This window comes from Homalodisca vitripennis, unplaced genomic scaffold (assembly GCF_021130785.1).
Source record: "Homalodisca vitripennis isolate AUS2020 unplaced genomic scaffold, UT_GWSS_2.1 ScUCBcl_301;HRSCAF=1999, whole genome shotgun sequence".
NCBI lineage: Eukaryota > Metazoa > Arthropoda > Insecta > Hemiptera > Cicadellidae > Homalodisca > Homalodisca vitripennis.
In genome coordinates this window covers 71338-143426 of record NW_025776433.1, presented here as the reverse complement: position 1 = coordinate 143426, position 72089 = coordinate 71338, and the positions used below count along the sequence as shown (strand labels likewise).

Below are 72089 nucleotides of genomic sequence, written 5' to 3'. Positions count from 1 at the left end.
TGCGATTGGCTTCGATCATTATTCGTCGATTAGGCTATATGATTCTTTTTATTGTTGTCAGAAATCGACTTATTTACTTATATAATGTTGCGTCAAAACTGGATAAAATGTTTTGAGCTTTTCTGGGGTATCGTCATCTGGTATTTTTCTAATTTGTTGGAAACATGAGTTCCTTGCATAGTCAAATTGTGGACATTTCAGTAGTTATGATCCGCAGTCTCATTCTCTCCCGCAGTGCAATTGAAGCACAGATGAGTGAAATAAAGTTTCATTAGATGAAGAGTCTTGTCTCAGTGTTTTATTATTTGTAGGGACATGTTATCTTCTGTAATGCCATCACATGCACTTTGTAGCGATTTTATGGCAGAAAGAGAATCAGTGCAGATTAATATGTCACTGTTGGGGAGGTTATTTATAAGCTGAGAGCACTGTACAGAGCACAAAGCTCAGCCGTATAAATCGATGCAGTCTTTTTTGCATAATTCATAAAAAATCTTAATAATGGTTTAAATATAGAATCACAGAATATGATTATATAAAAATAAAAAATAAAAATTTTTTGCAGCAACCTGTGAATTTTTAGAAAATATTTTTTAAATATATAAATCTATCCACATGTTATAATTATATCACTTCTAGAACAATTTCATAATAGGCAAATTATAGCACATTTAGTTATGAACACATAAATATACAGGGTTATAGGGTTCTGTAAATATATTCATAATGTTATACAAACTATATGGATAACAATATGGATAAGCACAAATTTGAATTTTTGCCTATTTGGTATTGCTAAGTAACACAACAATAAAATGTTTTACTAATGTTGGAGCAGGCTGAGGGGCCTCTTCTTCTGATGCTGTTCTTGTGAGTTCATCAATTAGAACCATCACAAATTTTTTTTCTGGGCATAGGCTTGTCTGTGTTTTTTTAATATAAGATGGAGTCAAAAATTATCATGTCAAGGAGATTATAAAAGATTTTTTTCCAATAGCGAGTGGTGGACTGCGAGCATGATATGTGATAGATGGATTCATCTTTCATGTCCACTCCACCCATGTATACATTATACTGCTGTATCATGTATAGCTTTACAGCCTCACGGTGACTTTTGAACCCGTAGGTCTTGGGCATGACAAGCTGTTGACAAAAGGTATACTGGGTTTCGGGTTTTTTGTTTGTTTGTACCCTACTGCTAACACAGGCCCTCTTCTAAAATAACACTCTGTTGTTATATTATTATAACCTCTATTGTATCATTAATCTGTACTGATATGTTTGCTAGCTGAAGGGGGATTTCCCAATCAGTAGTTCTGAATTGTTTCTGATTTATTTCAGAAAAGTCTGGGATGAAGTTAACCATGGAATCTATGGCCTCAATATAGAGTGGAGTCTTTTTACAGCTCCAGTAAGGGTTTATGTTGATCAGTAGTCGTAGGTATAGGCATCTGTATCGATTTTGGTTATCAATATATGTGACAGTTTTATACACAAGTCTTTCCGTTAAAACTTTTCTTCGCAGATTTAAAGATTCTAAAGCTGATTCAGATTGTAAGGCGATTATAGGAGATGATTTGAGGGCTCTTAAAGCTATCCTTAGTGCTTGGTTTTGAACTTTTTCAATTTTAAACATTCTACGTTCTAAACAGTTCCCAAACAGGAACGGGCAGTAATCAAGTTTAGATCTAATTAAGCTTCTATAAACTGTAAGTGCGTAATGAGGATTAACACCATTTCTTCCACAGGTAATCAATCATCTTGATGATATTCAGATCTTTACTGCAAATGTTTGTTAATTTTTTTATGTGTACATCAAATTTTAATCGATTATCGATGGCTATACCGAGCATTTTAACTCTTAATTCAATTGGGAGTTGTTGACCTTCAACTTTAAGATTTACAACATTGTTTATCCTCTTCTTTCTAGATACAGATACAACCATAGCTTTGCATTTATTCACACTTAAACTAAGGCTCATTATTATCGAACAAGTTATTAATATTTGTGAGTGCAGTCTGCATTTTAACCAGTACTTGGTCAATTGTCTTATTACTTGAGTACAAACCACATCATCAGCATATTGTAGGGATATGACTCCTTCAGGCAAACAGTTGTTTATTTCTGCCAAATATAATGAGAATAGCAATGGGCTCAAGGTGCTTCCCTGAGGCAGACATCTACAGGTCACTCTAGATATGATGCCTTGGTTTGAAACTAAATTAAGTGATCTATCCACTAACCACTTTTGACAATAATTGATAAACTTTTTGGGAACTCCATAAATGTACATTTTTCTAAACAGATAGGGTAAATTTACACTATCATATGCACATGATATGTCTAGACTTGTTAATATTAATGTTTCGTTAAAATTTCCAGCAGTTTCAATATCCAGTATTAGGTTTAGTAGATAGTCGGCGCATCCTTTGTTTCTCCTAAATCCATACTGATACTGAGTTGAGGGAATCAGATTGTATTTCTCTACATACCATTCTTTTCTTTATCATACCATTCATCACCTTAAAAAAAACAGTAGCAGTCGTGGGACTGCCGATAGAAGTGAAAACGGAACTATTAAGTTGAGAGTAATTAAAACTATATGCAAAAATTATATGAAATTTTTTATGTTTTATTTATTAGTTACATATGATGGGTTAAACAAATCATGAACAAAATATAAATACAAAGTGGTTGAAAAAATAATTAATATACATTTATCTTAACAATATCTTAATAAAAAAGTACTGTAAGTATTAAAGAATATTATTTTAATGAAAAAAAGTTCAATGCAATCATCATACTTGTTGTAATTGCTCAATATTAATAGTTAGTTAAACATAGAATACAAGTGAGTAAACACCGAGTGAACAACAGTGAGTTGAACACCGTTGTAAATAATACAGTTATTGCTACGGATAAAGTATATAATTGCAATAACAATTAAACCCACAATATTTTTTAAACTAATAAATTAGTTAAATTAACTTGGTTCTTTCGTAAAGGTATTTTTATTGCACAATAAACTAATTTATTGAGTTAATACGGTATCAGTGAGCCAATGCGCAACTACAGTTCCGGCAGAAACGTTCACTCATCACTTCATACGCTACTACAGGCTAAACTAAACTTCCAATAAAAAAATGATAAATTACAAAAAAAATATTCATCTATTTTCACACAACTTTCTCGCTGACAAATTTTGTCTGACCAAAAAATAAAAAAAATCCTCGCTTACTACTTTTTTCTTGTCATTGTAAACGCTATGTAAAATGTAAACAATAATCAAAATTATTTCGAAATTTTTTTAATATTTAAAAATGTAACCAATAGATTGCCAATATTAAGAGCTTTAATTTGACGCATCTTACAGAATTGTACGACATTGGCTTCACTTTTAAATCGCGAGAGGAAGCCGTAAAGGTCACTGATTTTCGCAGTCTGTTTTCATACTCCACCGGGACAGTTTTAACACAGCGAGACTGACTTTTTCATGCAGGTTAGTAGTCCGCGGCCAAGTCTACGGTTAAAAAACACAGCGAGACTGACTTTTTCATGCAGGTTAGTATCATTAGCATGTCGGTGACGCCATGGGTGACGCGAACCGAGGATTTTACCCTCTACCAAAACGCTCAACGCGCCTAAAGAAGTTTTCACTTCAATAAAAATGGAAATCAAAGAAATAAAAAAAACGGGCGGTACGATTCCTCATGATCTTTTTCTTTACCTGGTAGTACTTTTAAGGCCTTCTCAGGCAGGTGAGTAATCATACTATAGGAAATTAGGTAATTTCCTTGAGCAGTGTATTTTTTCTTTGTTTTAAGAACTGCAATAAATTAACTCAGTCATTGTGAAGTTTTCTTCAATTATGTAGCCTTTTTGGTTACTTACTCTAGAATTGTTCCATTTGGGTATTGATTTATCTGCTGCATTGTTCATAATTTTTTTCTAATATTTCTATTTGGATTTTTAAGGGCTCTGGACAATATTTTTAATATTTTCTTCAACTAATTTTGAATATTTTTGCCAATTTGCTTTTTGAAAGTTCTTTCTTGGTGTTTCTACCTTAGATGGTGAATTTTTAATAGAATTTAGAGTCATTATGATTGGAAAGTGGTTGCTCCCCAACGCATCAGATAGGACATCCCAGTTATCAAGGTGTGTGTAAACTTCAGGGGTTAAGAATGTTAGATCTATGGTTGACTGATTATGAAATAAGCTCAGAATGGTAGTGAATGAAGGGCTGTTAGCCAATTTGAGTTACTGAAATTCCTAAACATGTCATTACCTCTTTTATCAGGTTTTTGCATTTCCAGAACTGATGGTGAGCATTGAAATCTCCACAAATCATTGTATTACCTTGATCTAGGCTAAAAATATGCTCTTGCCAGAAGGAGCAATTTATTGGTTTATTAATACAATATACGTTGTATATATTTAATGATATAAAAGAATTCGTTATTGTTATGCCTTGGATTTGGATATTATTCTTATTATGTTCTTTGATTTTTTGACGTTCAGAGAGTTATGAATGACGAAGGCTATTCCTCCTTAACCATCTTCTTTATCAAGTCGTAATATTTTGACATTTTTATCTCTGATCATACCATGTGGACTAAGCCATGTTTCTTGTAGGATTGCAATGTGAATCTTGTTTTTTTGTCATATATTGAATAAGTTCTGCCCATTTTTGTTTGATAGACCTTAAGTTCCATTGAATCAAATTTAATAGATTATTTTCTTTTCTGTGCATTACAGAGGTTTCGTGGATTAGGACCAAAACACACTGTCTTTGTGGTCTATTTGTTTGTTCCCTGCTTTATTTGATGTGTTTTTATTATATGTCCAGATTGTATTTCCAAGTTTTTGAGACTCCAACAATTCTTTAATTTTGTCATTTAGTAATTCTTTTAACTGTCCGCTGTTCGCAGGTGTTGAGCGTTCGAGTTTCGAATTTTTGTTTGCAGGTTGATAGGTTGTATCGTCGATGTACTTGAACTGTTGGTCGTGCAATAGGATTTTTCAGACAAGTTTTCCTTGGGGTTGACGAATCTTGGTTTAGTATTGATAGGTTTGTCAAGGGTTGTATTGCTGGGTTCTATTGTATCACTGAGTCCTAGAAATCTATTACTTGAAAGCAGAAGGGAATGATCACTGGCGGTAATTGATGGAGTTTGACTATTAGTGCAATCATTGAAGCATTGTTGGTCCGAATTTTTTTACTGTGAACCGAATTGCATAAAATTTTGGAATTAGGTTCATCTTACCCTTAACTTCAAAAGTGAAAATGATTTGAACTCCGCAACCACCCTGGGGGTGGTTGCCACCCCTTCTCGAAAGTGAATTTATTTTTTTCAAAATAACCTCGGATATCGATAGAAGACCTAATTTTAAGCAAAAAATCATCTATAACGTTTTTCGAAAAATCCAATACTTTTCAAGTTATTGGCAATTGAAAATTCGTAATTGTTACACGTTTTCATCAGTTTTTTGCAAATATCTCCATAAATATACGTTTTATCGAAAATGTTATAAGGAACACAATTGTAGCAGGTAAAACAATGAACAATTTTGTTATTTATAAAGTATTCTAAGTGCATTATTAAGGTAGATATTAAAAATCAAAGCCGTTTTTTATTTTGTCTGAAATTTAATCGATGTGGTCAATGCCATCTAGCGGCGAGCAGATGCATTTTAGGCATTCTAATAAAAAAGAGTTTTATTGTGCTTGAAATAAGCTTTAAAATGAGCACTATTAAAAGTCTTTTGCACGTAAAATTAGTGAGCTGTATTGCAAATAAGAGGAGCATCTAATGTTTTTTCTTTTAAATCAATGGGTTTCATAAGTGCCATTTCCACCAAAATTAAAATTAATCGTATTCCACCTAGAATCAATTTTATTATGAAGAGTTTAATAGATTGTATCAGTTTGGCTGCTTCAGGACACATATTTTTCAAAAAAGTCACGATTAAAAAAAATTTCAAATTTTTTAAAAAACCACCTTTTTCATAATATCTCAAAAATGACGACACATACGAATAAAAGTGTAGGTATAAAAAATGTAGGTATATTTCTGACAAAAAAAATTTGGATTTTTTGATTTTTCTGTAAAACAAAAATTGACGGAAATATGATTGTTTAAAGAGCGCGTGGCAGCGCAATCACAGCCTCTCTTAAGCCCTTTAACCCTTCACCGTTTGAGAAAAAGGTTTTTTACTATATATTGCAATGAAGGATGTTGTAGCTCTCTTAATTAACTTTACAATGGTTTTTTATAAATTGTGATAGCATGAAAATTGAAGGAGTTATGGTCAAAAAACTTATCATATTTTTTTCTACTTCGTAACTGAAAATTTCGGACTGTGAATATTTGGAGCAATGTGAAAGTACGCAGTATAATAGAGACCCAAAACTATTGTAATGTGTATATATATACATAATATGGCTCATATATTTTGGAAACGTAGGCATGAATACATACCAACTTTCTTATATGTATATATAACACATTTGAGTAAATTTTGTATAATTTGTAAATATTTTATCCAATAAATGGCAATTTTTTACTCTAAATTAAATTATTTTTAAATAATATGCAATCATATATATTTACTGTTTTAATTTAGGGGTAGTTTTAAGGGTAGAAAAGCTTAAGAATATGATAATCATTTTCGAGAGTGTGGCATAATATTTAAATCCTTCTCATTTTATCAAAAAAAATTTTTAACAATTTTTTTATCAAGGGGTAGTTTTCAAGGGTTGAAAGGGGGTTAAAAATTTGATAATTATTATAGAAAATATAAAATATTACTAACTCTATACTTACATCTTTTTATATCATACCAAAGTATTTTTCTGTGATTTTTTTCAATTTAGGGGTTGTTTGCAAGGGTTGTAAGATGTTCAAGGGGTTGAAAATGATTTTAATATGAGGTAATTGTGTTATAAAACACTTTAAAATTTCAGCGTTGTTTTCTAGCGATAAAATGGCTCAATGTCGATTTTTCCATTAAGGGGTTGTTTACACCCCTTAAAAATAATAGGCGGAGTTCAGATTATTTTCACTTTTGAAGTTAAGGGTAAGATGAGCCTAATTCCAAAATTTCATGCAAATCGGTTCACAGTAAAAAACTTCGGAGGTAAGACCGTATTTTTCGCTTCAATGACTGCACTATATATATAGAATGCAGTCTGCTTTGTTATGTTTTAATACGATTTCCTCTGGATGCTGTGTGGATTATTTTTAGGCCATTTGTTGGGAAATGTTTACTTGCCGTCAAAAAAATCTTCTGATTTAATGTAACATTTTCTGCAGTCATGATTGACGTTTGTATTTTCTATTTTTAGATGTATAAACGAAGCAACCGGCAGTTGAGTTTCCATTTCCAATTTCTGTGATTCAATATCTCCTGGAGAAGAATTTGCTGAACCTCTATATCAATCAAGATTGCAGCTTTTGATTCAACACAAGAGGTTTTAATATTAGTTGCACAATAGACAATAGATGTTAAGTATTATTGCATTAAATAACTTGTTTTTTATTGCCTAACATGAAAAGGCTACTTTTATTGAACAATAATTATGTATATATTTTTTGGGAAATTTATACTCTATATTTGCCTTTATTTTACTAAACTGTATATACTGCATTAATTCTATATCTATTTCTGCGGCCTAGTGCCTACAATACCATTCCTTACTGGATTAAAATATTCACGTACAGCGACAGAACAATGAACCATAGTTTCACGAATCAGCTGTTTACTGTACACTCACCAACCAATCACAACGGTTGACTTATCAATTGCCCACCTTGCAAGCGTAAGCACGCTTGCTCATTATACTCTCGGTCCCGCCTGGGGCACTTGTGTACACTCTAGCCACTGCTTACCATACTTACTCTCTCCCCCATGTGTTACTCTCTCATTTAAATATTAGTTTATCTCTATTTGTTGTACATTTACATTAACATTAAAGTCAGTGCTCTGGATTGGCAATCTCTACCAGAACGTCTCTGCTCCCGGACACCCGCGTCTACCGTGCTCTACAGGACTGGCCACAGTGTTATGAACTATTCGTTTGCGGTCGTATTGTGCGTGAGTTAATCCGTGAAGGACATCTTCCGTCTTCACGCCTGCCTACAAGACAGCAGCCTATTTCCACACTTACTGATCACAACCTGGCCCTCAACAACAGCAGTCTACGGTTAGGTACCTCTCATGAAAACAAAGGTAATTGTTTATTTTCTGCACTTTATTTGAATATGCACTGTTCATAAACTCATTATGTGTAACCTGGTGAACTCTTGTTAAAATCAGTGTGTTCGGCGTCTTCACTGCCTAGTGTGAAGTGGTCCTTCTTAATCGAGCCTCTAAAATATTATTTCACGGTTCTCATAACTAAAATTCATTCTTTTCAATAGAATATGGTCGAAAAGCTGATTTTTGTACAAAATCTTCCGGACTGTTTTGAAACAGTTGTTTAAATTACAATATTTACTTTTACAAAGAACCTGGTTTAATCTTCTTTATTTGGAACCATAATTGAATTAAAGATGTAGTGAGAATAATTTCATTGCAGGAAGAGCCAATAGTTGTGAATATTTATATTGACTGCAACTATCCTCTTGTAGTTAATATAATTATCAGTTATTAATTTAAACAAACTCTCCAATAATATAAAGTTTTTATTTTTGTGAGGCCTTTCGTACTCAATGAGAACATCTTCGGACCCACACAACTGAATAAAAGTAGTAATTTTATTAGTCTCAGTATGGCGTTAAATAAGAATGTTAAGAATATAATAACTTTTCTTCGAAATTATTTCAGTATTTTTCCAGTAACAGAGTCGTAGCCAGGAGACTTATGAGGATTGAGATTGTGAGTTCTAACTAAGCGAACTTCAGATGGTTTGAATTTTCGTAACGGGAACTCGAGCTGAAGTGGAGAATCTAAATACTCGTGTATTTCCTCTTCGTTGTTTACAAAGGTGTCATTTGGTTTGAAAACATTGGTGAAATATTCTGCAAACGCCTCAGATTTTTCAATATTACTTTTCGCCCAATTTCCATCAGGTTTTAAAATAGGGGATATGGATATCTTAGGCTGCTTAATTCTTTTATTTACTTTCCATAACGAATAGTATGTACCTTCGGTTGCTGAGAGAGACTGGGTATACTCTTCAAACAACTTGTTTTTAATATTAAACCATAATCTTTTTATAAGTTGAGCTACCCTGTTGAAGTTTGCCTTATCATTTGGATTTCTATTATTTTGCCATATTTTTCTTAATATTCTTTTCTCAGCAATTTTTTCTTGATGTAGTTAGGGTCATATAGCCCTGTCTTGTCAACTTTTGAAGAACGTTGTAAGGGTGTAGCCACTTTGGCAGAACATTGCAAACAATCAGTAACGTAGTCTGTTGCATGTTCACTTTTCAACGAAATGTTCAAATTCAAATCTTCATTTAATGAATCACGACATCGAACCCAGTTAGTAAAATTTGTTATTTAACATTTGACTTGACTTTTTTTTAAATACTGCTGTGCTTAAATTAAGTATAACTTCCGGATGATCAGAAGTTCAAGATCAATGCAGGATTTCATATCTGTGTAGTTTTCATTAATACCTTTTGTAACAAAAAAATCTAACAAATCTGGAATTTTTATCGTATTAGATGGCCAGTATGTAGGTTCACCCGTAGAAAGAAAATTGTAATGATTATCATTTAGAACCTTTAATAGTTGCCGTCCTCTAGGGGTGGCCAAACGAGAACCCCATTCTGGGCGTTTCGCGTTGTAATCACCTCCTGCTTTAAATTTATTCCCCAATGTAGTAAAAAACTGTCATATTGTTGTTTGGTTATGACATGTCTGGGGGGGGACAATAAATTGCTGAAAATGTAATAGGGCCTAATCAATCTTCAAGAACAATGCTGGAAGTTTGAAGGTGATTCTCTCTAAAGCTGAGTAGTTCATAATGTTTAATTGTGCCTTTTACTAAAATGGCATTACTCCCATGGGCCGTATTTTAAGGATGATTGGTATAGTATAATGTATGTATAGTTAGGAATTTTAAAATAACTTCTGTCTGTGAAATGAGTTTCTGAAATAAGTAAGACATTTAAGTTATGTTGGGTGATGAATAACTGGACTTATTGACTATGCTGAGTCATACCGTTGGCATTCCATAAAGCGATTTTGATAAGAATATTCATTTTAGACGAGGAACAATAGTAGTCCGCAAATTAAGTAACGTACTAATCTGTTCTGCTTGTTTAGATAAAATATTTTCAAATCGTTCAAAAGATTTTTGAATTATGTACGTTAGACAAACTTTCAGATTCATCTATGTGTCCGTTAGATTCTTGTTCCCTAGAAGGAAAACTGTCATTTCTGTGATTATTCTGTACAACTTAAGCGAAAGTTACTTATCCAGTAACCAAACTATTTTGAGAGGGCTGGTTTTCTTTAACAATAGTTGGGTTTTTCCGTCTAGAATGATCCTGGTTGCTTTCAAAAGTATTCTTTCTAAGTGGAGGGAACTGTTTGTTCTGTATTTCTTTATATACAGGACAACCTTTGTAGTTAGCCGGATACTCACTAGAGGACAAAACGCAAGAAGGGGGCACTGTTAAAGGCTTACTGCAAACCTTTGTATCATGATCCTGGGAACATTTAACACAATGAAATGTATTTTTAGTATGTCCATAACGTTGGAAACGTTCGCATTGAACAACTTATCTTCTTTTTATTAGGCGGTTCAAATAGAACTTTAGCGTTTAGTAAATATTGGATTTGAAATATTTTTTATTGCGATCATAAGGCTCCAAATCAATAAAAAACAGAGACATTGGTTTCTTTGTGATTCTATTTCTTACATTGATCAGATTTCTTCCTTTGTGGCCGTTTTCTTTAAGGGGGGTCCGTACCAAAAATGTCATTTTTTTTGAGTTTTTTGGTTTTTTTTTTTAGTTTTATATTCTTCAGAACCTCACCTTTTCAAAGATGTGCTTATTTTCTTTCTATGTTTATTAGAAGTTATTGAAAAGAAAGTTTTTCGAAAGCATTGCAACCAATTTATGGTGAAAGAGAGGCAGCCCCGCTGGTGGCCCACCGCTTTAATCATATTCATACATACTACTACTATTCTTGTTTCCTTATTGTTATGTTATGTTCATTTGCCAAAAGCTGTTATGCTTGCTATGAAGCCAATATTTAGGGATTTGGCTGATCCTGAGCTTTTGCAAAAATGTGTGAAGGGCAAAACACAAAAACCCAAACGAATCATTGAACAATGTGATTTGGTCTGTAATACCAAAAAGGGTTTTTGTTAGCCTACCAGTGCTAAAATATGGGACTTATTTAGCTATAAGCACATTTAATAATGGCCTGATAAGTAGAGTAGAAATAATGGATGAGCTTAAACTTTCTCCTGGTAAAAATTTGGTTGCTGCAATGAAAAGCCTTGAGAATAAGCGACTCAAGAAAGCCGAATTAGCTGCAAATGAGCTTGAGAAGAAAATCAGGAAGGCTAAGGCATTGAAGAAAAGAAAGTTAGAGGACCAATTTGAGCAGGATGAAGCAGACAAACCAGCCTACAGCACTGGCAGCTACTGATGTTACCAAGTTCACTGTAGGTTAGTACAACGATTTTTTCAATCGCGTTTTCCCAAAATTTGTATTTTCTAACTTTGATGTAAGTTTTCTCAGGACCTGTTAAAGATATCTTTATGAAATTTTCACTGTGTGTTTTTTTTTAGTATTTACTAGTCACTAACACAAGTATTTTGTAAAATTTTAATTTTTGGGCTTATAAAAATTAAATTTCTGAATTAAAAACTTGAAATTTAACACAAGTTTTTAAAAAATTTGTAGAAAAATTAAAATACAAAATAAACAAAAATCCTTGTGTCAGTGACTAGAGTATTACATGATTAATAAAATAAAATAAAACATTTCAGTGTAGGTTCAACACAACTCTATAAAAATTACATATAATTAACATTACGGAGATAGGCGAACAGACCCCCCTTAATCGCTATTAGGTCTTCAATAGAAATGGAGTAATGCATATTCTTCAGCACAACCCTATATGCTCGTTCTTGCTTGAACTGGTAAGTATGGAAACTTACGTTCAGGTCTGTTAGTCCTTTGGCTATTTTCCGGTAAGCGTCAGGAGAAGATGGAAAGAGTTTAATTCTGTCTTGATAAAGACACTCATAGGAGCATTTAGTTTTACTTACCATTGGCTCTAGGGCTTTGATCATTGGTGAAACATTTTTCATTTCTCGTAAAAATGTGGGAGGTGGTTTAGAATATTTTATTAGGTTGTTAGTGGCGTTATCTTCATCCATCGAACTTTCTTTGTTAGAGGATAGCAATTCATAGCTGTTACTGAGTCGAATAGTGTCTTTGTCCAGTAGCTTTACTTAGGCAATGGCGCTTGAGTCCATGGTCCGGCGAAGAAGTAATTTAGTGTTTCTTGACTTAACTGTTTGCCAATTATCTAATTCGTTATCAGAAAATGTAACCATCCGATGATTTGTACTGACTTAATTCCAATACGTTAGAGTTCTTCCTAAACGAGGAAATGTAATTATGATCATGTTCATGAGCGTTCTGTTCCATAATGGAAGAAAGTTAAACAAACAAGTCCTTAACCTAAAAAATAATCGGAATATATTATTAAACCAAGGAATGTTCACAATTGAAACTAAACTAACGCACTGACTTTACGTGATTAATTCATCTTGCTTTAACCAATCAAAACACAAATGTATACAACATAAATAAAATTAAACAAGTAATTTAACGATTTTCCTAGAGAAAAATGAACGTGTATGTGTTATCGAATACCAATAACGACTTTTACACAACATTCTAACACCAAAATATTAGACTATTTGAGCAAATGAAGCGTAATGTTTACTAACCAAAGTTAACAAATTATTACAAACATTACTAGTTTTTGATAGTATCAATATAGTATTAATAAAAGTGAAATTGGTGCCTCGCGTAATGTACCCGAAACTAGAGCTTCTAGTTTCCGGTGAAATAAAGTGGGTACTAAAATGCGAGAGTGCGTTGAAATTAAATCTTTGCAACGCCTTTTAACATTTTCTTTGTACTATATTATATTTTCATTTATACTCTATGGTTCCAACATAGTGCTATTCCTCACTTAAGGGTTTGGTCATATATGAGCTAACAAATATTTATTAATCTTTTTATGATTTTCTTGTAACTATATTTTATTTTACATATTGATAAATATTATTAATCACTCCTGATGTCTTCCATGTGACTGTGGAAGTATCTATCAACTTGTTCAAATAATGTGCTGGCTGCTTTTATAGTTCTTTCTATTACTAGCCATCCAGCCGCAAAAAGCTTGGTTGAATTTCACGTAGGTTACTGGTTATTTCTAAAATTCTAGCTATTTTGAAACACGTTTTTCTTTACATTGCCTTTTGTTATATGTACTGTTATAGTAAGAGACATGTTAACGCAAGCTTAGGGTTGTGGTGCAGTGTTGCCTGCTGTAACAGAAGAAAAACTAGTTATGGGATATTCGATACAATTCAACAATCGAGCGATATTTACTGCTTATATTTACTTTTCAAATATTTTCTTCAATTCTTCACCTTAACAATTTAAATTAACACGTGTTTACATATTGACGCAGAACGTAAGCAAAGTATACAATATATAATATAATATACAAATATGCAGAATAATCGAACGTCGATGAACAGAACGAATGTAAACAACCGGAACGAAGCGTCGCCTCCAAACTAAGATGTCAATGTGGCAACGCCGCATTATAGGAAATGTGGGGTGTGGGAACTGGGAACGCCGGCTACTCCATCTCAATCCCCAACCCCAACTGCTTTATGATGTTATGGCAATGGTGAATGGGCACGGCACGGCCATGTTTGCAAAGATGCATGTTGTATTTTGTAATTTTTGTTTGAATAATATTCATAATATGTTATTAGTAGAGTTGTAAGTTTTGTATTACTTGTTTATTTTCCAGTTATCAATTTGTATTTAGTCTAACGGACAACGTGTACAGTTAAATTCTAATTCTGGTTGAGTAAATCTAAATATTAATATACCTATGACATATTTTCATTCTAAATACTGGAACATAATATAATGTCATATGAGAAGGAATATTTTTCTTTATTACGAACAAACTTAAGGTAAGTTTACAATTTGTTAGGAACATTTATTTATTTTATGACTTTCTCCTCCCCCTTTTATTGCTTTCCTAAATTGTACTCTCAGATAAATTTTTTAAGAATAAAACCTGGGTGGTTAGTTTAGGTTAATTTTCTTGGTTTTCTCAATCAGTATTTTTAGCAGTTATAAATGTGAAAATTCATTTTTGGATACAATTAAAGTATTTTAGGTGTATGGTAGTTGAATTCTCTAGGCCTGTATAGGGTTAGACTAAAAAGCAGCCTCTACACTCATTATTCGGTTATTTGTTCTATGTTTTTATCCGAAGGCATAATTCGATATTAAAATTGATTTAATTTAGCGTGTGATTTCACCTTATCACTTGTAGCAGCAAGAATGTTTTGTAATGTTAGTGTTAATGTATGTTTTTAAAATTGTAATAAACAAGATTCTTCTGGTGACGGTAATTTAACTTATTGTGTACAATTTTTGGTATCAATTTACAATAACGTGACCATGGAAAGGTATGTTAATTTTTTTCCCCTGAAAACTACAATTTTTCCTGAAAACAATAGTGAAGAAAAAAAATTCGTCGGCAACGAAAATCAAAGGAGTTACGATTTTTTGAAAACTCTGTTTTTGACAGTATCTCTGGCAATTTTACTGAAATGATGCTGACAAGTACGTTAATTCTGTCAACGATGCCTGCCCGCTGCGCACTGCTTGCTCTTTTAGAAAAAAAAATTAACTCGAGCTTGCAAAAGTCGAATCCCAGATCACGTGATGCCCCTGATCCTTAACCCTCCAAGTGTTGTTCGACAAAATTTTGTCGGTTATTTTCCATTTTTAACGCAATAATGCCCGAAAGGCATCAATATAATACAATAATATACTTTCCCCCCAGTTTATATGCACCTGTGATAATAATACTTGGCTATAAATGCCCAACCCATGAAAAAAAGTTCATTTTTCATGGTCACGGTATTGTAAATAAATACCCAATTTTTTAATATCAAAGTTGGATAATATATCGAACAATTCGACAAAAACAACCAAGTAATGAGTGTAGGCTGCTTATTAAAGTCTTCCCCTGTGTAGGGCCCTCCCTTGGTTATGTAAGGCTAAAATTGAGCTTTTCAGAATTCCCCTCTCTGTAATGGTAACATGGTAGCCTAATTGTTTACTTAAGCCATTTCACAGTATTTGTAGTTTTTCTAAAGACAAAATGGTACTTTGATATTATCCAGAAGCCACTATTTTTTTTAACAGTTTCTCTCGTTGAGGACCTAAAAAAACTGCATTATTAGAAAGAACAGACTTTATTTGACTTATACCCTAACGTAAAATTTACATGTCAATATGGCGATCGAATCTTTGTTTCTTACTCCCGAAACTGGTGTGTAACTGCCAATGGATTCCACCAAGGAGTTTCCCCTCACTAGCCCCACCACTACCCATACTTCATAGCCAGTTTCCACCACTTACTAGGAATGGGATTATTGACTATTTTACAACTGACTAGTCAACTACATTTAAACACTGACTAGACTAGTTGTGAAAACTAGTCAACTAGTTTTTGGTAGATTTGAAGCGGCCTAGACTCAATTTTCAGTTGTTTTTATGGAATGGTTCGATGTTTTTATCCAAAGGAACAATTCAATACTACAGTTTATTTAACTTAGCATATGATGTTAACTTAGGCCTATTAGCATATTAGTAATTTTAATGTAAACAATAAACAACAAGAAGTAACTAATATTTTGAGTGTTTGAAAATGGTGATGAATATGAGGAATATATGTGAGATGTTTCTCACAAGTGACGAGGTTGTTTCAACATGTGGATTTTGCTCCTGGTAACCTATGGGGAGAATTCTTTCCTCCATTTCATAAAAGCGGTTTGATATTAAGCTGGGCAATTTATAAACATTGTAAAGTTTCTTTGATATCTAATTATAGGCCATAGTTGGTTTTGTAATGTTAGTGTTAAATTTATGTTTTTAAAATTCAAATGTACGAAACTCTTATTGTGTACAATTTTTACATATAGAAGTTGGATAATATATCAAATAGTTCGATAAAAACAACCAGATAACTAGTGTAGGCTGCTTATTAAAGTCTCTCTAGTTTTTCTTCGCTTCACATGAAAAGAAGTCTTCTGTTGCCAATTATCAGCTGTAATTCGACACTATTTGGAACTACCTTTTGCTGATAGATTTAAAATCTCTCCCCCTCACTGTGAGAAATAAAAAAAATTGTAATTTCAGATATTTATTACTTGCAAGAATTAATATGTCTGCTAGCGTCCCTGTCCCTTCTAAACAACTTTCAATTGCTGAACAAGTAGAAAATGGTAGAAGGAGTAGACTTGCCCCAAGAATTTTAATAAAATATTTGTTTTAAATTCTAATACAAAATAAAGATAATACAATTCAAACTAATGTTTTAGCCTATGGTACTGTAAAATGAGTATAAATGAATTTTGCAATGTAATATTGATAACTACAAGTACTGTGTTACAAAACTAACTCTAGAATTTTCTTTAAAATGCCTAATTTATACTTTTAGTTATGAGCTTCTCACAACTAAATGTATACTGAATTAAACTATTCAGTATTTATTAATTATTATTTTATTAGGGTAACAATGAGTTCGAAATCTTAGATTTACAAGTAGAAGATCCGAAGTTTATGTTATACCCCAATACAAAACTGCTCCTGGATGATACGTATACCACGTGAAAGAACACAGTATACACTACATCAGGGGTGCCCAACCTTTTTTACCCAAGGGCCACATTGTAAAGCCTTTATGGCCAGGCGGGCCAACATCCCAGGGGATTTGGAACCCCAAACAAAACGTATTGTCCGGGGTTTGTTCCAGAAATCTTGTGCAAAATATGAGTTTTAAGGTTATTTGGCCCTTGTTTCCTGATTATTGTAATTTCTTATTATTTATTAGTTGTTAGGTAAAGGTTTATAATATATTATGTTTTTAGGTTCTTTTAGTAGAAATAAATATAAACCCAGACTTTTGGATGTTTGCTTTAATTCTGAGGGAACAATAAAAAAGTCACCAATAAATTGAATACATTGATTTTAATTAATCCTACTAGGATACTAGGACATAAAAATTACGTGGCGAGTGGTGACCTTGAGTTGGGTAGGGGTTACGTCGCCGCACCGCGCGCTGTGCCGTGCTTTACGCGCGCTCTATTCGCCAGCCGGCAGCCACCACCGTAGTCAGTGAAATCTGTCTGCAACTACTTTACTTCTGTCAACACTCATACTCCACCAAATGAATACGGCTCGTTCTATGTGAAATCGGCTGGACTGCTTGGTTCTCAAAATTTGTATTTATTTAATATTTCAAATGCTTGTAAACAAATTTGGTTGTTTTGGCAACAAGGCGGGCCACATAAAACTGACTCGCGGGCCGTAGGTTGGGCAGCCCTGCACTACTTTATGACATATAATACATTTGGTTCTGTACGCTGATGTTTATTATTCTACCAATGAGTTTGAAATCTTGGTTTTATAGGTAGGCGCCCAAAACTGTAAGTTGTTCTCAAACACACAAAATGGCTCCAAGATGACACATATACCATGTGAAAGTGCACAATATACACTACATGACATATAATACATCTGATAGTATCACTTTCCAACAAGCTAAGTAGGGGTAGACAGAGATATAAGTATATCAAGGGTATGGTTGGATAGAGTACAATAGGTGGACCTGGTTTTTTTATATAAAAAATATCAAACGATATTTAATTATTATCCTCATTAATACAATCAACCAATAGTAATTAATTTGAACAATAACAAAATCATCTGCCCTAATTGTACACACATTTTCATAATCTAAACACATTTGTTCTATAAGTAACTTCTTTTAAATAAAAAAAAGGATAATTTACTTTAGACAACTATACAAAATAACACTAAAATATTATTTACTTTGTCTTTTATCAGTTTCAAAATGTTTATTGTGTTTTCATTATTATTTAAATATAATTTTGCCTTTTATGTTGTGATTAATGGGTTCCTTTATTATTTGGATGTTATGTAATTGTTTCAGCTATTTCTATTAATTTGAAACATGTGACTTTAATTTAGTATTTTACATATGTTTATAGTTCGATATTCGATATATAAGTATTGATGATTGTAATAAGCGGTATAAAAACCAGGTCCGCTTATCGTACTCTGCCCATATGGTTCATAATGTTGATTTATAGCTTTGTTTTAGGCTAAATGGTGGTATATTTTAGTGTATAAACTATAACTTTGTTTATTAATTTTTAAAATAATAGTATATTATATTATGACACTATAAATCTACAGCATTATGACACTATAGTTTATGTCAATAATGATGTGTATTGTCATTTTACAAAATGTATGACAAAGTCTTATATACACCTAAGTGGCACAGTCAAACAATATTTCTCCAATACATCAATTATACATGTATTTGTGACTTTACGTTAAAATGTATAAATCAATATAGGAAAAAAACTATACACGACCAAATTAAAAATAGTTAATTAGAGTATAGATTTAGAAATTTAGAAATTCATATCATTAATACTAAATAACTCTGAAAGCTGATAAATTGAGTTCTTAGCAAGCAGTTGTATAGCTTGGTTTTAAAATTATTTACAGAATACTTATTAATTACATTTATTAATTTGTAGTAAATTTTTGAGAAGTTGAACTTAGTAGGCTACCATACTCTCGACCACTAACTCATTGGACCAGCTTCCATTATTAAAAATTTTTGCCTCCTATTTATTAAATATTCTTTAAAAAAACTTGGCAGAAGTGTTAGTAATACCATAATAGTTCAATTTCAAAATTAGTTCATCATGTTCATCAGTCAAAAGTCCTGCTCAAGTCACAGAGAGAAGATTTGAAAAAAGCTGATCATTAAATATTGGGCGATAGCTTTCAGCTAGGCCTCTAGACTCTTTTAAAAATTGAACACAATCTTGATAGCTTTACTTCCTCTGGAAAAACCCCTATATTTAACCATTTGTTAATACATAGTGTCAAAGGATTCAGAAATTTATGATAGATTTTCTTAAACAGATTATTGGACATATTAACAATATCTTAGCTTTCAGAGTTTTTAAGTCTTTTTAATAGCTCTAGTGACATCCTCAATTGGGACTTTGGAAAGTAAAAACTTTTCTTTCAATATGGTGATTCATAATTAAGCTCATACTATCAATATTAGGTTTTTAACATTATCCTTTATTTGCTGAACTGAACTGATAACAAAATTGTTAAACTAATCTGGAGCGATTTGTCATACTAATGCAAAACATCTATTACAAAAATAGAGCAGGGCAACATTTAGTAACAATTCATCCATATTGTGATTATAACAGTGAAACAACTTTTTTTGAAAAATACACTTACAAGGATGTATATTGTAAAGTACACAACAATTCTAGGTCTTGCTTTCATGTAGAGAGAAAAACAAGGGAGCTGAGTGGTATCAAAAGAGATAAAATAAAAAGTAAACTTTTAGAAAAAATCTAACATCTATCCGTGGAATGTGTGCGTAATGCAGAGCCTGGAAGGAATTCTTTTAAACAATATAAAAGATGTAGTGTATTTAGTCATGTAGTGTATTTAGGAAAGCAAAATCTGAAGCACTAGCTAAAGATGATCTTGCTCCTAATGCTTTAATAGATCTGATGATGATGGCTCTTGAACAAACTGGAGATTATAATCAGTAGGTCCAGTTGGTTGTTAATACATTACATGTACACAAACAACATTACAATTACCAGTGATGGCCAAACTAAACTGTAAAATACTCACTTAGTTTGGTGATGCACATTGATACTACTGGCACAGCTAACAACAAACTACACAGATGGCAAGAGCTAAGTCTAATTTTCTCTTAGCCTTCACTTCACTTCGGTAAGTCATAGGCCTGGCTAGCAAGCTCTCCTAATTCATGTATCGTAATGGTCTTACCCAAATGACTAATAATCCAGTAATTTTGAACTATTGCAAGCTTCCCTTTAAAAGGGACAGTAACATAAAGCGGTAGGAGTCTGTGACCACAATCATTATTATTATTCCTTCTGTTTGAGCAAACAGTATAACATTTTCAATGGAACATGGCTCATGGTTATCCATAATTTTAAGTATTGGTACTTCTTGTGTACACCTAGTGTGAATTTTGTTGTGCTGAAGCACTTGAAAAGTAGAAACATGGGACAATACTGTCACAGTGGAACATGTGCTAGTTGACTTCTCGCTACTGGAAGCAGTGACACAAATAAATAACACATAAATCTCCCACAATCGTTAAAAGATAATACTATGCAATGATAATGTTATCTAGTTCATAGTTTTGTTTCAAGGATTATTATTTTTAATCAAAATTAACCATTAACAACCAATATAATAAAACAATTATATCAAACTGTGTTACTTTGGGATTATACCGACCACACCAGTATGAAGAACACAAAAATATAAATTTATAGAAACAAACATGATAGAACGAAAAAACAACTCTTTAATTACAAAATTACAAACTTACAACGATTATCAATTGTTAATGGGGTCAGATTCCGTTATATGGCCCCAACGCTTAAACTTTTTTAAATGAACTTAGAACGTTATAAAACGATGTAGTTGAGTAACAGAACTAACATTCCATCAATCAACAAGCATTTCCAGGTATTGTGATCGGTATTGTTGTCGTTATCTTTCTCGAGAATCCTGATTACGGCAGGCCGCGTGGCATCACATGATTATTTAAGTTTTTTGCACAGTACATGATTGCCTTTCCATTACAATTCAATTTATATTTCTGATCAGCCCCTCTAGAATTTGATATTTTACTGATAGGTACTATTTCGAGGGATGTTTTTCTTTCATTGACGTCAGCGCAGGGCAGCACCGCACTGATGGCTGGAGGCACTCGCATTTTGGGTGGCAGAGTGTGATCAAGAATAAAAACAAGTTTTGTGTGTTTTTTTCAATAAAGAGATTAGTTTTTGTTTTGTAATGTTTGTTTTTGTTGAATTTTTATGTTTGGAGAAATGTAGGGGTAAAACACGGAAGTATAGCCACACTGCTGTCACAATGGAACATGTGCTTGTTGACTGTCCCCGCTGCTCAAAGTATAGACACAACATAAATCTGCCAGATTCATGAACAGAATACTATACGATGATGAGTCAGCGATAGAGGCTTCTTTCTTTCCTGTGAGATACTTCACTATCAAATATCATCTAATTAATTACCTAGATCTTAGTCGAATTTTAATTATATTTTAGTTTTTGAATATTGTTAATTGTTATCTAGTTCAAGTTTTCTACCATTGATTTTTTTATCAAGATTTCCTGTTAACCCTTTTAGGACCAGACCAAAATTTGACATGTGCAAAGAAAATATTTGCGTTTTTCTGGCCATGCTCCAAGAACTGTGCATATTAAAAATGTGCGATTTTTAAAGCGTTTGAGAGAAAACTCATATCTTCAGAACTAATTACTGTACAGATTTGGTTTTAGGCTTAAAATGTTTATAATTAAATTGTTCATTGTAAAAAAATAAATTTAAGTCATTATATAGCAAAAAATAATTTGATTTATCTGTTTATCAAATAAAAAAAGAAAAAAAATTGAGTTTGATCTTCAATAATTACCAAAAATAAGAATAAATTATGCGTAGGTAATGGTATTTATTAGTTCTACATATAATTCTCTATAACTGTACAAAATTTGAAAGCCCTGGAATAAAAAATAAAAAGTTTGTAAATTAATTAAATTTGTCTGTAACACTGGTTAAAACACTTTTCAGCATTAGTCTAACATACAAAACCTTATAGGCTACTGAGGATATTATTAATATCAGTCAACTTACCCATATGAAAATGAGTCTGTTCTTCAGATCAAAAACACTGTTTTTATACACTTTACAATATTTACAAAACGACTAGAATTCCTTAGCCTAGTCCTATTTACACTTATGTTTCACAAGACAAAGAGAGTGGCAGCCTTCCTTGCAATTAGAACATACAGTTCTGGTCTTCTTTCTTTTGTTGTAGTCCTTGCCTTTTTTTTTTTTTTTTTTTGTACAAACCCGACATTCTCTGACGGCTACCGTAAATATTATTTTTTCTCCAAGCTGATGATTCCAAAGACGTTTAAAATTTGATATCATAGTAAGAAACATATAGGGAATAGAAAAATAGTATATTTATTCCATATAGAAGATGAAATTATCTCTTAAAAATATGAAAAGTCCGCCGGTGATTAACCGCTAAACGGAGTTTTCCTCTGTGTATTTTTTATTATTAAAAATAGTACTACTTTTCTGATGTTGGCAGTCGTTCCCCGCAGTGTACTTCACGAGCATCTTTCGGGGAAGAGAAACAATAGCCTCCCGCTTATCTTTGTCAAAATCTGTCAGTATGAGGTCGACTTCCGTGCGAGACTGGACGATTCCTCCGTGAGCGCCCGGCTTGGACGAAATCTCCGTGAGCGCCTTATAGTGTTTAGTTTTTATGGAGTAATAATCCGTGTGCGCCTAAATGTGTGACCTGTGATGGTTTCTTTTTAAGTTTTACAATATATTTTATTTGAATTTTGTGAAATGGAGAATGAAGACGAGAGACTTGTCAGTACAGTACCTGTGTGCTAGGGAACATTTCAGTACTGTTTATGGAGTGAACATTGTCGTTATAAGAACCAGAAGGAAAATGTTTTGAATGTTTTTTGTTTGTAGTGATTAAAAAAATGTTTAGTAAAGAATAAATTTTGATTTTAGAGTAATAATTGACATTACAATTGTATAATATCTCAAGAATTGAAATAAGTTTTTTTTGTAAGAAGTTAAAAACTAAGTTAATTTCCATATATTATTACAGTAGGTTAAACATTTTTACAAATTGCATTATTCCTTAAAATAAATCATGTTGTTATTATACAATAACATTTTTTAAGATTTTGATTTTCTTATTTGGAAAATTCATTACATAAGAGAGTAATTTTTATTTAATTTCTAAAAATGAATATATTAAATTGTAATTAAATCGGTATGAATATTTAAACAAATAAAAACAGTTTAAACGACTATGATATCCATTATTCGCTAACCTGGAGGAAACCTCCGTGAGCGCCTGATGGTGTTTCTAATTTTAAGCGCCTGATGGAGGGTTAACCAGACGGTTGGTCCTTTTCCCACAGTTCACTGCCTGCGATAAATCAGATGGTTGGTCCTTAAAGGGTTAACAGCTATTACATTAAAGATTATATCAAACGACTTATTGTTAAAATGGTTGAACTAGAGTGTATAAATTGTTATCTAGTTTATAGTTGAATTATTGATTGTTGGCAGTTTTAATGAGTTACACTCTCAACAGCCATTTCTATCTAAATAATCTAAATTTAAAACTTATGGTAAAATTTAGTTGTTATTCTTTGCTTTTTGTATGGCCTGTATGAATATACTACGTTTACAGCAATCTGCCACTACCGACAAAAAGTAAATGTCAGACTTCCCAAGCGAGAGAAATTATTTTGGATGAAATTACAGTGGTGTATTTCCAAGTGAATGAGATTTCCAGGCGGTCTGTGCCACATGCGACACTGCTGTCACAATTGGAACATGTGCTTGTCGAATGACCTCGCTACTTAAAGTATAGACGGTATAAATCTGCCAGATTCGTTCAAAGATATACTATGCGATGATGAGTCAGCTATAGAGAGGCTTCTTTCTTTTCTGAAAGATACCTCACTACTAAATATATATGATATAATTAATTACCTTGATCTTAGTCAAATTGTAATTGATTTCCTAGTTTTTTAATTTTGTTAATTGTTTATTTTCTTTGGTTATTATTTTTTATTAAGATTACCCGTTAACAGTCTATTACGATAAAAATTATATCAAAGTGTAATTGATAAGTTAGAGTGCATTTATATTTTATAATCTAGTTTATAGTTGAATTACTATTGTAACTGATTGTTATTTTTATCAAGTTAAACTCTTTAACAGCGATTTCTATCCAAAAAATATAAATTTAAACTAAAAGTAAAATTTCTTTGCTTTTTGTATAGTCAGTATGAATATACTATGTTTATAGCATTTGACACTACCGATAATGAGTAGGTGTCAGTCTTACCTAGCGGGAAAAAATGATTTTGAATGAATTTATTGTATTTCCATGTGAATGAGCCGAGATTTCCAAGCAGTCTGCGACATATGCGACACTGTTGACACAATTAATTGGAACATGTGTTTGTTGAATAAACTCGCTACTCAAAAGTATAGACACAACATGAATTTGCCAGATCGTTGAAAGATATACTATGCTATGATGAGTCAGCGATAGAGAGGCTTCTTTCTCTCCTGAAAGATACCTTACTACTAAATATGATCTAATAAATTATCTTGATCTTACTCGAATTTTATTTATATTTTAGTTTTTAAATATTGTTAATTGTTATCTAGTTCATAGTTTTCTTTCATTATTTTTTGTCTAGATTTCCTGTTAACAGCTATTACAATAAAGTTTATATCAAACAAATTATTGTTAAAGTGGTTGAGTTAATGTGTATTTATATATTGTAATCCAGTTTATAGTTGAATTACTCTTTTAATTGATTGTTAGTTTTATCGAGTTAAACTCAAACAGCCATTTCTATGTTAAAGATATAAATTTAAAACTTATTGTAAAATTTAGTTGTTATTCTTTGCTTTGTGTATGGTATGAATGAATATACTACGTTTATAGCAATTTGACACTACCGATAATGAGTAGGTGTCAGTCTTACCTAGCGGGAAAAAATTATTTTAAATGAAATTATTGTATTTCCAAGTGAATGAGCCGAGATTTCCAAGCAGTCTGCACCACATGCGACACTGTTGTCACAATTTGAACATGTGCTTGTCGAATGACCTCGCTACTAAAAAGTATAGAGACTACATAAATCTGCCATATTCGTTAAAAGATATACTATGCGAAGATGAGTCAGTGATAGAGAGGTTTCTTTCTTTCCTGAAAGATACCTCACCACAAAATATTATTAATTAATTACCTTGATCTTAGTCAAATTTTAATCGATTTCCTAGTTTTTAAATTTTGTTAATTGTTTTGTAGTTAATAATTGAGGAGTTGGGTGCAAAAACGACCTGAGTCTGAAAAGTGAGTTTTGAGAAAACGGACTTTGAAAGTTAGACATGATTTTTTCTTTTTATTATATTTTTTATAGTGCTGTACATTGTAATATTCTGTAACATTATATTCTTCTAGTTAAAGAATATATCTGTTGCTAAGTGATATCATTTATATACCAAAGTTATTAAACATAATAGTAGCTAGTGTCACGTGTCGTTTTTGCATAAAAGTATAGGTTGGGAAAAATTACAAGGATACTGTTTGAAATAATGGCACTAAAACACTGCAGTCTTAAGAATATTATTATTATTAATAATTCAAATTGGTATAAAAATACAAATAAAGCATTTGTTAGAAATTAACTTAATTAAGGATTAATGAAAAAATTAGTTCAAAATTGAACTGATCATATTTCAATGTTTTTTTAAACTTTGAAAAGTGAACAATGTTTAAGGAAACTCATAGGCGAGTATGTTTTCATAGTCCGACTCCTCTTCAATGTCACTTTCTTCGTTTTCTGCGACCACATTGTCATCTACTTTGGGCTTTTCAATGACATCATTGAACCAACACTGTTCTTCTGCACTTAAAAAGCAGAACAGACTTGTTAAGTCTTTCTCTTTTGCTGGTTTTAACTGTTTTCTTGGCATACCAGGAATATCTTCAGGGATAAAAAGGTTCAGGTTGGCCCCCTTTACAAGGAAGTTGAATGGGATGAATGAACCGAGGTAGCTGGAGGAGGCTGAGATGGTCCCTGATGGGTTATACTGGAGCCTGCAGTATTGCTGGATTTTGAAAGAAGTTTTTTTTGAAACTATATTCTTGTATTCTAAGAAGTAGTTAAGTAACGAAGCACTCCAGTTTTTCAAATGTTGATATCCATGAACCAGCTCAGACTTACTGGAAATTATTTTGTCATACTCTTGAGTTGTGGCCATTCTCGCAGTTTTTCTTAAAACGTTTGAATAGGCCCCAAAGTTGCGGTCACACTGGCAGTAAGAGTGGCCTCTTACAGGAAATAACTGGCTAACTTTAATTTTGAACTTTACAGCCAGAAATGAACAAAACATAAGCATTTTATGATTTTTATTTTGACCTCCAGCATTGTCTGACATCAAAATGATTTCTTTGAAGTTTTTATTCTCTTTTAGTCTGTTGTCTATGTAGTGGTACAAAAAAGAAACTACTGGATCTTTAGTACACTCAGTCTCTAGGTAGGTATACATAGTGCTAGAGTTATTGTTATGGCAGTGAATATTAAACACGTAATACCACAGCTGTCTTTTATAAAATACAGAATTTACTGTCAATGTTGGCAGTGGCAAATTTTGACCGTAGTCAAACTCCAACAATAGACTGTGAGTGTCATTAGATTTTGCTTTTTCTACCATTTTATTTTTTAAATCTGTAAGCAGCAACCTTTTTTTCATGTAATTGCAACATAGTCTTTGTGTTCATGTCACTAGGATTTTCTTTTAACTTAAAGTTGAGCTTTTCACACATGTCACAAGTATCTGACCTAGGTTTTCTAAATGAGTAGGGAGAGTTCTTTTTGAAGTATTGAAAGTAAGTGTTGTATTTCATCTTGGAGAGAGGTGTGTTTGTTTTTTCTTGAAAATATTTTTTGAACAAGTGGAAAAGCGCTGTAACAGTGAGTGAGGAATTATCAAAATAGAGTCGCTTGCTTTTTTTTGCAGCGTAGTGTGGAGGGGTATTGGGTAATGAGGCCCAATGCTCTTCTACCAAATTCCACACAGAGTCATCTATTTTGGTAGGCCTGTTGTTATGAGTACCTCTTTTTTCTTTAAAATCTAGGCTCCCTTTCTTTAGAGTATCCTGAACAGTACGTATTCTTCTAGAAGATATTTGAAATAGTTTAAGCAAAAACTCTCGACATGTTGCATGTCTTACGTTAAGTTCTGGTACATTTTTGTTGTACTCCCACAATGCTTCAACAGGTTTTGTTGCATTAGTACTCCGAGTCAAAATGTCCTTATTCAACATACATCCTGATAAATACAAGTTTTGGTTTGCTTTGTCACCCAATGCATAAAAATTTTCAAATATCTTATTTTGTTGGGCTCTGAAAACTCGATCACAACATTTCTTTGGGCAACATGTTGTTACGACAGAAAACTGTTTACCCTTAACTTTAACATTTCCCCTTATTGTATTTTTAACAAATGATTTACCTTCAGCTCGCCTCTTTTTATTTACATTTCTTTTCCACGTACTGCTATCACGTTCCTTTCGTCTCCCTCTCTTACGCGAAGGTCCAGGATCACTATGTCCTGAAAGTTCACTTGAGTCATTAGACATTTCAGCATCAGACTTTTCTTCATCAGACATTTCATTGTCAGTTTCCATGGATGAGAACTGTAAAGGCACTTAATTATTCACTAATAAAAGACACTTATTAACTACGCCAATAAAACGATGGACGCATAACCAAACAATCTTCACAATAACACAGCAGACAGCAAAGTGTTAGTGTTTACGTCCAACAGGTGATCAACAAGTCAAACACTGCTGCAAAAAAAATCCACGGTTCAGCCAATTTCAAAGATATTGGAATGAAACAAACACCAAAATGTTAGGAATTAAAAGGCCGTGTATTTAAGATGTTTTACGCAAAAACGACCCGATGCTGCTCAGGTCGTTTTTGCACCCAGCTCCTCAATTTACTTTCATTGGTTATTATTTTTCATTAAGATTAGGGTCTACCCGTTAACAGTCTATTACGATAAAAATTATATCAAAGTGTAATTGATGAGTTAGAGTGTATTTATATATTGTAATCTAGTTTAGGCTATAGTTGAATTTCTATTGTAAATTATTGTTATTTTTATCAAGTTAAACTCTTAACAGCCATTTTTATCCAAAAGATATAAATTTAAACTAATAGTAAAATTTAGTTTTTATTCTTTGCTTTTGTACAGTCAGTATGAATATACTCGTACTATGTTTATAGCAATTTGACACTACCGATAATGAGTAGGTGTCAGTCTTACCTAGCGGGAAAAATTGTTTTAGTTGAAATTAATGTATTTTCAAGTGAATGGTCGTCCTGGGTATGACATTAAACTGCTCACCCCCACCATTTCTCTAATCCCTACCCAATCCCCCTCCAGGGTCTTTTTAGTACCCGATCCTTTCGACCGTTCCAGTACATGGCTCGCTGGAAGTGCTTAAGCCGGCATTAGATATCCTATCTGGTGTTGGTGAGAGCTGATGTGGGTTTGTCTCTGCCGAGGCGTAAGTCATGTACTGGTTCAGAAGCCAGCCACTTCGGTCCTTGGTCAGGAAGTGTTTAGTAGGCTGGGGTGTCGGAGCCCCTGTTGACACGTGCCAGCCCAAGTTGTGCGCGTATTCTCGACTTGGTAAACGATGAAAACCGAGCCTCGGGGAACTGAGGTAGGGGTTTCTCCCAAGCTACGGTTTGTGGGACACCCGAGGGTATGCCCGCTCCCGGTTAATCGGCCCGCTCTGCTCAACACGATGCGTTGGTAAACCTACTTATGGAATCAACAAACCCCTCGACAAGGCAAACAAGAGTCGTAAATAGAGATCCCAGTGATCTAAGAAAACGAAGTCATTCTTCGAATTCTGAAGATGATGAAAACAGTGGGAAAAAAGTTATTTGTAATAAAGAAAATGAAATTGAAAGCAAACCAATTCCCAAGATATTTAATTATAAAGCACAAGGAAGAGGGCAAAACTTAAATAAAAGAGTTCTTTCCTGATAAATAAGTGTCTGGTTTTAGCTGGTGGACAACCGATGTTCGTGAAGAAGATTCAGAATGGGAATCTTGTTGAAGCTGGAAATGACAAAACAAGCCCTAAACATATTAAAGATGAATACCCTTTTAAACCAGATTCCAATGGCCGTTGAAGCCTGTAAATCCTTAAACTCATCCAAAGGTATTGTGTTTAGCCGAGATTTACTTGACGTAACAGTAGATGAACTTAAGTCAGAATTATGCGACTAATGTCGTAAAAATAATGAAGACCGAAAGGGAAGTCCAAACACCGACTCTCGGACTCATCCTGACTTTCTCTGTCCCTCATCCGCAATCCAAAATAAAAGCAGGCTACCTTTCGCTTCCTGTCCGGCCCTACTACAGAGATCCTCAGAGATGTTTTAGGTGCCAGAAATTTGGACATTCAAACAAAATGTGTAAAAACCTGGAAGTGTGTAGCAATTGCGGTAAAGCAGATCACAAAGACTGCTCTAGTGATGAGGAACATTGTGTGAATTGTACAGGAAAGCATTCCTCCAGCTCAAGAAACTGCAAAGTATACATAGAAGAAAAAGAAATCTTCAAAATAGTTACACTGGAGAAAATTTCATTCGCAGAGGCACGGAAGGAGTTTAGAAGGAAACAATCTTAAACTCCTAAAAATAACATTTCTTATTCCAAGCCAGTCTATCCCAGTACAATCATCTCAATGTTCTTCTTGCTCAGTTCTTGAAGGCATGGTGAAGGCTTTAACAGAACAAGTTGCTGCACTGGACAAGCATCTGGGTTCGTCATCCGCTCGCTTGGCAAGTACACCCTCCATTCCATCCCAGTCGCTCCCAGTAAATCGGCTTCCACCTACATTGTGATCGCCACTGGCTTTACAAAACCTAAAAAAATAGACACAAACAAAAAACCAACAGCTGCTTCCTTTTTCAAACAGAAAAACGCTACAGACAGCAAATCAAGCCCAACAGTTAATGAAAGGAATGCTCTTGCCCAAAAACTACTGGAAAACATTAAAAATAAAACAGACCTTAGAACTAAGGCCCACTCACCATCCTCTTCCCAGTCCTCCAAGATCTCCATTATCGATGAAGAAATGGAGGACTCTTGCCTGCAACCCGAATTTAAGACCCGCCAAAACAAAGGGAAAATAAAAAAGAATCTCAATGAGTAAAATCAATATAACATTTTACTGAAATTAAATTTTAAAAAATATGTCTACAATACAATGAAATATAAATGGTTTACGGAGACACATTGAAGATCTTCTTACTTCTTACAACAGAGCATAGGCCCCTTGTTATTTGTATTTAGGAGACTTAGCTTAACCCCACGAGTGGGTTCTCCTTTCCTAGATATGAAATTTTTCGTCGTGATGCTATCCCACGTGGTCACGCCTGTGGAGGGGTCGCGATTCTCGTTGAATCATCCGTACCCGCTGCAGAATGTGCTCTTGAAACCGATCTTCAGGCTATAATTGTAACTATCTCCACCCTTCTTCATCTTACTATGTGCTGTGTTTATTTTCCTCCAGCATCTACCGAGTTTGACACAGAAGAGTTCGAAGACCTTCTCAATTCTTTGCCTACTCCTTTTATGGTTGGGGTTGATTTTAATGCCCACCATCCATCTTGGGGATCTACCTGGTCTAACTCTAGAGGAAACTCCCTGATCAGAATCCTAGACAGGTTTAACCTGACTGTCTTGAACAATGGCTCCCCAACTTACTTGTGCCCACGCTCAGGGTCTTGGTCCGCCATCGACCTATCAATTCCCACCCCTGTTGTGGCACATAGGTTTGTTTGGGAGGTCCTCCTTACTTCTACGGAAGCGACCACGCTCCCGTGAAACTAAGTGAAACACGTGCCCCAACATCGCCATCAAGACGACCAAGATGGATTCTAACCAAGGCTGACTGGGAAGGATTCAAATCCTTTTTATCTACATGTGACTCTGTTATTTTTAACTGACATTGACAAAGCAACTAAAAGTATAACAGGTTATATCATAAATGCAGCTAAATCATGCATACCTAAATCTTTGTCAGAGCCGAAACACCCTTTTATCCTTGGTGGAATACGGATTGCTCGGCCGTCCTTAAAGATCGCAGGAGAGCTTTGAAGAAATTTAATAAATATCCTACTACCGAAAACCTGAATGATTTTAGAAAAAAGAGAGCAAAGGCTCGCCAAGTTTTTAAGATAACAAGAAGAAATTCATGGTTAAATTATATTAGTTCCATATCTAGGACAACGCCATCGAGCGAGATATGGAGGAAACTTCTATATGTGGCCGACCTGCGACCAGCCATAACCTTGGTCTTAAGCACCTAGGTCTTGTAACTAGGCTACAGACCAACTCGAGATGGCTAACATCCTTTCTTCCGCCTTCGCAGAGGTATCGATGACCAGCTCCTATACAGACCATTTGAAGACTATAAAGACTGGAAGAGGCTAGACCGGTGGATCTGGATAGAAATCATATCAGTCTTCTTAACCTCCCCTTTTTGATGGCTGAACTCCAGACTGCACTCGCATCCTCTTCGAACTCAGCTGCAGGACACAACGATATCCATTACGCCATGCTGAAAAATCTTCCTAAGAAAACAAGCAATCTACTGTTGTTGCTTTACAATAAAATATTTTCACACCGGCGTTTCCCTGCTTCCTGGAGCAAAGCTCACGTCATTGCTTTGTACAAACCTGACCAGGATAAACTATCGGCGGCAAGTTATCGTCCTATTTTCCTAACTAGTTGTCTCTGTAAAGTGATGGAGAGAATGGTGAATCGTAGACTGATGTGGTTTCTTGAGTACAACCGCTGTCTTGCGCATCAGCAGTGCGGTTTCCGACAGGGGCATTCTGCAATAGACCAATTAGTCTCTCTCGAATAATCTATTTTGGATGCTTTTGTTGAACGTAGGATGGTGATCGCTGTTTTCTTCAATCTTAAAAAAGCTTACGACACTGCATGGCATAGGGGAATAGTAAATTCTCTTTCCTCGTGGGGAATAGGCGGTAACATGCTAGCTTTTATCCAGAATTTTATGGATAACCACTCAATTCAAGTCAGGTTGGAAAATATACTCTCCCGTCCAACAGCACTGGAGAATGGTATTCCTCAAGGTAGTGTACCTGCACTTTGTTTTTTGTAGCTATAACAACATAACCTCTTGCATCCAGCAACCTGTCCGGTGTTCGCTGTTCGTGGACGACTTTGCCGTTTACGTAACGGCAGGACGTCTCCCTGCGGCTGAGCGGTGCCTTCAGCTTGCCATCAACCGTCTCGAGGAGTGGAGCAGGTGCACTGGTTTTTCATTTTCTGTGACTAAAGCCCAGTGCATATGTCACTATAGATTAAGATATGTCCCAGATCTCAAACTCAATAGGAATAAATTACCTTTACCGACGAAGCAAGGTTTCTTGGGATAACTTTTGACAAGCGACTAACTTGGATCTCGCATCTTAAAGCACTCAAGAGCAAGTGCCTAAAACGTTTAAACCTTATGAGAGCCATTAGCGGTACAAAATGGGATGCAGACCGAAGATGCTTGTTACGTTTCTACAGAGCGTACATTCGTTCGTGTCTGTACTATGGTGCCCAGGTCTACTCTTCAGCTCGACCATCCGCTCTGAGAATGTTAGATTCAATTCAAAACAATGCAATAAGACTTGCCACTGGAGCTTTTCGCTCCAGCCCTAAACCAAGTCTGCTTGCATACGCTGGAGAACTACCTCTATAATATAGAAGTAGCCAAATAATTATAAACTACTTTCATGCTGTCATGAGATGTAGTGTGGTTAAGAAAATTATTGTAGGCCAGCCAACTATTGACCACTGCAGTTCCAAGAAGAAGTTCTTCAGCTAGTTTGTGGAACCAACGCATTGTCTTCCGTACTGCAGTGTTATATTATGACATTTGATCGGATACGTCTATCCCAACCTTCGCCTTATTGTAGTCAACGATGACTAATGGTTTCATTACATTTGACCCTCCAACTTTTTTAGGTCCAGGACGACGTACTCCGGCCTATGGAATGTGGAAAGCATGTGTACCTCCCTTTTGTCTTTCCACTTGGTAACAACTACATCATCTTTATTTTTGGAGCAAACCATTTCACCTTTAATAAGTTTTTGTTTTAAAAGGATTTTTGGTAGGCCATTACGACTTTTTCTCACGGTACCAGCAAAATGTGTTTTATTTGACAACAAGCATTAGCCAATTCTACTGATGTGTTGTAGTTGTCCGTATGTAACTTGTGGCCTTCATTTAAAAAGTTTGTCATGAGTTCCAGTACCACAGTCGCAACAGAACTGTCTTTCGTCATTTCTACAGTACCTTTCCCCATGTATACCCAGGTCTACTCTTCAGCTCGACCATCCGCTCTGAAAATGTTAGATTCGATTCAAAAATATGCATTAAGGCTTGCCACTGGAGCTTTTCGCTCTAGCCCTATACCCAGTCTGCTTGCATACGCTGGAGAACCACCTCTATAATATAGAAGTAGCCAAATAATTATAAACTACTTTCATGCTCTCAAGTCAAGACCAAACAATCCCGCGTACGACCCTGTATTTAATAGCTGTAAACATCAATACTACAACTTGCGTCCAAACTCTCCTAGGCCATTTGGAATGAGAGCTCTCTCCTGTCTAGCTGATCTCGGCTTAACCGATTTTCCTTGTGCTATAACACATGAATGTAATATCCCACCTTGGAAGGTTACTAACTTCTCTTCCGATGTGTCTCTGAGTTTTAATCCCAAAAGCAAGACACCCGACATAGTTTATAAACAAGGTATTATGAAAATATTCGACGCATTAAAGCTTTGCGACTTAGTATATACTGATGGATCAAAAACAGATCAGGGAACTGGTTGTGCTTTCGTAACTAAGACTCGTGAATATAAGTTTGGACTGCCTGTTTATTCTTCAATTTATTCTGCGGAGCTGACAGCCATTCTTAAAGCAGTCAGCATTGTATGCCCAAGAAGTAGAAGATTAGTTCTATGTTCCGACTCTCTTAGTTCATATATTCCCGGAATATTCTCATTCGTAAAGTCCTAAGTGCTATGTACGATCTTGGCACGCGAGACATACATGTCTTTCTGATCTGGGTTCTCGGACATGTCGGAATACATGGAAATGAGCTCGCTGATAAAGCTGCTAAAGAAGCAACAAGTTTTGACCCATTAAATCGGCGTTACCAGCGCAGACATTAAACCTCAGGTTAAAACCAAAATAACACTTCAGTGGAATGAATCTTGGCAAGCCATAGAAAATAATAAATTAAGGACAATCAAAAATAGTATCTCGCCTTGGTCTAGTTCGCTTCGCACCATTCGTCGTGAGGAAGTAGTGCTGTGCCGTCTTCGGCTAGGACACACGCTCCTGACGCATGGCTTTCTTATGAATCGCGATGATCCCCTTTTGTGCCCTTTTTATAACGAGGTTGTAACAGTGAGGCATATTCTTTTGGAATGCAACCACTATTCTCAACAGGGACATAAATATTTCCTCCCAGCAATTCTCCCAGAATTGCTGGGAGATAATTGTGACGTCTTTGCCAAGCTCTTCGGATTCCTGAACGATACGTCGCTAACGTCACGAATCTGATCTGAATTGAATTTTGTATTCTATTTATTATTATTGTTATTTGGTACGTAGTCTTTTGTTATATCTTCGTATAGATTTTATTTACTGCTACCGGATTGGCCTCTTACAGCCATCATGGTGGCAGGCAAACGTTGTAATGTATCTATAGTCCTTAACTTATGCTATTAAGTTCCTCCTGTTATCGTTATTGTTATTTATGTTTTATTGTTTAATGGGTTATACCACTTTAAACAATACTACCTTAAATATACTACCTTTCCGTCATATTTTCGTGTTTAAAGTTTTAAGTCTGTTCTACAGGAGAAGTGGCAATATAGAAAATAATTTAATATATCACTATAATACTAGGAGCTGTTCTGCAGGTAATGTTAGGCTAATTAAAGTAAACAAATCCATTTTTAGGCATTCCTATAGTTACCTTGCACCTAAATATTTTAATCAAGTCCCTTATTATATAAGACAGAGCATTAGACTTAGGGAATTTTGTTCACTGTTGAAAAGTTGGCTAATAACTAAACAAGATGTAGAATTTTTGAATCTTGTAATTAGTTAATATAGTTTAATTTTTTCCATAGCATACAATATATGTCATAAATTAATGTTAACGCATATTTGAAAAACCTTTTCACAGTTCTAATTAATGAACAGTTATTACAATATTTAAGTAGTCTAGTTTAGAGTTTGAAAGCATAAACATTGCAGAGAGTGTCTTTCTTGAATATTTAAACTTTATGTGCTAGACTGAAAAAAAAAAAAATATTGTATTTTTATCTTTGCCTTATAAAAACTGGCCACACTACTGGTTACGTGGCCAGTCAATTTCCAGGTTTTGTATTTGCAATTTCTGTTGTATGATGCTGATGGAAATAAATCATTTATTCATTCTTTACAGTCTCTCCCAAGTTGTTGATTTAGTTGTTACTTATTTATTCCTTATATGAAATATTTTATTTACCTTCTTGTATGTTTTTCGTTTAATATGTGTATTGTAAATTGACACCACCAACTATGAGTAGGTATCATTTATGCAAGCGGGCGATGATGACCTAAGTGTTTGTACCGTAGTTGTAATTATTTATGCTGAATCGCGGTAGGAAGTAGGCTCTTTTGTTAACTAGACGCGGTGCGTGGACATTGTTTGTTGGTTCAAGACAAGTAAATCAGCTGATCGAGATGTCTACGGTGATACGTTCCCGAGCCGGTTGGCTTGAGAGAGGGGGACCAGTGTTGGAGTGTCGACGACAGGGTGCAGACGTCCAGTTGAGAAGCAGTAGTTCTTCCTCTAATCCTGTAGTTTGGGATATAGAGTAATTCTTTTTATCGGGTGTAATTTAAATCAAGTTATTAAATTTCTTTAGTGCGTATTAGTTTCCTATCAGCCTCCATAGTCTTCAAAGTAGTAAGTCCCGTACCAGCGTTTAGTTAATATCTTTTATTTTTATACTGTTGTGATTAAATTTCTAAAGTTTCTCATATTACAGAGTCTGAGAATTAATTCAATTTTTTGAAGTATTGTGAATTAGTTTTTGATCGTAAAGTTAATATCAAGTTTTGTGTTATTTTGATTTTGAATATTTTGAGAAGAGAACTTTTTATTTTATTTTGTTAATTTAAACCATTTTGGAGAAGTGTACATTTTTAGTTTCATTTTTATTTTGATCAGATTCTTAATTAGATTTGACCGATTGTGAGAAGTTTTTGAAGAAAATCAAATCTAAAGTTTGTAAACTTTGTTAAATACTTGGGTGCCTGATTAAACCATGTAAACTGTATTATAGTACCATATGTGACTAAGAATATGAGCTACATAAGCTGTTCAAATCTAAGTAACCATTTAAATGAGTTATTACAATTTTAATTATTGACATGTTTGCTTTTGATTGAATCTTAGTGATATGTTTGATTTTGGTTGAGTATTATATTGACATGTTTGGTTTTGACTGAGTCATTGAGTAGGTTAGTGACATAGCCTATCTCTTTGGTTGGAAAAAATTAACTTATATTTGAATCGGGTCATGCTAAAAGGGGATCAGTCTTCAAGGAACAGTTTTCGGAAAACTAAAAAAAAACTGTTTTCTGAGTACAAAAATAGTTCAAGAGCAATTATTTTTTTAAATATACAACATTAGACCATACATAATTAAATGAAACTATGTAAAAGACAGAAAAACAATTTTTACATACTAAAAAAAATTATATAAAGTGCTTGACTTATCCCCTTTTAGCATGAAATGGGAATAAATGATCAAAATGTTTGTTTTTACACTCAAATTTATTGAAATATCATTGTTAAATGTGTGTCATACTGTAAAATAGTACATAGGTTAACTCAATGAGTTATTTTTAGTCATCAAAGTCCTCATGTTCTTCTTCTGTAGTGGGCCACATATAAATTTCACTGTACCACTCTTCAAATTCTATGGGGATGTATGGTCGAAGCTTTATTATGTCATTAAGTTTAGCTTTCTTCAATGGTACTTTTCCTTCCAAATAGGCAGTTTTATCAGGGAGCTGTAAAACAGGCCTTCCTTGCCCTGTAAGGTTGAAAGTATGGCTTAATTCCGAGTCAATGAACGGGCGTGCAACAACTTTCCCAGGAAACTCACTTCTGTAAGTGTAGTGCATAAAAGAACTGATTGAGAAGAGTATTTTCTGTTGTTTGGGGGTGTTTCTACCTTTAGTTTCTTCAGATACAACTTTTTTTTATAAAAAACAGGCCACCAACTTTTAAAGTCCAAAATTTGTTGGGTTGTTACTTTGTGGACAACAAACTTTTCATTCTTGCTCGATTTTAGAATAAAGTCTGATATCTGATCCACAGTGTATAGTCTATCATTTTTTCTCAACTCACGTTTTATGATGCTGAAGTCCCTGTCACAGGGCAGAAAGGAATGGCCTCTAATTGGGTAATACTGCTCTACCTTGTCGAACAGTTTGAGTTCCGTTATGGCGGAAAGAAATCTTGATAGTGGGTGATTTTTATTCTGGCCCCAGCAGTTGTCAGAATAAAGGTGAAGCTCATTATACTGCTTGTCAAGGTGATTTAAATAATGTAATAAAAATGAACATACTTCATTCGGTCCTTTATTCGCAGTCCCCTGGTGGTAGAGATATATATCTGCTTTATTAGTTTTTAAGTTATGGATACAAAACAGATTTACTGAAAGCTGCCGTAAATAAAAAGTTTCTTGGACCGGTATCTTTGGAATTTGCACATTTTGCATGAAATCAAAAGACAAACACAAAATGTTGTCATTTTGTTTGTCCTCAGTATCGGTTTTTATTTTACAAAAGAATTTTTTTGTTTTGCGCTTGTGAACATGAAGTTCTGCTTGCGCACACCTTTTGGCTGCATCATTCAGATGTGGGCTTTTTAGTTTTATTCTCAACTCTTCGCAAACACAACAAATATCTACTTGAGGTCTCCCAAATTTTAGATTGTAGTGTTCATTAAAGAAATTAAAGAAGAAAGTAAGTCCGACAGTTTCCAGTGGATATTTTTCCTTAAAAAGGCTGTACATCGTCTTAATATTAAGAGTTGCGTCCAAGTACTTTATTGGCCTTCCCAGGTAGTGGCTTTCTTTAGTTGGAAAACTCTCTATATGTTCCCGTATTTTAAGTTTGGTTTCTTCTGACATAGATTTTTTTACATGTAATCCCCTTTTGTCCACTGGACTTTTACCGAACATTTTTAATGCTCTAATCCTTTCAACCCTTTTCTTTGTCACACTATGTAATGATAAAAAAGCCTTGAAACATACCTGCACTCGGTCTGTACCAACCATTACATGATATGTAAATGCTGCACAGTTAGTTCGAGCATCTTCTGTTCTTGGTCGCCTATGCTTTATATCGTTCACATCTATAAGGGACTGTAGAAACAAGTCTTGCTGGTCTTTAGTGTTCAGGTTTAAAAAATGGTTCAAAACATCTACTTGATCTTCTTCAGTGACAGCCTCCATGCAGTTCTTCCTCTTGCAGCTGAAACAATACAAAAAGGTTATAGCCTAAAACCTGTAAAAAATATAGGAAAACTGGTGAAGTAGGCCTACTTTATCTGTACAGCAACCCCATTAGTTTTATTAGTAAAGAGTATTAGAACATACGTTAAGTTACTTTAGACTATGTAGGAATAGGGCTAGGAATGAACAAAGATAACCTAGTCCATGTAAACTAGATTGTAAACAACATAGGTAGCCTAAGTGAACTTCAACACAATTTTGTAAATGTTTCATATAAAACTACAGGTTTTAAAATAAAATTGACTTGCCTGCATGGTAATCCGGTAGTTTTCTTTGGTACTAAGTTTCCTTTACTATCGAAAAATTCTTCACCTTGTAGTCTAGCAGCTTTTGTTTTATTTCTCTTCCACAAATCTTTGTTTGCCTTCCTTTTTCTTCCTTGATTACATTCGATATTTTCTTCACTTTCATCTTCAATCATTTTTCACCGTGCTTAAGCAAATCAATTAAAAATATTTCCTTTAAAAGCTGTGATTGTATGCGAAATGATCAAAATCAACATTCGTTTTGTAGGTTAGGTTTAGGTAGCGAACTAGCGAGTAGTGATCCGTGTGACAGCTGGCTGGCTTGTTGACTCCACACCCAAATTGTGCTACAAGGGGATCAGTCAGTGACTGAGCTCCTTTTAGCATGAATTGATTACGTCTATGCACTGGTTTCTGTAGTAACCATGCATCAGACTGATCACCTTTTAGCGTGAAAAGATGTAATTTGGTCCTAGGAATACAAATTCATTGTTATCTCAATTTTCACATTTTTTGACTGATCCCCTTTTAGCATGACCCGATTCATTTGTTTGAATTTTTTATCCAATAAAGAAATAAAACCGGTTTAGTTTAAAGAAAAAAAATATTTATTGGCATGTAGGTACTTACTTTATCAATGATGAAATTATCTGTAATCAGTATCATCGTCCACTTTGTTTTAAAAATAATTAGTAAGTCTAACATAAATCCGTCCATGTATTTAATTATTAGTAAGTCAAATATGAACACTTTCATCGTCTTTAAAGCAATAATTAGTAACTCAGGTATGAACACCTTCATCGTCTTCCAAGCAATCACATAGTTCTTCACAGCTTGTCGTTCGTTCTGTCACATCTTGTGAATCTATGATGTTCACATACCACTGTCGCTGAGGAAATGCCTCGCATTCTCTCCATGACTCGCCAAACAGTTCCTTCAGAAGAGAATCAACATCCTTCTTTTTTGGTTGTGAAATACTATGCTGCAACGGGACAACTTGTAAAATGAATTCCCTGGCTTTCTTTGATGAGAAACCCCTTTTCAGAAGAGTAACAGCTGTGACTTCCTCATTAGATCTTAGAAATGTCTGTCCTTTCACAAGAATTCTGTTTGATTGGGTGCATTGGTACTTTTATTACAAATCTCAATGCGTTTGAAGGAACGCTTTTTGAAGGTTAGTTAGGTTTTTGTATCCTTTATAAACCAATCTTGGCCTAACACTCTTACCGTACCAAACATTCTGTAGACATTCAAGTACTCTTTCGACTGGATTGTCTCATGCTTCTTTAATTCTCTCTGCACCCTTCCAAAAACTCTGTCTGCGGGCAAGAAGGTGTGCCCACGGACTGGAAAATACAAAGTAATGTTTTGGATGTGGGTAGTGTGTGATCTTTTTTCCAAATGTTCATTAGAGCATGAACAACAATGTTGTTCTTATTTTGTCCCCCACACCCATCACAGAAAAGTCTAATGTTTTCTTTTCCATCTTCATTAATATTCTTCTGTAAAAAGTCTACTAGAGCTGAAGAGATCTCGAGAGACCCTCTGCCTGCTTGATTCTCTGTCCAACAGTAAAAAAAAGACTTGTTAGTCGCTGGGTCAACACAACACAGATTATAAAAACCTATTTGTCGAGCATAATAGGCTTGCTGAATTGGGGTTTTGGGGAGTGGATGAACCTGTTGAAGGTCAAAACATATAGTCGTTGTCTTATCATCATCTTCTGTACGAAGTAGGTCGTAAAAAGCATTTGCTCTCATTTTGTGAACTCTCTTTTGTAACATTAACTTAGATCGTTTCACTGCATTGTTCTCATTTCTTATTTGAAATGTGAGTCGGGTGCAATAGCTACAGGTGTCAGATGCGGGAGATTCTTCACCTTGTAGTCTAGCAGCTTTTGTTTTATTTCTCTTCCACAAATCTTTGTTTGCCTTCCTTTTTCTTCCTTGATTACATTCGATATTTTCTTCACTTTCATCTTCAATCATTTTTCACCGTGCTTAAGCAAATCAATTAAAAATATTTCCTTTAAAAGCTGTGATTGTATGCGAAATGATCAAAATCAACATTCGTTTTGTAGGTTAGGTTTAGGTAGCGAACTAGCGAGTAGTGATCCGTGTGACAGCTGGCTGGCTTGTTGACTCCACACCCAAATTGTGCTACAAGGGGATCAGTCAGTGACTGAGCTCCTTTTAGCATGAATTGATTACGTCTATGCACTGGTTTCTGTAGTAACCATGCATCAGACTGATCACCTTTTAGCGTGAAAAGATGTAATTTGGTCCTAGGAATACAAATTCATTGTTATCTCAATTTTCACATTTTTTGACTGATCCCCTTTTAGCATGACCCGATTCATTTGTTTGAATTTTTTATCCAATAAAGAAATAAAACCGGTTTAGTTTAAAGAAAAAAAATATTTATTGGCATGTAGGTACTTACTTTATCAATGATGAAATTATCTGTAATCAGTATCATCGTCCACTTTGTTTTAAAAATAATTAGTAAGTCTAACATAAATCCGTCCATGTATTTAATTATTAGTAAGTCAAATATGAACACTTTCATCGTCTTTAAAGCAATAATTAGTAACTCAGGTATGAACACCTTCATCGTCTTCCAAGCAATCACATAGTTCTTCACAGCTTGTCGTTCGTTCTGTCACATCTTGTGAATCTATGATGTTCACATACCACTGTCGCTGAGGAAATGCCTCGCATTCTCTCCATGACTCGCCAAACAGTTCCTTCAGAAGAGAATCAACATCCTTCTTTTTTGGTTGTGAAATACTATGCTGCAACGGGACAACTTGTAAAATGAATTCCCTGGCTTTCTTTGATGAGAAACCCCTTTTCAGAAGAGTAACAGCTGTGACTTCCTCATTAGATCTTAGAAATGTCTGTCCTTTCACAAGAATTCTGTTTGATTGGGTGCATTGGTACTTTTATTACAAATCTCAATGCGTTTGAAGGAACGCTTTTTGAAGGTTAGTTAGGTTTTTGTATCCTTTATAAACCAATCTTGGCCTAACACTCTTACCGTACCAAACATTCTGTAGACATTCAAGTACTCTTTCGACTGGATTGTCTCATGCTTCTTTAATTCTCTCTGCACCCTTCCAAAAACTCTGTCTGCGGGCAAGAAGGTGTGCCCACGGACTGGAAAATACAAAGTAATGTTTTGGATGTGGGTAGTGTGTGATCTTTTTTCCAAATGTTCATTAGAGCATGAACAACAATGTTGTTCTTATTTTGTCCCCCACACCCATCACAGAAAAGTCTAATGTTTTCTTTTCCATCTTCATTAATATTCTTCTGTAAAAAGTCTACTAGAGCTGAAGAGATCTCGAGAGACCCTCTGCCTGCTTGATTCTCTGTCCAACAGTAAAAAAAAGACTTGTTAGTCGCTGGGTCAACACAACACAGATTATAAAAACCTATTTGTCGAGCATAATAGGCTTGCTGAATTGGGGTTTTGGGGAGTGGATGAACCTGTTGAAGGTCAAAACATATAGTCGTTGTCTTATCATCATCTTCTGTACGAAGTAGGTCGTAAAAAGCATTTGCTCTCATTTTGTGAACTCTCTTTTGTAACATTAACTTAGATCGTTTCACTGCATTGTTCTCATTTCTTATTTGAAATGTGAGTCGGGTGCAATAGCTACAGGTGTCAGATGCGGGAGATTTAAAACCCACATTAAACTCTGAGAAAATGCGTTAAAACATTGATCTTGAACTTGTAGTTCAGAAGAAACTGTGCTTTTATAAATCTTAACGAAGTTTATTCTGTGTTAAATCACTGTGCAAGTAGATTCGGGCAGATTTTTTCCTGTTATAATGTGATTCACTGCCCTTCAAGTTCCCTATGAATTCCAGCACACTTTCTTTCTTGGCTGCTGACTTATTACTGATACGATCGCCTCCTCTCCTCTCTTTTATATCTTTTCCAGATTTTACAATCTTGCAGATATTGTTTAACCGATTGTTTTACAAACAAGTTAAATGCATAAAAACTTTTTACATACATACATTGTCTGCCCAACCTTAGTTGGTACTGTATATTTTACTTGAAATGTATGAGGCTTCGCCTTGCTACCTTCTTGTACATGACGTTGTTTTCGTCTCTGTTTAACATCTAATATGTGTACCCATCTAGCAATTTTTTTATCTTGAATTGTCTTATTTTTAGAGGAAAACAACAACTCACGATTATGAAGTGAGTGGTATGTTTACAACCCACAAACACATTAGAGCCTAAAGGTGCACTGTGAAGTTTCTGTTTAACTAAGTATTTACTTTAACTAAACAAAATAAACTGAGGATATCGCACCATAACAAACAAGGGAAGAAACAACACTAACCTCAAAACTACTAGTAAAGGTGCTGCCGAAGCCCGCACTGATAGCCGGAAGCACTCATATTAACACGATAACAAATAATTATTTTGTAGCTTGAAATTTAAGAAAAACCTTGTTCATTTGGATCAAAATTCTGCATATTTCAGTATTATTTTTCATTTACGTTTACAAAGATGGTGCCGCATCCGATGACGTTATCACGAGGTTAAATCGTGGTCACAAAAGGTCACGTGATGCCCGATGTGGATGTAGAACATGGAAATATTGCTTCGCGCTTGAACGGTTGTTCCATTTTTGATGTTCTAGAACTTCATTATTTCTCATTTCTACCCCGGCAAAGCTTATATTGTTTTGTTCTGTGGGATGATTCCAATAAGTTTACGCGAAACTCGTATTTTGCCGCTCCGGTGACAATTACCGTTAGTTTAGTTTGTTATCAGATTCCATACGTAGTTGGTAGAGAAAAGATAAAAATATTCTATACGCCTAGAGTTTCTGGAAGGACAGTCTTTGATTCCAGGGTTTCTTACGCTGAACTCAGCCTCAATATTTCTGTTTGGCTCGGGTGGAAGTGCTTGAATCCAAGTACGGGGTTGTGGGGGTTGTGGAAGTCTATGTACAAGGGGGGTTTCAGAGTCAGATGCACTTGAATCTTCATCACTAACTTGGTATTCGTCATCACTGCATGACGAAAGATCTCGATACGAAACATAATCCGGAATTTCATTAGCAGGCACATCACTTTCATCGTCAGAACTAAGAGTTTCCTCCTCTTATAATTCAAAAATATCACTAGAACCAACATTTTCCATGACAAACGAATAACCTAAACATTTACCGGCAACACAAGCAACGCGATAAACAATAATACAAATACAATAATAACAATACTAGTTACGTAGTGTACCTGTTATCCTATGTAACTTTCATATATAAATAATTTGCCGGTTTAGTAGCTGAAAAAAGTTGATGTGGTAACCTTTTTCATAAAGATTAGCTTTTTTCATGAGAGTGTCTACAACTGAAAACCCCAAACCTCTCCTGCTTATCAAACTCTTGTATTCTACACCTTCAGCTCTCTGGTAAACAAATAATGTAACACAGTAGTGTGATGCTGCTTCGCACAGCATCCACAACTTCACACCCCAACGATCGTGTTTCTTGGGTGTTTCTTTGTAAAAGTTGTGAATGGGATTATGTGGCAATCATACTCTCATCCACTGATATGTTTTGACCAGGTGTGAAGTGAAGTTTTGAAACATTATTCATGTGATTGATTAAAGGTTTGAACCTAGTACATGGATCATATCCGTTTTCATTTGGTTTTGGCAGCTTTCTCGTTTCAACAAGGTGGAAAAATTGCCTGAAAGCGGTTTCTGGTGAACATAAGGGAGAATCAGGGAATTATTTGACTCTGAGAGGTTCACCAGTAGGACTCAATACTAGGCATGTTTTTAATTCCCATATTTATCAAAACTATAATAAATGCATATATTTCTGACAGAGTGACTGATCTCCAGACTTGTGCTCGTCTGTGTCTTTTTAGCTTGTCACGGTTAACTTCAATAAATCCTTTAGCATACTTATTAGTCTACTGAACTATTATGTCAATTAGAGAAGCCGTGAAAACAGTTTGAAAAAAGAGCATGGGGATGAGTTTTTCAGGGCAAATGTTTTGGGCCAAGAAGTTTATGAATACTAACCATTGGGTCCGGCCTATGCAAATGATCATTAGCTTCCGGAACCTCAATCCATTCCATTTCATGCTATGATTCACTAGAAGTGCTTTTTTTCATTAGGGGGCATTTCTGACTCATTTAAGCCAATAGGATTTATTTATTTGCATGCTACATTACAAACAAGATATCCAATTACATTGTAGCATTATACTATAAATTATTAAATTTAAGGGGAGCGGGAAGGTCCTATACCGCCAATGTTAATTTGGTCAACTTGGGGTACACTTATCTAAAAGACTATAATAGGTATCTGTCTGAAACTTTGTACACATATTTTCGACATTTAAATAAAGGACTGGTAGCAATATTATAAAATTTAAAAAATATATACATGTAAAATTTTTTTACTTATTACAAATTTACACATTTTTCGGTACAAATTATTAATTTTCTTGACAGTGGAAAGTTCTAGAGCAATAATTATGCTACCACATCTAAAGAAGAACACACCTAAGGTAATGTACAAATTTTATGGCTGTATAGCCGCGTTTACACGAGGCCAGCTGGTAGTCCAGTTGACTGGCGCCAGTTTATTGTGAGAACTGGAGGCCAGCTGACAGGCTCCAGTAACCGTTTAGACGTATCCAGTTGACCGCCGCCAGTTGAGCTAGAACCATGGAGGAGAGTGCATCTACAAGCCTCACCCGCGTTGAGTTGAATAACATTTTTCGAGATTTGTGTCGAGATTTTGTGAGTGAATCCTCTAAGGTGCTGCAAAAAGAACTTAACAAGAAACGAGAGTGGACAAGAGAATTGATTTTGCGGAGAGATTCATCTGGGGCCTCATCTCAGCTGTTATCAGAATTGCGATTAGAAAATCCCATTGAATATAGAGCTCTATTGAGAATTAGTCCTGTTATTTTCGATGAACTTCTGCATCGAGTATCGCCCTTGATTGCCAAACAAGACACTGTTATGAGAGAAGCTCTAACTCCCAAGTTAAAGTTGGAAGTAACATTGGCATATTTAGCTACGGGAGCAAGTTATAGAGTTCTACAGGCTATGTTTCGAGTTTCGAAACCCGCAATTTCAAAATTTGTGCCAGAAGTTTGTGAAGCTTTGTACACCTGTCTGCAGGAGTTTTTCAGGTACACAACATTTTGCTTTATAGTATAGTTGCAAACTTAAAAATCAATGTTACTTTAATCAGTTTTATACAAACCATATAAAAAATATAAGATTTATTTTGCATTATTAAGTTCATTGATAGAAACGTAAACATTAACATGACATGACTTATGGGTCCCTTATATAGGGGGTTTTTGCCCCCAAGTGACTATGGTATATATAGTCCCCCTATAAAACGCCTATGGTAAAAATGGATATTAAAGGATATTAAGTAAGGACTTTTTACTGAATATAAGATTTGTTTAATTTCACTCACATAATTTTCATTACAAAATTTAAATTATACAAACAAACTTGTATTCAAATGTTAGCATTGGTGTAGTAGTCGGCAAGATAAGATGCGGGTTCCATCAGTAAAAATTGATTTGCCTCTTGTACAGACGTCCCTGGAGAAAGTGATACATCACTGCTTTCCACGGAGCGCACAGACGAGCCTGAGTGTGACGAAATGATAGTTTTGTCAATTAAGTCTTGCATACGGCATTCGTTGAGTACCGAATGGATTTTCATTTCCGCTTCAAGAGCCCTGCGAGGGGTCAGTTTTTTTTAGATGGGCTGCTAATAAATTGCCGAACGCATCCCACTCATTTTGTTCTGAAGGTTTTGTGTTCAAGGAATCGCTCAGTTTCTGCAGTTGGTTTGCAGTAGCAGCAATTTGTTGTATTTTGGAGCGGGGCCTGAATTTTTTGCATGAAGGCGGTTTAAGTTGTGACTCACTATTTTGTGTATTCTTTGGTGTCGCTGGTGCTGGCAGTGGATCATCAACTTGCGTGTCTTCATCAGACTGTGGACTAGTAGCACCAACACTGCTTGGCTCAGCACCAATATCTGTTACCTCACTCTCATTATTGTCTCTTGTTTGGGTAACTGGAACCTGAATAAAAAAACACCATTATACTATGGTTAAACTTTAAGTAATTAGGAACCCTTGTTTTTCAGGTTCCTGAAACAGAAGAAAAGTGGAAAAAAAGTGAGCAAGGCTTTCGAGATAGATGGAACTTTCCTGGGTGTTATGGATCAATTGACGGGAAACATGTTCAAATAAGGGCTCCAGACCATTCTGGAACAGCATATTTTGGTTACAAAAAATCCTTCAGTACTGTCCTTATTGCTTTAGTGGATCATGATTACCGTTTCTTATATGTTGATGTAGGAAGTAATGGAACTGTTTCTGACAGCACATTTTCCAAAGTAGTACTTTGTTCAATGCACTCAACAATGGACTTTTGCCAGAAGGGGGTGTAATAGTTGGAGATGATGCTTTCCCTTTGAAAGAATACCTGATGAAACCATTTGGTGGCCCGAACCTAACGTTTGATGAAAAAGTGTACAATTATAGGTTGTCACGGGCCAGACGCGTTGTTGAAAACGTTTTTGGCATTTTGGTGAGTAGATTTAGATTATTTGAGAGATCAATCCCACTTCCTCCCAATAGTGTGGACAAAATCGTCTTAGCAGCCTGTGCCCTTCACAACTTTTTGAGAGATCACAGTCCTCAAACTTACATTCCTCGAGCATCCGTTGATACTGAAGATTTTAACATTGGTGCTCTTATTGAGGGCTTATGGAGGAAAAAGACCAACGGAATCCCTAGCGTGGCAAAAGTTGGTACCCACCAGCAATCAAGCAAAGCAAAAGAAAAGAGGATGGCTTACAGACACTACTTTGTGAATGAAGGAGCGGTCGAATGGCAAAGTAAAATGATACATTAAGCCAATATCGCACTTAAAGGACTTAAGGGGAGCACTTCGCCCTATCTTCGTAATGTTAACATAGGTACACTTATCTCAAGAACTACTTGAGGTATCTTCATAATTCTTTTTTTCATTTAAAGAGGGCTTCTAGGGGAACACGTGGAACAAAAAAAAAAATTTTTTTTTGGCATATACCCTAAAAGTTATATATTTTTGTTTTAACGCTTGTCAAAAACCTATATAAATATGTGTATATGTATGTATATAAATATTGAACTCAGTGAAATGTGATGTTTTTAGTGGTTCCACATATGTAAAACAGTGCTACAAACATACAAAAAAAATTTCATATTCCTACCATTTGTAGTTTTTGAGAAACATGTACTTTTGTATTGAAAACCGCAACTTTCGGAAAAACACAAAAAACGGAAAAAATACTGCTTTATTACCTTTTTCAGTACATTCCAGGTGCATAGGCTGGCTGATCTCCTTCCTGCTCCTCATATTCATCCTCCAGACTTCTTTTTAGTAAGTTTTTCTTCTGTCTAATTTTTTTCTCTATATCTTCTTGAGCTTTCTCTGCCTTCCAAATTCGCCGCCGGTCAAGCTTTTTCATTGCTGTAATAAAATGCTGCCCTGGTGACACTCCTATTTCTTGAAATACTTTGCATTTGCCAATGTAGCCATCATTAACACTTTCACTGCCGCCTCCTAATTTTGACAACTTTCTTACACTGCCGCCCATTTTTAAACGATTTTTTAAATATATATAATTTTTTAACTAATTATAAGAAAACCATAGGACTTACATTTTTTTAAAGCTAAGTTCTTCCTCTTTCTACACAGATGCTCATGCATAAATATTTTCAAACAGAAAGTCTTGGTTGAAAACTTAAAAACATAACGTTTTTTGTAAAAAATAAAAAGTTGACCAAAAAACATCACCATGTACTAGTCTGTAGCATAATATATTTTTTATTATTTTTTTCTGTATTTTAGAATTGTCATTACTAACACTATAGCTACACATGTTTACAATTAAAAATTTACTTATGCTGAAATATTTTTTTTAGTGTGGAAAGTCTTGAAACATGGTTCTTTGCACATGGCAATTTTGCACTCGCTACACTGATATGAAGTGTCTCTTCTTGCAGCCTTGCCTGATTGTTTTTTAGTTATCAAAGAGCATACCTTGCACCTTTTTTGAGCTCTTTTCTTTCCTTCAGGCACTGGAATCTTTTCTAAGAAATGCTTCCCAGTTTGTAGTCTGCTTAGATGCCTACCGTTAGTATTTGGTGGAACATCTTCTTGAACAACCATCTCCCCACATAATTTTTTCATGAATTGTGTCATGGTAATTTTTTTTTCTATTTACTTTATTGTAAATAATGTTACAATTAACTAGGCACATGAGTATTTACATGAAAGAAAAGCTTTCTCCACCCATTTTATTGATTTATGATCAAAAGCTCCGTATGACATGCGCTGGTCAGACAAGTCGACACCATACTTGTTCTTGTTGTAGCCTACAACACAGGCTGGCTTGGTCATTTCTTTGCCTGTTTTGTTTGTGTAGGTTACCATTTCAGCTCTGTGTCTGGTGCTGAGCATATGGACATCTTTTTTGTCCCTCCAACATATGGCTAAGATGTTTCCATCCCCTACGACACAACTGAGCACCTTTCTCTAATCGGGGGGGTTTTTTCAGTTCTTGTGGCAGCCCAATTCTGTTTGGCATTACAGTTCCTACAATACCTGTATTTAGCTGTTCTAATGCTGTAGCTAAAGTTGGACTTGTGTAATACCTATCTGTATAGAGTGTACGCCCTTCGCCAGCAAGATTACCCAGTAAGTTTATTACAATCTGTGTAACAACATTGCTTTGCCCACAATAAACCTGAAAATTCCAAATATAGCCAGAGGTACTCTCAGACACCATATATAATTTTATTCCATACTTGCTAGGCTTTTGGGGCATGTACTGTTTTGAAAACAAGTCTTCCTCTGAACTTGCACATCCCCTCATCAATTGTTACATTTTCCCCTGGGCGGTAAGTTTTCCTTGAAACGTTCAGCAACGTGATCAATCAGTGGCCTAACTTTGTATAAGGGGTCATAACCGGGTTCTCCTTTTTTAGGCTGGACTGAGCTGTCACTCAAATGAAGGTTAGAGAGAATCAAAAGAAATCTGTTCCTTCCCATAATATTAGGGCAATAATTGCACGAGACAACAGGATCAGTGCTCCAGTGATCTTGGATCTGTGGTCTGCTGCTGAAGCTCATATGTATAATTATTGCTAGAAACTTCTTTACTTCTAGTAGACTAACACTCTTCCACTCAGACATCCTACAAGAAGGTGAAAGTGCCCTGTTTTGCCCTCAATTGTCTTATTTTTGAGAGGCGTATAGATTTGTTTGATGTTTCAATAGGGTTATTATATCATTGTCAATGAAATGAGAAAATGTGTCACTTACTGAACATCCTTCTTCCAGAACTGTACCTGTCTGCAGTTTACCTTGCCCAACAAACACAGGAATGTTTGGAGTCACATCATTGTCAGTCCAGTTATATGTATTTGTAGGTCTAGCCTGAGTTCTTCGAACAGTTGGCCTAGCTGTACTGTGCCCCAATGGCCTTCCACGGATGGCTCTAGGCCTAGGGCTTTTCTTCCATGGCTTCATCTTCAGAGCCTACAATAAACAAACTAAATTACTCTACAATAGGCCAGGACTTATTATAAAGGATTGCAAAATAAACTTTATTGACAAAGGAAAACAAAATAGCCTACACTATCAAAACAAATTTGTTGCAGTAGGCTATATTAGCCTAAAAGATTGTCTGCACTGCCTAACAAAAACCATATCTACTTACTAGATTCATGATGAAGTATATTTTCATGACTACTAGTTTCAATTGTACTTGGTCTATTGGGAGTGTCTGATAGGCCTAGCCCACTTGTTTCCAGGAACATCATCAAAATCTTCATCAGAAGCTGAAAATAAACAATAAACTGTAAAATTCTGTAATAAACCAATTATTTACAAAACACAAGAATAAATGTTTTTATTACTAATTTGCTTTATATTTGTTATTTGAGTAAAAATACAATGTCAACAAACTTACTTGCATCTCCAAGAAGTCCATCAGTAGTAAAATCGGGATCATTATCTGTGTCATCTTGGAATAAATCATCACTTTCACTGTCACTTGAACATCTGAGTAACTCTTCTAGAACTTGATTGTCTTCAATACTGTTACGATTCATTGTATTTACTCACAAAAACAATCATAAACAAACGTAATAGCAAGCAAAACAATAACGACGCAGACGACGAACTACGGTAGCAGAACGACAACAAATAGCCGACGCCCGACGCGAAGCGGTAAACAAACCACTTTTTTTCCGATGTTACAGATGACTGCCAACAACATTTCATAGATTATAATACATAGAGTAAGAAACAAAAACATCGAATTAGCGAATGACTATCAATGCCGAATTTCATAGTCGTTTAAATGAGTTTTTATTACTGTAAAAGTCGGCGCCGTCAAATGACGTTGTCGGCAGTCTATAGAACTCCTTGCGCGACGTCAAATTACGTTGTCGGCAGTGAAAGTGTTAAAAGCTGTAACAGCTTCATATATGCCAAATTTCAAAGTTTTAATCTCCACAAATGTTCTTTTAGGTATGTAGGTCCAAATGACATTGTTGAGGGACTCATTGGGATTTTGAGTTTTTCCCTTAGTACATTTGCCCAGTAGAGTTGGATTGGCTAGATCTTGAAAAATAGGTTTAATAAATGTCATTAGGTTTTCAGGCAAGTGAAAATGGCTGCCATGATCATAGTTTTCATTGGATTTTACGGCTTTGCGGTACTTACACCAGGTTTCTTCATCATCTGGACGTAGTCCATGTTGAGGCCTTTCATTAGAAGACATCACATGGAAAAACTCTGCCCAAATGGCTTTTTTCATGTCTTCAACAGAGTTTGTGTTGCGTCTAATTGCCAATCCGTAGTATTTTTGGAGCTGAATAATGGCAGAATCTGTTAGCTTGTTCTTGCCGCCAAGTCGTGAGCCGTCAGGGAGTGTTTTAGTCTTAGCTTTTAGATTTTTTAATCTCGATCCCATCCGTTTCTGGACATGGCCTATGCATTCTATCTTTGTTATGGCAGTATCACCATAGGGCTTGGCTTCGCATACACTGGAGTACGCCTTGCTGTCTCCATCACCAAGGTATTCAAGGTAACGAGCCTCATACAATGCCTGCGAGCGCTGAAAAATTGCGACTGCTCCAGCAACTTCCATGGCTCCACTAGAACCTTCAAAGTTTGCGATACAGCCATCACCATGCGTGTTGTTTAGTCTATTAGTGCATCTGCAATATTTAGATAAAATCTCGATGTCTAGGACCTTACCGGTTGATAAAGATGTCACTGATACCACTCCATTTAGTGAAAGGTGACCCCGCTTCTGCCATGAGCCATCAGCAGCTATAGCGAGGTCTCTGCAACCATCATTATCCGATACAGCTTCTTGCACAGCACTTTGCATTGACTTCTTACACACTAACTCAGCAATTGAACCCAAGTAATGCTCATGTTCATGATATCTCAAAGGCGGAGGTGTAAGATTCATAAAAGCGCAAATTTTCTCCGCAGCCACTCTACCTTTGCCTATGTTACGCATAGCATAAACCAAACGAAGATTTAGGTCATAAAATGTGTTAGGCCTATCAGACTTTGCTTCATTCTGATTAGTGTTAGGCCTGACTAATTCAGAGTTTGTCACAGTAATAGTGTTTTCACAATCAGAACAGCTGACTATAATTTTTGATGCTAGGCCTACAATGTGTTTTACTTTGTAAACAAGTTGGCCATGGCAATTTTTACACACTGAAACGTTACTAAGAGCCTCATTCAACAATCCTATATTAACTATACAGTTTTCAGACTCATCATTTTCATTCAATTGGTACTGTTTCAAAAAAGGACTGACCTTCTTAGAAGATGCACTTTGAGGTCTTGGCCTATCCACATTTGGAGTATTGGTACCTCGATTGTTACTTGATCCTGAGAAACTAGGCCTAGGACTAGTTGGAGGGTTATGTTGATTTCCTTTGAAAACGCGTTTCTTGAAAGCAGGCTTTGAACGTGGCATTATAAAATTCACTACACTTATAACAAAAAATACTCAGAACTCTCCACTAAACTCACAAAAAACCATAATCATTTACGTAATTTTCACTCTCTAAAACAGAAATGTCAGTAACCAAAACATGTATGCTACCTAGGTTATAAGCAATGGTTATAAAACAGATGTTTTGTTGGTTAGTGTAAGTTGTTGACATAACAAACTGTCACTGCCAACCAAATCATGAACATGACTGCAACGAAGTAGTACTATAACAGCACCATTCAAAGTGTGACTGCTACAGGCCCGAAACTGCCTGCAGGCCTATTAAAAAAAAAATATTTCGGACACTTCTAGTCATCATAAAAAAAATTTAATACCACCATTGTTATCGGGAAATTCCAAACTTTAATAAAAAAAAAAAAAAAAAAATTTGTAATTTTTGAGATTTTTTACGAAGTGCTCCCCTTAAGTGTATTTCTGTAAGTGTATGTTGTAACTTTAAATCTTAATAATTATTTTAGATTTGGTACATCGTATACTTTTTGAGAAATCAAAGTTTTGTTTTTAAAAATGGGGAAAACCCAAACTTACAGATTATGACTTACTTATAAACTTAATGTAATAGCAAATAAACATCCTTACCAGGTTACTTTGCGTTCGTCTTTTTAGTGTACCCGTAGTCATAATCTCTTTCATTGTCTTGAACCACTTCACTGATGGAACATAAACATCATCCAATCCGGCACCTGACTTTTCACTCTTCTTCTGTTTTTCCACTTCTAGGTTGTAGGTACTTCGAAGAGCTTTTATTTTAGCTTTTGCTTCAATAACACCAAAATCATCCAACTCCATTATTTCGGCAAGTTTTTTTAGGGCCGTTTCACGAGCAAATTTATTTTTGTACAATGGATTAAACTGATTCCACAAACACTCTTGTTCTTTGTAGGCATCAATAAATTTCATATTTAACCCTTCACTCTACTTTTTAGACGTCATGGTGTAAAAATGTACAAAATATGTTGAACAAAACTAAATAGAAAAGTGCACTACAGTAGGGGTGTTGCATGCAGACAGGTCTGTACTGGACTGGACCGACTGGCCGGAGTCGTTCACAAGCTTTCAGTAGGCCGCGCCAGTCTCAGTTTTTGGTAGTGGGGGAACTGGACTGGCGTCAAATCTACTCCTCAAGCCAGTGCACTGGATCGTCTTTTTCCCACTGGACTGGAGTGTCAGCTGGCGCCGGTAGCGTTTACACGAGGCCAGCTAGCAGTCCAGCTGACTGGCTCCAGTCAGAGTAGCTGGACTGCTAGCTGGCCTCGTATAAACACGGCTAATGGGTGGGTTTACATTAGCATGTAGAAGTGGCGTCACTAGCCGCGCCAGTTGGTAGTGTCGCGCCACTTTGGGTTTACACACATTTGAGTAGAAACCTAGCTCGCCACTGTAATGGCGTCAGCTCAGTTCTGGTATTGTTCTGTGACGAGTAAAAATGTCTGATTATACAGAAAATATTCAGAGTGCGGTAGCAACATCGATTTCCGTGTTGAGTGAGGAGTTAGCTGATGAAGCAAACGAAATATTGTTGCGGTTACGACCTAGAAAAAACCTAGGTCGTGTTGGACAAGAAAATTGATTAGTAGAAGGACAAACCTTGGTGCATCAAAACTTCTGGAAGAACTTGCAACCGAAGATGTAGACAGCTTCAGAAACCACCTAAGAATGTCCGAGTTGAAGTTTGAAGAGCTGCTAAAACTCGTTGCTCCTCGTATTCAGAAATTAAATACAAGCTTTACCTGCTAAAATAAAGTTACAAATTACCTTGAGGTATTTGGCTACAGGTGACTCGTTCTCTTCTTTGCAGTACCTTTATCGTGTTCCAAAATGCACAATTTCTAAGTGTGTGAAGCTATATTCGAGGCTCTAATTAAATACTTAAAAGTAAGTATTTAGTAATAATACAATGTAAGGGGTAAAATTTAAACTAAATGAGGTTATTGAAACTGTACTTTATTTATTTTTATACAATACAAAAATCTACTGAAAAAGGAATATTGAAAAACGAAATAAACTCAAAATGTCATACGTTTATAACATACTAAGGGCTTCACTTAAGATATCTTTTGCGCCAAGTTCAATTTAATCTTCTTGATTTGGAGACACCATGGAAGAGGATGTAGTTAAGGTGTCTTCCCATTGGTAGTGTGACATGGAATTACCGCGAGCAATGGTCATCCTCTCATTCATGAGGCACGTTTGAATTTTTTGCATTACTGCCAAAGCATTTATCTCGGGAAGCTTTTTTAGCTGACTGGCAATAAACTGGCCGAACAATTCATACTCGCACATATCTTTTATACGTTCAGGTGCAAGAACCTTATCTGAAATGTCCTTCAGTTGTTGTACTGAGTTTTGTATTTTTCCTAGGCGTTCACCAGCTACTTTTCTTGATATCGGTTTGGCATAAGGAATTTGCTTAGAAGCACTTGAGGGCTTCTCACGTATAATACGACCACTAGAAGTAGATGGAATAGATGAAGAAGGAATATCTTGAACATCTTCAAAGATAGTTTCTTCATCTTTGTCTGCATCATCTTGCTGAACTTGAGTGCTTGATTGCTCCTGAAAATAAAACCTGAGACGTACCGTACAGACGAACTTTTAGTAACATTAGGTGACGTAAAAAAAGTAGAATCTACTTCATCTATTATTGTTGTATTGTTCGAACAAATAGACCAAGTAGATTCCACTTTTTATTAACTCCACCCAATTGATATATAATATGTCAATAAATGCAAGTGTTTTTTTCATATTACCTACTCTTACTATATAATAAGATTGTGTAAGGCCGTAGTAATTAAATGCACGGTTATTTTTAGGGTCCTACTTCAGAAGAGGAATGGCAAGAAATTATGCAAGAATTTTCAAGTAGATGGAATTTTCCACGATGTTGCGGAAGCATGGATGGTAAACATGTCTCTATACGATGCCCAAGTAATGCTGGCTCTGACTTCTACAACTACAAAGGTTCATTTAGTACAATTCTTTTCGCAGTTGTTGATGACGCTTATTGCTTCACCTACATAGACATTGGAACAAACGGACGTGTATCAGATGGTGGAGTGTTGGTAAAAAGTGCATTTCAAGAAGCCATAGACAGCAAAAAATTAAAGTTACCAGCTAATGCTTTGTTTGTTGCTGATGACGCATTTCCCTTAAGGGAGTACATTATGAAGCCATGTAATACTCGATCTGGTCCTTTGACTATAAAACAAAAGGTTTTCAACTATCATCTATCTAGGGCTCGACGCATAGTTGAAAATGCATTTGGAATTCTTGCAGCCAGGTTTCGTATATTTGAGAGGGCCATTCCGCTAAGCCCAGACAAAGTAGACTCATTAGTGAAAGCAAGTGTAGCAATACATAACTGGCTGCGAATAACAAGTCCTGGTGTGTATTTTTACAGGGGACGTGTTGATGAAGAAAACGTAGATACGGGTGAAATAGTACCTGGCTCATGGCGTCGAGCAGTACAAAATTAAGGATTGGTTAGTGTGAAAGATAGATCACAACCTCGAAACCCAACAAAGGCAGCAAAGCAGGTTAGGGATAAACTCGCAGATTGGTTTATGGGGGAAGGGAGTGTTCCTTGGCAACTGCAGTTCGTAAATGATAAGGCTGTTTGAACAACTCATAATGTTCTTATGTTAACAACTACTGCAATTTAATAAACAAAAATAAAAGTTTGATACAATTGTGATTATTTTTAGTTGTTTCATTGGTAAAAGTTTAGTTTAGCTACTTCTATTATTTTTTAACGTTTTTCACACCAAAAATCTGTAAATTTTTTTATGGTTTTAAATAAATTTGTATGAAAATTAATTTCCTTTAATAGTACTAATGAAATGTTGGCGTACATACCTGAAAAAGTCCTACTGATTGGCTCCCTCGAGATTGGACAACACCTCCAATGATTCGATCAATTGTTGAGAACCATCTCAGCGTCGGAACATACACATCATCGAGACCTGCCCCTGAGACTTTGCTTTTATAGATCTTAGTCAGCTCGTTGCTGTATGTGTTGCGAAGAACGCGTATTTTATCTTTAGCCTTCTTGACTGTGAACTCTCGTTTCTCCATACCACGGACAATTTCTTCCAATGCGTGTTCTTTTGCATTTCTGTCTTTGTATTCGTCTACTTTATAGTCCCATAAGCAATGGTACAGCTCATACAACTCTAGAAATTTTTCAATTTCGGACAATTTTAATTTCTCTCTCTCTTCTTGCTTTCCTTTACGTTTCTTCACTAATACTTTCGGCCTATCTTCACTTTCATCACTATTCTTCTCAACTCTTTCATTATATTCTTCCCCTAAGGTTCCTGCACTGTCATATTCTACGTAATCTGCCATAACTCAACAAAAACCACTACACTGCTCGAAATGTTTTTACTGAATTTCCTTGAGCTACACAATACCTAGTGGCTTGAACTGGCACTCCAATGTGACTGGCGAACACGTGTAGTTGTTTACACGTTCCACTGCAGGTGGCGCGCCATTTCAACTGGAGCGCCACTGTCTAGTGACACCACTAATATATGTCGGAACAAATATTGATGGCGTCAGCTCGAATGATGCGCCATTTCACATCTCCACTAAAAGTGGCGCGCCATTTCAGGTTTACACGCTCCATTTTTCTCGCCACTTGACAGCCAGTAAAAGTGACGCCACTTTTACATGCTAATGTAAACCTAGCTTATCTTAAAAAAATTCTGAGAAAAATGTACCTTTGTCTCAAAAATATAACTTTCGGAAAATGCAAAAGTACTTACATTTTTAAGGGGAGCGATGCACTTTTTTTAGCGCAATGCTATTTATATGGGAAATTCAGCATGTAGTTAGGTACCATTATCTTAAAAACTATTCAACATATTGTCCTGAGATTTTTACCATCTATTATATAGTATATAACACACAAACTGTACTAGTTTTAGAAGAATGTAGTAATAAATAAAATAATCGTATCACTTTTAAAAAACTGTAAAAATAAAAAATAATTTTTTAAGTAATTTTATTTTTATTACTCTTTTAATTTTAAGTATATTAAAACAATTCTAATACATATTGTTCATACTAATGTAATCAACAACCAGAAAAAAAATAATGGATTTTGGATCAGTATTTCAGGAGAAAATGGTACCAACGTGTTTAAAAACAAGGTTTCGGAAATCAGTGATTAAAGATAAATGTTATAAAAAGTATAAGTTTAAAAAAAACTATAACAATTTAAAGTGTTACAATAAATAAATGCATATAGTACATTGCCTTACTATTACCATGAAACCAACTTCCAGTATCACTAACTGGTGTTGGCAGAAAATAAAACCAACAAGTTTGGCTTTCAGAACAAAAATAGTCGGTTGCCCTCAGTGGGGGATAGAACAAGTTGAGAAAGTTCAAAGTATTCAAAAACCTAACAAAACACCTTTCACATCCTTAAAGATTAAAGATTAAAGAGAGGGAAACAAAGTAAACAAAAAATTAATTAAAAGCAAGAGCAACTGTACCGTAGAAGTGCAAAAAAAATATTTGGTCCAAGGCATATAGCAGCGCTACAGGTTACTACATAAGGTTCAACAAGGCCCAAGTGAAAAAGACAAGTCTATAAGTTAAACTACAACACCCCAAAAAATCTCTTTTGAAACCACGAATCCAAAAAACCCCAGTGAAAATTAAAATTTAGAAAGCAAATACCAAAGGAAAAAATAATTTAACCACTTAAGGCTTAAATTAGGCTAAACTGAAAATTAGGTATGTTAAACACCCGAAGTTGAATCAAGCAAGCTGACATCAATCAATCCAAAGAGTCCACTAGGGTTTGGTATTTTATAAAGTTTTTTTTTTTTTTACAAAGAAACAACGCCTTACCTAATGCTTAACATTAGCAAAATAGTTTCCATAGTTGCTTAAAAATAGGAAAAATACTTGAGCAGCTCTGGAATGTAGAAACACAATCAAACATCTAAATACTTAATAATACTACAGACAGGAATCATTACAAACATGATTACACAGCCTTACACATCAAACATAGAAACATTGAAGTAGAAAAACATATTGAAAACTACATTGAATCATACAGAAAGATGCCCTAGAAACACAATGTTGGGACAGTCAGCTTAGACCTGGACATTTCGGACAGCTGTCAGGAGATCATTCAGTCCTTCCCATGGTTCACCACCAGCCGGAGGAACATAGTTGTCTATGAGAGCTTGCAAGTCTGCCTCTCGATCAGGATGTGCTACCACTCCTCTGTAGTTCTGCAGCGAACCGTACTCAGCACCTCGGAAGCGTATCAGTAGTTTGATGCACAGCCACGCCAAACTCTTATATCTTGTGTGTCGGGCGTCTCCTAGGTCACGGTTGAAGCCGTAGTACTGGTTGTTCTGCACTAGACCACGTGCTTGGCCGTAGTGTGCGAAATCATCGGGAATAAATCCTGAAGCCGCATGCCAATCAAAGCCTCTTCTATTGCCCAGTAGCTCGTCATGCCTGCCTTCACTGTTTGTTGAACAGTCAGAGTGAGGCGGAGACTATAAGGAGTCATGTTCGTGGCTAGTCCTTCCATGATTTGTTGAGCATTGTTTCCATCAATGATACCGCTCATGACAGCCCCACACGCTTTGACATCTTCGGCCGACAAGTCGCAGTTCAGGTTGGTCTCCGTTGACACGGCTGCGCAGATCGATGCTAACTTTGCTTGAGTTATCGTCCCCCTCTTTGCGCAAGCCACATACATTAATGTGTACATATTGCAGCCCAACGCTCGCCCTTTAGCGGAGCTAAAGGAACAGATGTAGTTAAGGGGAGATGTACGCCCTATACCAGCTCATGTAAATTTTCAAATATTTATGTTCCTTTTTCTCAAGAACTATGATACCTAACGAATTGAAATTTTTAGCACTTCTAAAACATACTATTATACACAAGCCCTGCCACTTTTAAAGATTTCCAATCAATATTTTTGGCTTTAGAAATGTTTTAAGGATACTCAATATTTTTTTCAATTATTTGTTTAAAAAAATTTTTTTTTTTATTTTGACCTAGACTTTTGAAAGTGGCAGGGCTTGTATGAATAGGTACGTTATATATATGATATAAATTTCATGAAGATTGGACAACTAGTTCCTGAGAAAAAGGAACATTTATGTCAAAAAAGTAAATTTTCGGTAATTTACAAAACACTTATGTATACAAAAATATGATTGAAAAGTACCTTTTAAAACATTCCTGCTTCATAGTCTTGTTCCTTGGCCTTATCATCATCAATTAGTTTCTTCCTTACCATTCTTGCCCGTTTCCTAGCTTGCTTTGTCTCTTCTTCACCAGTTTTTTCGGCTTTCCTCACTCGGTCCTCATCAATCTGACGTAGGGTATAAACACAGTTTTGACCTAGCTTTATACCTAGATCATTAAGCACTTTTATTCTGCCTTGACTTCCTTCATTAAAAGTAATAATACTGTCAAAAACACCAAATCTTAGTGTTTGCAGGCCTACAAAATTTAATTTAGGTATACGCGTCCACAACACAGAATTAAAACTTTCGTTTACATTCTGTGTTTGACCATGGAGACATTTTTTAAGCAGGTCTGGTGAAGCCAATGCTTGGAAAGTTGGTTTGATGGCATCCATCACAGCTTTATCTAATGAATTTTTATGCTCATAAGTTTCATTTTCTTTTATGCATTTCTTATATTTACACCACGAGTCATCGCAGAGATTATGTTGTGGATTCTCGTCAGTTGACAATTTGTGAAAGTATATGGCCCATATATCTTTTTTCATCTTCTCTAAATTGTCTGTATTTCTTCTTATTGCTAGGCCATAATAATTTTGGAGGGAGTCTATAGCTGCATCAGTCAATCTTCCTTTCTTTCCGCCAATTTTCAATCCATCACTCAATACTTTCCCCTTCATTTCTCTCCGTAACTTTCTAAGTCGACCCCCCATTCTTTTCTGAACCAACACATTCCAGTTTTTCAATATGAAAATTTGGGCCATATGGTTCAGAATTTACTCCTGTTTGAAACCCTTTGGAATCACCATCTCCCAGGTAATATTTGTATCTTACTTTTCTAGTCATTTCTGAACGAGCAAACACAGCCTTAGCTCCTGCAACTTCCATAGCTCCACTTGACCCGTCAAAATTCTTATCACAAAAATGAGGTTTTGGGTTTTGATTGATTTGCATGTATGGCAGTATTTGGTAAGTACTTCTGTATCTAAAATTTTACTAGAGTCAAAACTTGAAACGGACACTACACCGTTCAAAGACGAAAACCCACGTCTTTGCCATGTACCGTCTAAACCAACACTTATGTCTCTGCTCACACTTCCATCTTCATACTCATTCGATGCCACTGCCTCTTCTGTAGCATCAATCATTGATTGTGTTGCTACTTTCTCTACTGACCTAATAAACAAAGGATTGTAGCGTTCAAATCTCTTAGGAGGGTTAGGTAAATCAAGGATACCGAAAAGCGGTTTTCCGGATATTGATCCTTTCCCTATTGATCTCAGACCATATACTGATCTGACGTTCACGTCATAAAAGCCATTAGTTTTTTCTGATGACCAAAAATAATACTTATTATTACAGTTACTACATTCAACAAACAGTTTGCAAGCTAGGCCTTCTCTTGCAGCTTCGTCTTCTTTCAAGCTCAAAGAATTTTCTACTTTACAATATTTACACACAGTAGCATGAACCAAAGCTTGACACAAAATATTCATACTTACAATTACATTATTGTGACCAACTGTGTCTAAGGTGTTTGGTAATATACCGGTACTTATTTTCCTTCTTGAGGCAGAAAAAGGAGTAGGACGAGGCACTTCCAACACATCACTTTCACGTAATTCACTAACTGCAGCTTAACTATTTACATTACCCGACGATATCCGAGCATACTGATTACCCCGGAAATGTTTTTTCTTTGTTATCTTAGTTGATCGAGGCATATTTGTTATTCTAAAACACAAATGGTATCAATAACTGAGATCTATTTCAAATGTAAACAAACACTAAACAAAACAAATACCAGCTGACAAAACACACTAAAGGTTACAAACAACTAACAAGCTACCCAAAGCCAACAAATATAAGAAGTAAACTAAACCAAAGAGTAAAAAGAAAAAGAGTAATATTAAAAGGTGCAAGTTATGTATATTAAAATGCTCAAAACAATATCCTATCGTTCAGAACGTCTTCGATACGTCTGACCACGGATCCGTGCGCCCGACTAGCATGTTTATAATTTTTTTTTGCATATAAATATAACCCAAATATATATGTATTATATCGATACCCAAATTAGTAGACCTCGTAACTCAAAAACAGTAAACTTTCTAGTAGGCAGTAAAAACATTACTATATTTTAATATAGTAAGTTATAGTTTTTTTAACTAATTTAAATTGGTAAACACCTATATTTTAGTTCAAATGTGTAATATTAGTTATTTCAATAAACAACAATTTCTTGTTGGAGTTAGGAGTTTTTCTTACAGTTTATAGTGGAGATACGTGCTTTTCATAGTATTGATGTATAAACCTTCTGTAAACAAAACCAGTAAATAAGGGATATAAACACTGAAGAAAGATAATAAAACTCATCTTTAATGCATAAGTTTGTACAATTTTACTTTAAAAATTAACACATTACTTTATGTATTACTGTGTTAAGACATTTTGTTAAAAAAAAATATAGAGTAACTTTAGGTTTGCAACTCAAAAACAAGATTTAACTCATTTTGATGAGTAAATGAGATCTAAAAGTTATGTTACAAAGCACAAAACTTATTTAACTGCTCTTAACTGAGAAACAAAAAGTTTGGAGTAATAACTAAAACCTAACAATAAGGAATGTTGTCGTAGAAAGTGTGGAAGTCAGGTTCTAAAACAAGTTTCAGGTCTTGACAATCTTCAAACTTCCTTTTCTTTATTTTTATTCTCTCTGAATAAAGATGAGGTAAACTGTCAGTAGTTGAGGGCTGCACTGACTTGTTCTTTCTTTGCGGCAAGTTGTGCCACTCATCTGAAAAGTTGAGCTTGAATTGTATGGTTTTTTCTGGAAGGTACCTTAGAGCACGTAAATCCACAATTTTGGGCGATCCAGTACCTCTTCCAGGTCTAATGCTGTTGTACACTAAGTTTTTGTCAAAGTTTTTGAAATCCTTGTGACTTAAATACTTTACAGAGTATAGTGCAGATGGTCTTGCTTCTTCACAAACCGTCACGTAATCTGCGGGAACATTAACTTTTTTGTTCTTCAGCTTCCGCTCAATGCATGCGTGCATTGCATCAGCCTCCATTTGAGTATGTCCAACTTCAAGAAATTTTTGTTCTATTACTACTTGTTTCGTACATGCTATGTGTAGAAGCGCATTAGAAACATTTGTACAACGGTTTTGGTAGGAACACCCATCACTAAAAATGACGATTTTGTTTTTGTCTTCAGGCAAGGGAATGTGTGAAAGCACCAAATCTGAAATTATGGTTGCAAATTCATTCGATGTAAGCCCCCCTTCACTTTCATTCCACAAGTAACAGAAGCCTTGCTTGGTGTTTACGTTAAATGCTGTGAAGTTGTGGACGGACAACTTCATTTTGTAGTACAGAGCTGACACGTTAGATCTTGGACAAAGAAGCAAAGACTGCAAGTCCATGGTGAGCGTTACACAGGTGGGATTTTCTTTGTCTAAGTCTTTTTCTGCTCTTGCTTCATCTTTTCTTAAGCTGTGTGCTTCGTACAGTTCTTGACTTAAGTTTCCAGACTTGAAAGCTTCACAAGTATCACAAGCATCTTTTTTTGGCTGGAACAAAGCCAAGTTGTTGTCTTCAAAAACTTGTAAAAATTTTGTTTCAGAAAGTGGAGTCACATTCTTTTTTTTACACCAGTCGTTTTTGTAAAATAAAAAAAGATTTTTCTTTGATTGCCAGTTGGGCTCGAGGTACAACTTAGACGTTCTCTTGCGGCAATAATGGGATTCCACTTTTGGTAGGCCAGCAAAAAACTCATCTAATGATTGCACTTCTATTGGTTTTCTTAGCTTCTTAGGAGCTGATCCAGTGGCCTCAACTTCATTCACCAAATTTTCTTCATCTGTTGTTAAATCTTTTTCTGCGTTATCTTTTGTTTGCCAATGGAAAGCAGTCCACTCACCAATCCCCAGAGTACCTAAAAACATCGTCTTACACACACGATCTGGAGTGCCACTGTTTTTCAAAAAGTATTGACAGGAATTTTGTCTTCTACTAGTGGTTTCTTGTTTACGGTCTCTAGCTCTAACTGTGTTTGTTTTTCTAGTCAAAAAACTCACAAAAAGCTTTTTCGCAGGCCAGTCCAAACTCCAATATTCTTCAAAGTTTTTTTTCCTTTCGTCCTCGGACAGCTTTCCACATTGAAGCAAGCTGTTTTGTTTTCTGTCACATGTACACCTTGCTTTCATTGATCTGGCTTTTCTTTTTACATTATAATCGTTTAATCCATCTATTTTTTTCTCCCGCAGTATTCTTTCCCTAATTTTCTTTGCTCTTTATTTTTATTAACGTTCCAAGTTGCTGGGTTCACATGGTGCCTCTTCTTTCGTTTTGGTTGTGTTTTGTTTTCAGTTTGGTGTCCAGCATCAGTGTTGTTGTTAGAAGTTTCAGGCTGAGAAGATTTATCACCCTGCTCAGTCACATTAAAACTGTCATTTATTTCTTCTGATGATTGATTGTCTTCTGCTGTTGGGTCCTGTTCTATAATTTGTTCAGATTGGTGTTCACCACTAATGTTTTTATTAGTAGTTTCAAACTGAGTAGGAGTAGATTCATCCTCATTGAAAAAGTCATTCATCTCTCCTGATAATTTATTTGGTTCATATGCTATCATTTGTTCACACTGGTGTTGGGATTCAAGGATTGTAATGTTGTCAAAAATATGTTCATCAAAAGAAACTTCAGCATCAGACCCTAAAGAAGCAAACTCTAAGTTTGTATCGTTGATGTCAACAGTTGGTTTGTTTGTAATGTTTCCTTTTTCTGCTGGTACAGTAATTACTATTGGGCATGAGTTACTTTTCAAAATGTTTGAACTATTTACACTATTTATAGTTATAGGTTCTAGGTTAGTAATAGAATACGTATGATGTGAACTTTCAGGTAGGCCTACTTCAGTTGGTATATTAGTAGATAAACTGATTGCAGAGACATTATTGGAGAAGCTATTTTCATTGTTCATGGTGGTCGATTCAGAATTAATAACAGAACAGTCATGGTTTGAAATGGCTGGTATTTTTGGGAGTAGGCCTATACTTTTAGCAGAATGCTGGTGGGTATTTTCTCTTTGTTGTTGTGCCATAATAAGCAGTCTTTGACCTCTTGACATCCTGAAATAAATAGGCCTAATTAGTACTGTTGCTTGAAATAAATTGCAACAGTACCTCCAAAATAAACTGATTTAAATTAAGTTTGAATGAACTTTGGATAGTAATTATTTTTATCCTATGGTTTATAACGAACCTAATTTTGGTTTAAACTATCCAGAACATTATTAATTTATTTTCAAAATAGCTAATTTCATTTTAATTGTAAAATAGCTGTATATTTTATAAAAAAAGAAAAACTCGTAACTCCAAGATAACCTAAATGTTGTCTGCCAAATATAATTTAGCAAACCTCGTATCTCCTTTCTCACATCTATGACGTTATTAATCACGCTTAAAAGAGTTATTTGTAATTATAAATAAGATAATTGTTATTCTAAAGCACTTACATATCCATATTTGGTGTTTACAAGAAGCAAATCAGCAGCTAAAACTCTAAACATCTACAAACAAACAAGCACTACAATCACGTGTCACACAGTTGTGTACTGCCAATGGCCCAGTCAGGAGTTAGCAGGTTTGCAAACTGCAGAAATGAAATACTGGAGTTACGAGTTTTGTTTATTCGTTAAAATAAGACAAAATAATTTTTTTGGAGTTCTGAGGTTTTCAAACTGTTTAAGAATAATTTAGTTTTATCAGTTGGCATGGTTAAATCAATTTCAACAAAAAGTGGAGTTACGAGGTTTACTAATTTGGGTATCGATATATCACTGAACTCAGAAAAATCTATACTTTAAGATAAAAATATAAAGAATATTGATTTTTTTTACAATATAGGCGTACATCTCCCCTTAAGGGGGTTCGGTAGGCCCTATCCTTACAATGCTATATTCCTATATTTTATGTACCTTCTTCTCAGGAACAACTGGTTCGATTACAGTAAAATTTTTATGTGTTATTTTTTAGGTCCTTATCATGAAATAGAGCGCAAAACATTTTGGTTTTTAAGAAAATTTCATTAAAAAAGAATTTTTTTAAAAATACATGTTTTTTTTTTGAAAAAATTTTATGTTATTTATTTTTTTGCGTAATTATTAAAAAAAATTTTTACAATGTTACGCGCTTAAAATGTGTATATTGGTGGCATGTACAAGTGGTTTTTTTTCATAATGATCCATCTAATACTTCCTGAGATAAAGGTACATAAGTAAGAAAAAAATTAAATTCCGGGAAATCAACGTTAAAGTTAAAATATACATTTGGTCTTACTTGGTAATATGTAACTGAAGTTAATAGCATCCTGCTCCATAACTGGGATCATCAGGATCCTCCAAATCTTCCCATTCATCTTCCAACTTCCTTTTAACACTTTCACGGGATTGTCTGCTTCTTTTTGCAACTTCCGAGATCATGCGCTGAGCCTTTTTTAGCCGGGATATATCTTTATTTTTCATAGCATCACAAAAATTCTGCCCAACAATCAATCCCAGTTTCTTAAATACCATACACCTTGCTATGTTTCCTTTATTAAAAGTATTGATGGCATCATATACACCTAAGTGAAGTGTGTGAATGCTTACAAACACGGTTTTCGGTAGGCGAGTCCAAATTATTTGGTTCACAGACTCATTGGGATTCTGTGATTTACCATGTAAGCACTTTTTTAGAAGGTCAGGAGCACTAAGATCTTTGAAAATAGGTTTTAGCCTCTCCATTATGGCAAGTGGTAGGTGAAAATGTTTTTCATGATCATATATTTCATTTTGGACCAATGATTTTTTATATTTACACCAACTATCACTTCCTTTCGGGCAAAGTCCATGTTGAGGATTAGAGTTACTTGATAGTAAATGGTAGTATTCTGCCCATATAGCTTGCTTCATGTCATTCAAATTACCTATATTTCTGCGTATGGCTAATCCGTAGTATTTCTGAATTGATAATATAGCAGCATCTGTTAGTCGGTTGCGACCGCCTAAGGTTTTTCCATCAATTTGTTTTGCCTTACCTTCTTTTAGTTTTAATGTCCTTAGGCGTGTGCCCATACGCTTTTGGACATGTCCAATGCACTCTAATTTTGTAACTGGACAGTCATTACCATAAGGCATGCTTTCTAATACACTAGCAAACCCTTTAGAGTCGCCGTCTCCAAGATATTCAATATAGCGAACATCATAAGTTGGAACGGACCGTTGAAATATTTTACAGGCTCCTACCACTTCCATACCCCCACTTACTCCTTGGTAATAAGCACTGCAATTATCATCATGATGGCCAGTAAACTTGCCTCTACAACGACAGTACTTAGACAGTATGACGGCATCTACAACTTTACCAGTATCAACACTTGTAGCAGTTACAACGCCATTTTGAGATGTATGTCCACGCTTTTGCCAAGTGCCGTCGATGGCAACACACAAATCCCTATTTCCATCATTTATTTTCACTGCTTCTTCTACAGCCTCTTTCATAAATGAAAAACATATATCCTCAGCTGTAGACCCTAGAACTCTAATGTATTCACTAAACTTTGTAGGAGGTTTAGCACGCCGCAAAGAGTTTCACAAGCGACCTGGCCCCTTCCAATAGTACGCATACCGTACACTAACCTAACATTTAGGTCATACATTTTATTGTGTGATGGGTTATCAGGTAAAGTACAGCAATTTTCATATGAAGCTAATGTCTTTGTACTACAACCTGAACATGTAAAATCACCTGAAAAGAAAAGTCCAACACGCCTACCGACTTTGAAATCAATTGCTTCATGGCAATGTTTACAAACTGCTATATTAGAAATTATTTTCAACAAACTATTCAAATCAACTATTTCATAGGCTAGACTAGGCTCACCATCAACAATAGATTGGTAGTTATTGGAAATATTTCCTAGTTTTGCTTTTGAAGCACTAACTGGTTCATCTAGACTAGTCATATCTTCCAAAACATCAGCATGAGGACTATGCCTAATTTCAATTTCTACTGTCTTCTTACAAAATACTCGTTTCCTTTTCTTGAAAACACTAGTACTCCTAGGCATTTTGAATAATATATTCTTCTAAAACACTAGACACAACACTTTAGAAAAATAATTGTAATGTGTATTTACTTTTGAGTTTTCACAATAAAGAATAAACTCATGAATGTAAACAAACAATGTTTTCTTACTTCTCTTGTCTGCTGTTTATTGGCACAATACTTCAGGTTAGCCAACCATTGAAAGAAAAACAACTGTTTCTGGATGCTAGTTATTATAACAAATAAATAATAGTATTGTCGTTACCATAGATACAGTTCTGGTAAAAATTGCAGCTGTGCAGACAATATGTTGTATATTTTTTAAAAAATACTTCCCATTGTCAGAATTAAATAATTTTTATGTCAAAATGTTCAGAAAACAACACAGAAAAATAAATTGAAATAAAAAAAATGTATAATTTTTTAATTTTTAACCTACCGAACCCCTTTAAGGAAGAGGGCGATTGCTTCTGCCAAGTTCCGGGAATAATGATGCTCTGTGATAGCTCCGGGATTGTTTCCTACCGCTTGAATGTTCTGCAGTACTCTGATGTAAGCATCTACTTCCTCTGGAATTTCAGCTGCAAACCGTGTTATGAAGTTCACCCTTTGCCAAGGTCTTTCGGCCAATTCCTTGTCGGCCTCTCGCCGGTGTTCTAAATCCGTATATTTCGAGTACGCTATATCGTGGATCTTACAGGCAGAATCGAGTTTGTTAATACCCTTATCACCACGTGCAATGCGCGAAGAGAGCCTGGTGCCAGGTCCACAGTACCGATAGCCTCCGGGAAGGTGTAATTCAACTGGTAACGCGTCAACAGCACGGTTTAATATGGTGCCTACAGCGGGCAGTGCGTTTTTCAGTATGCTGGTCACTATCCACTACCCCGATTGACAGCTCGTTTCACTCTCTTTGAGTTACGCTTGTGATTCGCCATTTATATACCGTATCACTTTATACAACTGTTTGAGTAGCGATTCACGCACACAAGTAATCTGCAGTACGTCGAAGATGTCTGCCTCTGATCTAGTAACAGTCCCGCTAAACTCGTCAAACTCCAGCACGTAACTGTCTGTTATAAAATAAATACGACCGTTTATATACCTGAATCCACCCTTGATAGATCCTGGAACACCTGGGAGTACGCTTGAGGTCATCCCCAACATGGTGCCTGTGAGGGTGCATTCGTTCAACTCTACAACAAACTTGTCATCGACGAAGACGTAGGTTTTACCCATATTACTGTTTAACGCTGCATTGACTTCCCTAACTCTGGTATGAACGATTCTGCTAATATAATATAACGATTTCATATCTGGTCACCTGTAGTCCGAAGACCTCCTGAAACCTCGTAACGGCGTCCTTAATATTGTTAGCAGTGATGTTCCGTGGCTGTTGAGATAGCCGTATTTCTCTAAATAGGTCAGGGTCTTGTTTGCTTCGGCCAGGTGGACCAGTACAAGTAACCGCATCTCGCCAGGTTCTAAATAAACTGACGGTAAAAATGTCAACAACCTACATATAAATAAAACCATCACGATCTCGATCTCACCCTGCTCACTGGGTCCCTAAAGTAAGAGTCGACAATGTTGAACCTGATCCACTCGCTTTTGTCGGTCACGTTTATAGCGTCTAGTGGTGGAGCCAGTGCATTGTACATCCCGTACACAACCTCACTCAGTACTCTCACTAGGTAATTCACGGACACCGCGTCACCCATTTCGGTAGGATTTCCCAGATTAGCGACTTTACGGGCTCTCGCGTTCAATTTTTGCCCCGCTCTGTTCATGGCGTGTTCTTGAAAGTATTTGAGATTAACAGCTTCACCCTCGTATAGAGGCTCTTCAATCTCGCTCAGACGCTTATGTCCAAACCTCCAATGCACGTCGCTCATTTGGGGTATATGGCTATCTACATATCGTTTAGTCGTAGCGTCCGTAGGCGCGATTGGCCATCCCACCATGCAGAGCCTGAAATTATTGAATGTAACGATAGAATCTCTAATACTCTTGATAGGTGTAAGGGTATGTAGTTGTGACAGAGTGACAGCGTCACCCCAGGAGGGCCTCTTTTACTGGTCTCGCCACCGGTGCGACCAAACTTGTCCACGCTCATTTTGAAACTGTAATCTACGAGAACATCCTTTACTTTTTATACCAATGCTCTATACCTGGAATTTCCTCTACCACGGATGAGTTTCAACTCCCTCAACTCTTCCACGATGTTTATAATTTCGTTTTTATGACCCGTATTACCCGCCTCAGCTGAACCTATTAAAACCTCTCACACAATTCGTTCGGATCGTCGTAATACACAGGATCAGGGTTTGACATGTCCTTAAGGGGGGTCGGCATGTCCTATCTTCCCTATGTAAAATACCATATCTTTAGGTACACATATCTCAATAACTAATAAAGATATCCAGTTAATTCTTTTTTGTTGTGTTCCCCACACCTTAATCTTTAATTAGAGCGATTGGTTTTTATTTCTCAAAATGTTTTCCCAAAAAAATCTTTTTTTTTAATTAGTCATTAAATATTTGCGGATGTTATTTGTATATTTTTTAATAGGAATATCATAAAACCCATCGCTTAAAACAAAGATATAAGTGTGGGGAACACAACAAAAAAGAATTAACTGGATATCTTTAGTAGTTTTTGATATATGTGTACCTAAATGTAAAAAAATCTACTTTTCGGAAAACGCCAAAAAACCAACTTTATTATGAAAAACGGAAAAAAACCTAACCTTAGTGCATGCCTGCTCCATAGGAAGGGTTGTCAGGGTCTTCCATATCTTCATAAACATCTTCTAACCTCTTATTGGCAATGCTGAGCTGTTTACGGCACCGTTTTTCAATTTCTTGCATAGCTTTATCCGATTTTTTTATCCGCACCTCGTCAAGCTCCTTCATGACACGGATGCAGTTTGACCCAGGATTGATTCCAAGTTTGTGTAAAATTTTACACTTTATAATATTACCACGGTTGTAAGTAGCTATTGCTTCACACACTCCTAGTTCCAAGGTATTCTTCATTACAAAAACTGCTTTAGGAATCCGAGACCAGATGACACTGTTCAGGGATTCGCTAGGATTCTGCGTGCCCCCGTGCAGACACTTACGCAGCAGATGCTCTTGAGAGAGATCCCTGAAAATAGGCTTTATTTCATCCATAACAATTGGAGGCAGATGGGTGTGGTCCTTATGATTGTATGGTTTTTCCTCAGCTATAGCTTTCTTGAATTTGCACCATGTATCAGGTCCATTGGGGCATAGTGCATGAGCAGGTTCAGCGTTAGATGAAACAAGATGAAAGTAAGTCGCCCAGACTGCTGCTTTCATTTTCTGCAAACTATCTGTATTCCTCATAATTGCCAGACCATAATATGTCTGTATTTCATCTATAACAGAGTTAGTCAAGCGACCACGGCCTCCTATCTTTTTACCATCGGAAAGATCTTTTTTCCCTATTCGGAGCCTGGTGCCCATACGTTTTCTAACATGAGCTATACACTCTAACTTTTCTGTTACATACTCTGGGCCATAAGGGGCTTCCTTTTGAATGGTTGGGAATGCAGCACTGTCGCCGTCACCTAAGTAATATCTGTATTTGATACCCCTAGTAGCCTCTGATTTCCTGAACATGTCAACAACACCGGCCACCTCCATTCCACCA

At 35.4% G+C, this 72089-nt stretch overlaps 2 protein-coding genes across 2 annotated transcripts; both read right to left on the bottom strand.

The window, feature by feature from the left end:
- Positions 1 to 36776: 36776 nt before the first annotated feature.
- On the bottom strand, positions 36777 to 41284 carry LOC124370567. Its single transcript, XM_046828862.1, has 2 exons — positions 40851 to 41284; positions 36777 to 39038 (listed from the first exon to the last, which is right to left on the bottom strand). The coding sequence occupies exon 2, from the start codon at positions 38664 to 38666 to the stop codon at positions 37260 to 37262; it is 1407 nt and encodes a 468-aa protein (XP_046684818.1). The 5' UTR covers positions 38667 to 39038; positions 40851 to 41284; the 3' UTR covers positions 36777 to 37259.
- A 13878-nt stretch (positions 41285 to 55162) lies between these two features.
- LOC124370570 lies at positions 55163 to 57436 on the bottom strand. Its single transcript, XM_046828864.1, has 2 exons — positions 56945 to 57436; positions 55163 to 55645 (listed from the first exon to the last, which is right to left on the bottom strand). Exons 1-2 carry the CDS (start codon positions 57434 to 57436, stop codon positions 55163 to 55165), a joined length of 975 nt encoding a protein of 324 aa, XP_046684820.1.
- Between the last annotated feature and the right edge of the window lie 14653 nt (positions 57437 to 72089).

Excerpts from the sequence above, each read along its gene's own strand:
- LOC124370567 (XM_046828862.1), bottom strand. The coding sequence starts at position 38,666 with ATGGAGGCTGTCACTGAAGAAGATCAAGTAGATGTTTTGAACCATTTT.
- LOC124370570 (XM_046828864.1), bottom strand. The coding sequence starts at position 57,436 with ATGGCAGATTACGTAGAATATGACAGTGCAGGAACCTTAGGGGAAGAA. Across the intron at positions 55,646-56,944 it reads AATCAGTAGGACTTTTTCAG|GAGCAATCAAGCACTCAAGT; the intron begins GTATGTACGCCA and ends TTTTATTTTCAG.